General features: G+C 42.7%; 2 protein-coding genes and 2 pseudogenes across 5 annotated transcripts in view; 3 read left to right on the top strand and 1 right to left on the bottom strand.

Annotated features, from left to right (window-relative positions):
• Positions 1–31,689: 31,689 nt before the first annotated feature.
• On the top strand, positions 31,690–41,870 carry LOC311138844 (cryptochrome-1-like; annotated as a pseudogene). The gene is made up of 9 exons: positions 31,690–31,728; positions 31,979–32,160; positions 39,031–39,121; positions 39,743–39,883; positions 40,118–40,287; positions 40,471–40,611; positions 41,103–41,254; positions 41,349–41,424; positions 41,845–41,870. The product of its transcript is annotated as a cryptochrome-1-like (transcript).
• A 2,469-nt stretch (positions 41,871–44,339) lies between these two features.
• Positions 44,340–48,160, top strand: LOC311138175 (transmembrane protein 263-like). The gene is made up of 3 exons (XM_084172845.1): positions 44,340–44,668; positions 45,484–45,568; positions 46,872–48,160. The coding sequence occupies exons 1-3, from the start codon at positions 44,660–44,662 to the stop codon at positions 47,144–47,146; spliced, it is 369 nt and encodes a 122-aa protein (XP_084028971.1). The 5' UTR covers positions 44,340–44,659; the 3' UTR covers positions 47,147–48,160.
• On the bottom strand, positions 47,501–61,655 carry LOC311138843 (cryptochrome-1-like; annotated as a pseudogene). Its single transcript has 11 exons — positions 61,497–61,655; positions 59,456–59,564; positions 59,125–59,265; positions 58,868–59,081; positions 58,514–58,801; positions 57,804–57,955; positions 57,410–57,606; positions 57,097–57,195; positions 56,848–56,943; positions 56,530–56,732; positions 47,501–47,569 (listed from the first exon to the last, which is right to left on the bottom strand). The product of its transcript is annotated as a cryptochrome-1-like (transcript).
• An 8,965-nt stretch (positions 61,656–70,620) lies between these two features.
• The window catches only part of LOC311138995 (retinoblastoma-binding protein 5), an 11,819-nt gene continuing 10,350 nt past the window's right edge, over positions 70,621–72,089 (top strand). The window contains exons 1-3 of one of the 2 annotated variants that reach the window (XM_084173816.1): positions 70,621–71,003; positions 71,430–71,455; positions 71,735–71,907. In XM_084173816.1, coding sequence (XP_084029942.1) covers positions 70,985–71,003; positions 71,430–71,455; positions 71,735–71,907 — 218 coding nt within the window. In that variant the 5' untranslated portion in view covers positions 70,621–70,984. The remainder of the gene's footprint in view (positions 71,004–71,429; positions 71,456–71,734; positions 71,908–72,089) is intronic. The other variant, XM_084173817.1, reaches the window with a different exon arrangement.

Here is a 72,089-nt window from a genome sequence, read left to right as displayed (position 1 = left end):
CACAATTTTCTACCACCATGCTATAGTGGCTAAATGCTAATCCCAGATGTTGTGTATCGCTTTCAGCCAATCAGCCAAGGAGCACCATTCTCAAATCTAACAGTAATATGTGCCACTCTGTCATTTTGTCAACAAGGCTGCATGGTGCATCATCCAGAAACATACATCTCTTTTCCATAAAAGAAATGTTTGCATTTTAGAAGATTTTTCATTGAGAAGGTAGATAAAGCGTTTTTATCAAAAGCAATCACTTTTGCATGGGAAAACACAGAATCCTAGGCGAATAATTACTACACGTGCTTAATTACGTCACTTTTGTTTTGAGACAATTTCGCCTTGGGTTTTGAACAGGGAACATGGCTCATGCCCTGGAGGCAGCCCTGTTCCGAATCGAACGCAATCAACTTTCAGCTGACGCAAAACATACCTACAAGGGCGCCCGAGCGAGATGAATCGAACCCCCTCACTGACATGACCTAAAGTCCATGTTACCCAATAGCTTTCGAGATGGGCCTAATTGGCAGTTATCCATAAGGCGCGAACACAAAGCGTTGGGCTATCGGGCAACAATGGTTGGATTCGATTATGCTGAGCGGCAGGGCTCCGGTCCAAAAGCTGTGAGGGAGGAGCGCCCTTTCTTAAATCGAACAGTAATCTGCGCTGCCCGGTCATGTTGTCACCAAATCAGCATGGTTTATCGTCCAGAAATATAGATATCTTTTCCATAAAATATGTGTTTGAATTTTCAAAGTAGTTTTAGTTGGGAAGGCAAATAAAGCGTTTTTATCAAAAGCAATCACTTTTGCATGTGAAAACCCAGAATCCTACTCATTACTCCTCGTGCTTAATTACCTCACTTTTATTTTGAGAGGAATTCACAGTGGGCTTTGATTGGGCCAACTGTCTCATGCCCGGGAGGCAGCCCGGTTAAAAAACGAATGCAATCAACTTTCGCCTGGGCCAGATTAATCCAATCCCCTCATTGACAGCTGGATCGGTTGAATAAATAATTGTAAAACATTTGCTACACATGCGCAGTGGCGATTTTAACATGTAAGTCTTGGTGGGGCAAAACAATTACAATGTTTTAGATGCATGCCAGCAAAGCCACAACACAACACTAAAATATACATTAATTGCACTATAACGGTGACAAACGGTTCCCATAACCTGTTAGGGCCTACATAAAGCTGACCCAACAGCAGAGCTTTCTTTTCTCACCATGGAGTGAATCCTTACCACCGCTACACCTGGCTATCAGAGGAGCTTTGTCTGGCAGCGAAACAGTTAATTTACTGCCTTTTTAAACAACATAGCTGATATGGCTGACATGCTTAAACAAATGTGGTTTCTACTGACAATTGAGACGTACAAACTATGGCATAAGGGAACGATGAGCGGATAAGAGGCAACCCGTAATCCGATTAAGACATTAATGAACGAGCTAAGACGGACATAGTCAATAAAACGATTTGTTCAGCACTTTTGAAATGTACAGCCACAGAATTCAGAACATTAGCCGTTCTTACAGTATTCTCCCTGTACACCAAGTCAGAACCATAGGATAAATAAAGGGGGCATATAAGCAGACAATGAAAGCTCTTACAATATCCAATGATCACATTTCTCTAAAACAGGCTATAGGCTACATGTGCACCAAACAAGTCAGAACAGTAGGCTAAATTATGAGGGGGGAAAGGGACCAAATTATTAGGGTGAGAGACATGGGCTACTAACAGCTTACTACACAACATACACTTAGTATTACTTTCTTAGCTACAGTATACATATCTCTCTGGCATATTACATAATTTATGCAGCAGCATACAATACATTTTTGGACTCATCGTTGTGCTGTGCTCACTTGAACAGGAAGGTGGCGCGGTTGTCCCTCTTGTGGGCAAATTTTGTCATCAAAGTCTGGCATTCTCTGGATTTATGGTGCTTTCAAGACTACTGGGAATTCGGAAATAAACACGTTCGAATCATGATGTCAGTGATCTTCATGTCGGAGCTCTAGAAAGAGGCCCGAGTTCCCTACTTGGATTTCCGAGTTGGATGCCGTTCAAAATGTATTTTCCCAGTCTGAGCTAATTTTTTTCAGAGTTCCCAGTTGTATTGAACTCAATGAAGTCAGAGATTTCCCAGTGCTGAGTTTCCAGTTGTATTGAACATGGCAGAAGTCATGCTGGATAGACAGCATGGCCAATGCATTCAACCTTTTCTGGCCCATGGTGTTGCGTGTGAATGTTGATCCTTTTAAGCCTGGAAAAGAGACCCTTAAACCCAGACTTGGACCAAACACACTTTCCACCGAATAGCAGGCAAGGGAAGCAAAATAGTGATTGCTTTGCAACGCTTGCAGTTAGCCACTGATTCCTTCCAAACCACTCATTGTTGAATTTGCAATTTCCAACTTGTTGTGTAATGTTTGTCTAATGGCCGATGAGCACCAATACGTTTTATCTGTAATTTCTCTTCATATGACAAGGATTGAAAAGGATTTGCCAGTAGATTGTCGATGTGATTCATGATGATGACTGCTTGTCTAGCTTGCTAGCTAAGATTTTGAAAGTATGATGTTGACATGATCAGTCCAATCAAAGCTACGGTAGATATAACGTCATTTGACATAATTTTATCTGTGGCCAATGACCTTGAGCCTTCTTGGATGGGCACTTCTAATGTAAATCTATGGCAGCACTCAAGGGGGCCTGAACTTTCTAGCTCTCCCTGTAGATTTTGCGGTGACGTAGTGTCCCCATGAGTGACAGAACACTGAGCAAATCACAGCGCAACTAGAGAATATTACCAACCCCTACGCACTGTATTTTCCGCTGGCTGCCCCACCACTGAAAGCACTGAGCTTGGCTGAAACACCTGCATTTTGGAGCTGCCTTACTCAAGAAAGCAAAAAAGAGACCAGTTTGTATGCAGTTTTATTAACTCAATACTCAAACTGAGATGTGACACATATTAATGCCAAAATAACATGCAAAACAGGAACAGACACAATAAATAGGTGTATATATACAGTGCATTCAGAAAGTATTCAGACCCCTTCCCTTTTTCCACATTTTGTTACGTTACAGCCTTATTCTAAAATTGATTAAATAAATAAAAATCCTTCATCAATCTACACAGAATACCCCATGATGACAAAGTAAAAAACTGGTTTTTAGAAATTCTTGCAAATTTATTACAAATTGAAAACTGAAATATCACATTTACATAAGTATTCAGACCCTTTACTCAGTACTTTGTTGAAGCACCTTTGGCAGCGATTACAGCCTCGAGTCTTCTTGGGTATGACGCTACAAGCTTGGCACACCTGTATTTGGGGAGTTTCTCCCATTCTTCTCTGCAGATCCTTTCAAGCTCTGTCAGGTTGGATGGGGAGCATAGCTGCACAGCTATTTTCAGGTCTCTCCAGAGATGTTCGATCGAATTCAAGTCCGGGCTCTGGCTGGGCCACTCAAGGACATTCAGAAACTTGTCCCGAAGCCACTCCTGCATTGTCTTGGCTGTGTGCTTAGGGTCATTGTCCTGTTGGAAGGTGAACCTTCGCCCCAGTCTGAGGTCCTGAGCGCTCTGGAGAAAGGATCTCTCTGTACTTTGCTCCGTTCATCTTTCCCTCGATCCTGACTAGTCTCCCAGTCTCTGCCGCTGAAAAACATCCCCACAACATGATGTTGCCACCACCACGCTTCACCGTAGGGATGGTGCCAGGTTTCCTCCAGACTTGACGCTTGGCATTCAGGCCAAAGTGTTCAATCTTGGTTTCATCAGACCAGAGAGTTTTGTTTCTCATGGTCTGAGAGTCCTTTAGGTTCCTTTTGGCAAACTACAAGCGGGCTGTCATGTGCCTTTTACTGAGGAGTGACTTCCGTCTGGCCACTCTACCATAAAGGCCTGATTGGTGGAGTGCTGCAGAGATGGTTGTCCTTCTAGAAGGTTCTCCCATATCCACAGAGGAACTCTGGAGCTCTGTTAGAGTGACCATTGGTTTCTTGATCACCTCCCTGACCAAGGCCCTTCTCCCCCGATTGCTCAGTTTGGCCGGGCGGCCAGCTCTAGGAAGAGTCTTGGTGGTTCCAAGCTTCTTCCATTTAAGAATGACGGAGGCCACTTTGTTCTTGGGGACCTTCAATGCTGCAGAAATGTTTTGGTACCCTTCCCCAGATCTGTGCCTCGACACAATCCTGTCTCGGAGCTCTATGGACAATTCCTTCGACCTCATGTCCTGGTTGTTGCTCAACTGTGGGACCTTATATAGACAGGTGTGTGCCTTTACAAATCATGTCCAATCAATTGAATTTACCACAGGTGGACTGCAATGAAGTTGTAGAAACATCTCAATGATGATCAATGGAAACAGGATGCACCTGAGCTTAATTTCGAGTCTTATAGCAAAGGGTCTGAATACTTATGAAAATAAGGTATTTCAGTTTTTTTTATTTTGAATACATTAGCAAAAATGTCTAAACCTGTTTTAACTTTGTCATTATGGAGTATTGTTTGTAGATTGATGGGGAAGAAAATAACTTAATCCATTTTAGAATAAGGCTGTAACGTAACAAAATTTTGAAAAAGTCAAGGGGTCTGAATACTTTCCAAATGCACTATTTGTATATATATATATATATATATATATATATATATATATATATATATATATATACAGTACCAGTCAAAAGTTTGGACACCTACTCATTCCAGGGTTTTTCTTTATTTTCACTATTTTCTACATTGTAGAATAATAGTGAAGACAACAAAACTATGAAATAACACATATGGAATCATGTAGTAACCAAAAGATTATTCAAAGTAGCCACCCTTTGCTCAGTTGGTAGAGCATGGCGTTTGCAACGCCAGGGTTGTGGGTTCGATTCCTACGGGGGGCCAGTATGAAAAAAATTGTATGCACTCACTAACTGTAAGTCGCTCTGGATAAGAGTGTCTGCTAAATGACTAAAATGTAAATGTAAACAGGTGGAGCTCAAACATCCCTCACCTGCCCCACCTGCCCTGAGTGACGGGTCACCACGAACATCGGGATGAGATATCTCTGAAGTGCCATTGGAACAGGAAACAATACATCATTCACACAAGTGATTTGAAATGGCAAAATTGTATTCAAAGTTTATTTGCGTTAATGACCTCAGCAAGCTATACGTGGTTAACAAAGCTGGCTTTGAATAGAAACTGAATTTGTCTAGGTACACCTAACAACTCCTATTCTGTTAGCCCAGGTACTATACATAGTTGAACTGTTATAATCAGTAGATGGATTTAATATATTTCTGAGTTGTCTGTTTTTTGTAGAACCACCTCCAACTGGACACAGACATTTATAAGATACCTTTTTCCCCGAATCGAGAACAGACAGTATCGCCAGCAGATTAGTTGAAACATCTATGGCAGCGTTATGTATAAACTAACCTGTAACGTTCCCAGTGAAAGTTGAATCATGTAGTAACCAAAAAAGTGTTAAACAAATTTAAATATATTTTATATTTGAGATTCTTTAAAGTAGCCACCCTTTGCCTTGATGACAGGTTTGCCCACTCTTGGCATTCTCTCAACCAGCTTCATGAGGTAGTCACCTGGAATGCATTTCAATTAACAGGTGTGCCTTGTTAAAAGTTAATTTGTGGAATTTCTTTCCTTCTTAATGCGTTTGAGCCAATCAGTTGTGTTGTGACAAGGTAGGGGTGGTATACAGAAGATAGCCCTACTTGGTAAAAGACCAAGTCCATATTATGGCAAGAAAAGCTCAAATAAGCAAAGACAAATGACAGTCAATCATTAGTCCCCACATATGCTCAGCACTTGTTGGCTGTTTTTCCTTCACTCTGCGGTCCAACTCATCCCAAACCATCTCAATTGGGTTGAGGTCGGGTGATTGTGGAGGCCAGGTCATCTGATGCAGCGCTCCATCACTCTCCTTCTTGATCAAATAGCCCTTACACAGCCTGGAGGTGTGTTTTGGAAAACAAATGATAGTCCCACTAAGCCCAAACCAGATGGGATGGCGTATCGCTGCAGAATGCTGTGGTAGCCATGCTGGTTAAGTGTGCCTTGAATTCTAAATAAATCACTGACAGTGTCACCAGCAAAGCACCCCCACACCATTACACCTCCTCCTCCATGCTTCACGGTGGGATCCACACATGCGGAGATCATAGGTTCCCCTACTCTGCGTCTCACAAAGACACGCCGGTTGGAACCAAAAATCTCAAATTTGGACTCATCAGACCAAAGGACGGATTACTACCGGTCTAATGTCCATAGGTCGTGTTTCTTGGCCCTAGCAAGTCTCTTCTTCTTATTGGTGTCCTTTAGTAGTGGTTTCTTTGCGGCAATTCGACCATTAAGGCCTGATTCACGCAGTCTCCTCTGAACAGTTGATGTTGAGATGTGTCTGTTACTTGAACTCTGTGAAGCATTTATTTGGGCTGCAATCTCAGGTGCAGTTAATTGCAGACTTCTGAGGCTGGTAACTCTAATGAACTTATCCTCTGCAGCAGAGGTAACTCTGGGTCTTGGTGGTTTTTGCGACTGCACTTGAAGAAACTTTCAAAGTTCTTGAAATGTTCCGGATTGACTGACCTTCATGTCTTAAAGTAATGATGGTCTGTCATTTCTCTTTGCATATTTGAGCTGTTCTTGCCATAATATGGATTTGGTATTATACCAAATAGGGCTATCTTCTGTATACCAACCCTACCTTGTCACAACACAACTGATTGCCTCAAATGCATAAGGCACACCTGTTAATTGAAATGCATTCCAGGTGAATACCTCATGAAATTGGTTGAGAGAATGCCAAGAGTGTGCAAAGCTGTCATCAAGGCAAAGGGTGGCTACTTTGAAGCATCTCAAATATATTTGGATTTGTTTAACACTTTTTTGGTTACTACATGATTCCATATGTGTTATTTCATACAGTGCCTTGCAAAAGTATTCATCCCTTTGGCGTTTTTCCTATTTTGTTGCATTACAACCTGTAATTTAAATGGATTTTTATTTGGATTTCATGTAATGGACATACACAAAATAGTCCAAACTGGTGAAGTGAAATGAAAAAAATAATAGTTACAGTGAGGGGAAAAAGTATTTGATCCCCTGCTGATTTTGTACGTTTGCCCACTGACAAAGAAATGATTTGTCTATAATTTTAATGGTAGGTTTATTTGAACAGTGAGAGACAGAATAACAACAACAAAATCCAGAAAAACGCATGTAAAAAATGTTATAAATTGATTTGCATTTTAATGAGGGAAATAAGTATTTGACCCCCTCTCAATCAGAAAGATTTCTGGCTCCCAGGTGTCTTTTATACAGGTAACGAGCTGAGATTAGGAGCACACTCTTAAAGGGAGTGCTCCTAATCTCAGCTTGTTACCTGTATAAAAGACACCTGTCCACAGAAGCAATCAATCAATCAGATTCCAAACTCTCCACCATGGCCAAGACCAAAGAGCTCTCCAAGGATGTCAGGGACAAGATTGTAGACCTACACAAGGCTGGAATGGGCTACAAGACCATCGCCAAGCAGCTTGGTGAGAAGGTGACAACAGTTGGTGCGATTATTCGCAAATGGAAGAAACACAAAAGAACTGTCAATCTCCCTCGGCCTGGGGCTCCATGCAAGATCTCACCTCGTGGAGCTGCAATGATCATGAGAACGGTGAGGAATCAGCCCAGAACTACACGGGAGGATCTTGTCAATGATCTCAAGGCAGCTGGGACCATAGTCACCAAGAAAACAATTGGTAACACACTACACCGTGAAGGACTGAAATCCTGCAGCGCCCGCAAGGTCCCCCTGCTCAAGAAAGCACGTATACAGTGGGGGAAAAAAGTATTTAGTCAGCCACCAATTGTGCAAGTTCTCCCACTTAAAAAGATGAGAGAGGCCTGTAATTTTCATCATAGGTACACGTCAACTATGACAGACAAATTAAGATTTTTTTTCTCCAGAAAATCACATTGTAGGATTTTTAATGAATTTATTTGCAAATTATGGTGGAAAATAAGTATTTGGTCACCTACAAACAAGCAAGATTTCTGGCTCTCACAGACCTGTAACTTCTTCTTTAAGAGGCTCCTCTGTCCTCCACTCGTTACCTGTATTAATGGCACCTGTTTGAACTTGTTATCAGTATAAAAGACACCTGTCCACAACCTCAAACAGTCACACTCCAAACTCCACTATGGCCAAGACCAAAGAGCTGTCAAAGGACACCAGAAACAAAATTGTAGACCTGCACCAGGCTGGGAAGACTGAATCTGCAATAGGTAAGCAGCTTGGTTTGAAGAAATCAACTGTGGGAGCAATTATTAGGAAATGGAAGACATACAAGACCACTGATAATCTCCCTCGATCTGGGGCTCCACGCAAGATCTCACCCCGTGGGGTCAAAATGATCACAAGAACGGTGAGCAAAAATCCCAGAACCACACAGGGGGACCTAGTGAATGACCTGCAGAGAGCTGGGACCAAAGTAACAAAGCCTACCATCAGTAACACACTACGCCGCCAGGGACTCAAATCCTGCAGTGCCAGACGTGTCCCCCTGCTTAAGCCAGTACATGTCCAGGCCCGTCTGAAGTTTGCTAGAGTGCATTTGGATGATCCAGAAGAGGATTGGGAGAATGTCATATGGTCAGATGAAACCAAAGTAGAACTTTTTGGTAAAAACTCAACTCGTCGTGTTTGGAGGACAAAGAATGCTGAGTTGCATCCAAAGAACACCATAGCTACTGTGAAGCATGGGGGTGGAAACATCATGCTTTGGGGCTGTTTTTCTGCAAAGGGACCAGGATGACTGATCCGTGTAAAGGAAAGAATGAATGGGGCCATGTATCGTGAGATTTTGAGTGAAAACCTCCTTCCATCAGCAAGGGCATTGAAGATGAAACGTGGCTGGGTCTTTCAGCATGACAATGATCCCAAACACACCGCCCGGGCAACGAAGGAGTGGCTTCGTAAGAAGCATTTCAAGGTCCTGGAGTGGCCTAGCCAGTCTCCAGATCTCAACCCCATAGAAAATCTTTGGAGGGAGTTGAAAGTCCGTGTTGCCCAGCGACAGCCCCAAAACATCACTGCTCTAGAGGAGATCTGCATGGAGGAATGGGCCAAAATACCAGCAACAGTGTGTGAAAACCTTGTGAAGACTTACAGAAAATATTTGACCTGTGTCATTGCCAACAAAGGGTATATAACAAAGTATTGAGAAACTTTTGTTATTGACCAAATACTTATTTTCCACCATAATTTGCAAATAAATTCATTAAAAATCCTACAATGTGATTTTCTGGAATTTTTTTTCTCATTTTGTCTGTCATAGTTGACGTGTACCTATGATGAAAATTACAGGCCTCTCTCATCTTTTTAAGTGGGAGAACTTGCACAATTGGTGGCTGACTAAATACTTTTTTCCCCCACTGTACATGCCCGTCTGAAGTTTGCCAATGAACATCTGAATGATTCAGATGAGAACTGGGTGAAAGTGTTGTGGTCAGATGAGACCAAAATGGAGCTCTTTGGCATCAACTCAACTCGCCGTGTTTGGAGAAGGAGTAATGCTGCCTATGACCCCAAGAACACCATCCCCACCGTCAAACATGGAGGTGGAAATATTATGCTTTGGGTGTGTTTTTCTGCTAAGGGGACAGGACAACTTCACCGCATCAAAGGGACGATGGATGGGGCCATGTACAGTCAAATCTTGGGTGACAACCTCCTTCCCTCAACCAGGGCATTGAAAATGGGTCGTGGATGGGTATTCCAGCATGACAATGACCCAAAACACACGGCCAAGGCAACAAAGGAGTGGCTCAAGAAGAAGCACATTAAGGTCCTGGAGTGGCCTAGCCAGTCTCCAGACCTTAATCCCATAGAAAATCTTTGGAGGGAGCTGAAGGTTCGAGTTGCCAAACGTCAGCCTCAAAACCTTAATGACTTGGAGAAGATCTGCAAAGAGGAGTGGAACAAAATCCCTCCTGAGATGTGTGCAAACCTGGTGGCCAACTACAAGAAACGTCTGACCTCTGTGATTGCCAACAAGGGTTTTGCCACCAAGTACTAAGTCATGTTTTGCAGAGGGGTCAAATACTTATTTCCCTCATTAAAATGCAAATCAATTTATAACATTTTTGACATGCGTTTTTCTGGAATTTTTTTGTTGTTATTCTGTCTCTCACTGTTCAAATAAACCTACCATTAAAATTATAGACTGATCATTTCTTTGTCAGTGGGCAAACGTACAAAATCAGCAGGGGATCAAATACTTTTTTCCCTCACAGTATATCTCAACAAACAGAAAATACATCCCTCCCTACCTTGTAGGCCTACCCAATATCGAAGGCTTGGCTTGACAATCTCCGAATGTCATTAAACCTTTTGGTGTTTTGTAACTGATGTCTCTTTCCATTTATCAAATGACCGCTGCACAATTTGGATTGATTAATTTATTTTATTTGTCTGTTAAGAAAACCTTTGTGAAAATACATATATAGGTACACACAGTACAAATATTTTTTAAAGTGACTGGGATTGCACAATAAAGTCGGGTATTTATTTCCATTGTGGTCCCTATTTTTTTAAACATAAATATACAGGGGCGCAACTTTCACTGGGGACGGGGGGACACGTCCCCCCCATATTCTGAAATTGCATTTTTGTCCCCCCCAGTTGTATCATTGGAATGTGAATAAAAATGAAGCAACGGTGTGCTTTAGGACCATGCGGACGCCTCCGAGCGGTCGGGTAGGGGTCGGGTAGGCTGTTTGGAGTGTTTATCTGAAAGGATAAAAAATATATTTATATTATGTCCCCCCCCCCCCCCACTTATAAAACCAAAGTTACGCCCCTGTAAATATATATTCAATTACACGAAACAGACACATTACAGAGATACAGACAAAAAAAAAAGGTTATACTTTTCACACAAAAGTGGTTATGGGTGGTATGGCTTTGAGTTGCTGTAGTAGTTTGTCGCACTCAACAGCGCCGATATATACAAATGTGTTACCAGATAGACTCCTATATTTAAAACAATGAAATTAGAGTCTCTGGCATTATGCTGGTGGACATCTCTAACAAATTAAAAATATTTGGATAGTTATCTGGGGGCTGAGTCCGTGATAATTCTATGGACCAGACCAAGTTGAATTAATACTACAATTTTTTCCACAGATAACAAACCAGCCTAGCTGCTTAAAATGCTCAACCTCCAGATGAGTATGAGGGGGGAGTTTAAGTACAATTCTTACAAGCTTGTTTGGCTGGTAGCTTATTCTTTAGATGTTTGGGGCTGCTGGTAAACCATAATGTACAGGCATGATCAAAGTGACACTGGACTAGCGCACTTGCCAGAGTCTTTATGGCGTCTAAAGTTAGCTAGGTTTCCATCCAATTGGCAACACATTTAATGTGAGTATTCTAAAATCCACATCAAAACAATATGCACATTTTCCAATCAGAGTTGTGTTTTCATCAAATTGTCTTGTTGCGAATAAAAGTCTGTGTGTAAATATGTAGTGCACATAAAAATAGCTTTTGCGGTTAAATTCCCATAGGTTTCCATCTCATTTTCAACTCTAGGCCTACTGATGGTTTTGTCACAAAAAATGTTGCTTAGGTCATTGGAGGCTGGTGGGAGGAGCTATAGGAGGACAGGCTCATTGTAATGGATAAAGTTGAATACCTGGAATGGAGTCAAACGTGGTTTCCATATGTTTGATGTGTTTGATACCTTTCCATATATACCATTCCAGCCATTACAATGAGTCTTCCTATAGCTCCTCCCATCAGCCTCCTCTGGCTTAGGTATAGCGAATGTGCCCTCTCTGGTATTGGCACTTGCGCTCTAGCCAACAGATCGCAGATACATTGCCGGTATAGCATACATTATGAGATTATTATGGACAAAAGTGACACTTTCCTGAATAACTGGGCCTGCCAGGAGCATATGTGGCCACATTATTATAGGACGACTTGGGAGAATGATGATCTGCAACAGACAGCACATCTCAGTATCAGAAGTAAAAATACAGCCAGACTGGCCTGCTACTGTGCCTTTCTAGACCTTATCAACTGTAGAGAGTAGACCCACAACTGATCCAAATGGAATAACAAATTCAAATCATAGGGCTTTTGCGCCGTTATTCAAATGACATTTTCATTGCAGCGTACAGTAGAATTTTGTACTCACTTGAAAACAACAATGCAATTATTGTTGTAGGCTAGTCTTGGGTAGGATAATTGTATTTTCCCTAAACAAGATCGATAGGGAAGCTTTTTGAGCTGCATGTCTCATGTCTTCACTGTCATTTCATGCACAATGATGCACCTGGCCTCTCCGCTGCCTATCAGCTATTCCTATTTTTTCTTGTGGATTCATATAGAAAATTGATGCAGCTTTGAATGCTTTTATGTGCGGTATGATTGCTAGTTAGCCTATTGAAGATCTGGACAAACAATCCACCTACAACTATTGTCACTATGAATGGTGGATAGAGGGCAGGATATGACTACATTGAGTTCTTGTATAGTAAAAGTTAGCGCGCGGAAAAGCATAGTGCATAAGGGAAGCTAGGACTCTGCTGTCCTAGCTACAGGGGGATGCTGGTTCCACCATTGGGGTGCCAGGACAGAGATGAGCTTGGACTGGTCTGGGTTTGAGCATAGCCTGAAGGTAGGGAGGGGCAGTTCCTCTTGCTGCTCCGTAGGCAAGTACCATGGTCTTGTAGTGGATGCAAGCTTCAACTGGAAGCCAGTGGAGTGTGCTGAGGAGAGGGGTGACATGAGAGAACTTGGGAAGGTTGAACACCATGTGGGCTGCAGTGTTCTGTATAAGTTGCAGGGGTTTGATGGCACAAGCCCAGCCAACAGCAAGTTGCAGTACTCCAGACGGGAGATGACAAGTGCTTGGATTAGGACCTGCGCCGCTTCCTGTGTGAGGTAGGGTCGTACTCTACGGATGTTGTAGAGCACAGGTGTCAAATTCATTCTACAAAGGGCCGAGTGTCTGTGGGTTTTCGCTCCTCCCCTGTACTTCACTGATTAATTAAGATCACTAATTAGTAAGGAACTCCCCATACCTGGTTGTCTAGGGCTTAATTGGAAGGAAAAAATAAAATCTGCAGACACTAGGCCCTCCATGGAATGAGTTTGACACATCTGTTGTAGAGCATGAACCTGCAGGAGTGAGTTACTGCTTTGATGTTAGCATACTTTCCTTATGAAACACAATTTTCTACCACCATGCTATAGTGGCTAAATGCTAATCCCAGATGTTGTGTATCGCTTTCAGCCAATCAGCCAAGGAGCACCATTCTCAAATCTAACAGTAATATGTGCCACTCTGTCATTTTGTCAACAAGGCTGCATGGTGCATCATCCAGAAACATACATCTCTTTTCCATAAAAGAAATGTTTGCATTTTAGAAGATTTTTCATTGAGAAAGTAGATAAAGCGTTTTTATCAAAAGCAATCACTTTTGCATGGGAAAACACAGAATCCTAGGCGAATAATTACTACACGTGCTTAATTACGTCACTTTTGTTTTGAGACAATTTCGCCTTGGGTTTTGAACAGGGAACATGGCTCATGCCCTGGAGGCAGCCCTGTTCCGAATCGAACGCAATCAACTTTCAGCTGACGCAAAACATACCTACAAGGGCGCCCGAGCGAGATGAATCGAACCCCCTCACTGACATGACCTAAAGTCCATGTTACCCAATAGCTTTCGAGATGGGCCTAATTGGCAGTTATCCATAAGGCGCGAACACAAAGCGTTGGGCTATCGGGCAACAATGGTTGGATTCGATTATGCTGAGCGGCAGGGCTCCGGTCCAAAAGCTGTGAGGGAGGAGCGCCCTTTCTTAAATCGAACAGTAATCTGCGCTGCCCGGTCATGTTGTCACCAAATCAGCATGGTTTATCGTCCAGAAATATAGATATCTTTTCCATAAAATATGTGTTTGAATTTTCAAAGTAGTTTTAGTTGGGAAGGCAAATAAAGCGTTTTTATCAAATGCAATCACTTTTGCATGTGAAAACCCAGAATCCTACTCATTACTCCTCGTGCTTAATTACCTCACTTTTATTTTGAGAGGAATTCACAGTGGGCTTTGATTGGGCCAACTGTCTCATGCCCGGGAGGCAGCCCGGTTAAAAAACGAATGCAATCAACTTTCGCCTGGGCCAGATTAATCCAATCCCCTCATTGACAGCTGGATCGGTTGAATAAATAATTGTAAAACATTTGCTACACATGCGCAGTGGCGATTTTAACATGTAAGTCTTGGTGGGGCAAAACAATTACAATGTTTTAGATGCATGCCAGCAAAGCCACAACACAACACTAAAATATACATTAATTGCACTATAACGGTGACAAACGGTTCCCATAACCTGTTAGGGCCTACATAAAGCTGACCCAACAGCAGAGCTTTCTTTTCTCACCATGGAGTGAATCCTTACCACCGCTACACCTGGCTATCAGAGGAGCTTTGTCTGGCAGCGAAACAGTTAATTTACTGCCTTTTTAAACAACATAGCTGATATGGCTGACATGCTTAAACAAATGTGGTTTCTACTGACAATTGAGACGTACAAACTATGGCATAAGGGAACGATGAGCGGATAAGAGGCAACCCGTAATCCGATTAAGACATTAATGAACGAGCTAAGACGGACATAGTCAATAAAACGATTTGTTCAGCACTTTTGAAATGTACAGCCACAGAATTCAGAACATTAGCCGTTCTTACAGTATTCTCCCTGTACACCAAGTCAGAACCATAGGATAAATAAAGGGGGCATATAAGCAGACAATGAAAGCTCTTACAATATCCAATGATCACATTTCTCTAAAACAGGCTATAGGCTACATGTGCACCAAACAAGTCAGAACAGTAGGCTAAATTATGAGGGGGGAAAGGGACCTAATTATTAGGGTGAGAGACATGGGCTACTAACAGCTTACTACACAACATACACTTAGTATTACTTTCTTAGCTACAGTATACATATCTCTCTGGCATATTACATAATTTATGCAGCAGCATACAATACATTTTTGGACTCATCGTTGTGCTGTGCTCACTTGAACAGGAAGGTGGCGCGGTTGTCCCTCTTGTGGGCAAATTTTGTCATCAAAGTCTGGCATTCTCTGGATTTATGGTGCTTTCAAGACTACTGGGAATTCGGAAATAAACACGTTCGAATCATGATGTCAGTGATCTTCATGTCGGAGCTCTAGAAAGAGGCCCGAGTTCCCGACTTGGATTTCCGAGTTGGATGCCGTTCAAAATGTATTTTCCCAGTCTGAGCTAATTTTTTTCAGAGTTCCCAGTTGTATTGAACTCAATGAAGTCAGAGATTTCCCAGTGCTGAGTTTCCAGTTGTATTGAACATGGCAGAAGTCATGCTGGATAGACAGCATGGCCAATGCATTCAACCTTTTCTGGCCCATGGTGTTGCGTGTGAATGTTGATCCTTTTAAGCCTGGAAAAGAGACCCTTAAACCCAGACTTGGACCAAACACACTTTCCACCGAATAGCAGGCAAGGGAAGCAAAATAGTGATTGCTTTGCAACGCTTGCAGTTAGCCACTGATTCCTTCCAAACCACTCATTGTTGAATTTGCAATTTCCAACTTGTTGTGTAATGTTTGTCTAATGGCCGATGAGCACCAATACGTTTTATCTGTAATTTCTCTTCATATGACAAGGATTGAAAAGGATTTGCCAGTAGATTGTCGATGTGATTCATGATGATGACTGCTTGTCTAGCTTGCTAGCTAAGATTTTGAAAGTATGATGTTGACATGATCAGTCCAATCAAAGCTACGGTAGATATAACGTCATTTGACATAATTTTATCTGTGGCCAATGACCTTGAGCCTTCTTGGATGGGCACTTCTAATGTAAATCTATGGCAGCACTCAAGGGGGCCTGAACTTTCTAGCTCTCCCTGTAGATTTTGCGGTGACGTAGTGTCCCCATGAGTGACAGAACACTGAGCAAATCACAGCGCAACTAGAGAATATTACCAACCCCTACGCACTGTATTTTCCGCTGGCTGCCCCACCACTGAAAGCACTGAGCTTGGCTGAAACACCTGCATTTTGGAGCTGCCTTACTCAAGAAAGCAAAAAAGAGACCAGTTTGTATGCAGTTTTATTAACTCAATACTCAAACTGAGATGTGACACATATTAATGCCAAAATAACATGCAAAACAGGAACAGACACAATAAATAGGTGTATATATACAGTGCATTCAGAAAGTATTCAGACCCCTTCCCTTTTTCCACATTTTGTTACGTTACAGCCTTATTCTAAAATTGATTAAATAAATAAAAATCCTTCATCAATCTACACAGAATACCCCATGATGACAAAGTAAAAAACTGGTTTTTAGAAATTCTTGCAAATTTATTACAAATTGAAAACTGAAATATCACATTTACATAAGTATTCAGACCCTTTACTCAGTACTTTGTTGAAGCACCTTTGGCAGCGATTACAGCCTCGAGTCTTCTTGGGTATGACGCTACAAGCTTGGCACACCTGTATTTGGGGAGTTTCTCCCATTCTTCTCTGCAGATCCTTTCAAGCTCTGTCAGGTTGGATGGGGAGCATAGCTGCACAGCTATTTTCAGGTCTCTCCAGAGATGTTCGATCGAATTCAAGTCCGGGCTCTGGCTGGGCCACTCAAGGACATTCAGAAACTTGTCCCGAAGCCACTCCTGCATTGTCTTGGCTGTGTGCTTAGGGTCATTGTCCTGTTGGAAGGTGAACCTTCGCCCCAGTCTGAGGTCCTGAGCGCTCTGGAGAAAGGATCTCTCTGTACTTTGCTCCGTTCATCTTTCCCTCGATCCTGACTAGTCTCCCAGTCTCTGCCGCTGAAAAACATCCCCACAACATGATGTTGCCACCACCACGCTTCACCGTAGGGATGGTGCCAGGTTTCCTCCAGACTTGACGCTTGGCATTCAGGCCAAAGTGTTCAATCTTGGTTTCATCAGACCAGAGAGTTTTGTTTCTCATGGTCTGATAGTCCTTTAGGTTCCTTTTGGCAAACTACAAGCGGGCTGTCATGTGCCTTTTACTGAGGAGTGACTTCCGTCTGGCCACTCTACCATAAAGGCCTGATTGGTGGAGTGCTGCAGAGATGGTTGTCCTTCTAGAAGGTTCTCCCATATCCACAGAGGAACTCTGGAGCTCTGTTAGAGTGACCATTGGTTTCTTGATCACCTCCCTGACCAAGGCCCTTCTCCCCCGATTGCTCAGTTTGGCCGGGCGGCCAGCTCTAGGAAGAGTCTTGGTGGTTCCAAGCTTCTTCCATTTAAGAATGACGGAGGCCACTTTGTTCTTGGGGACCTTCAATGCTGCAGAAATGTTTTGGTACCCTTCCCCAGATCTGTGCCTCGACACAATCCTGTCTCGGAGCTCTATGGACAATTCCTTCGACCTCATGTCCTGGTTGTTGCTCAACTGTGGGACCTTATATAGACAGGTGTGTGCCTTTACAAATCATGTCCAATCAATTGAATTTACCACAGGTGGACTGCAATGAAGTTGTAGAAACATCTCAATGATGATCAATGGAAACAGGATGCACCTGAGCTTAATTTCGAGTCTTATAGCAAAGGGTCTGAATACTTATGAAAATAAGGTATTTCAGTTTTTTTTATTTTGAATACATTAGCAAAAATGTCTAAACCTGTTTTAACTTTGTCATTATGGAGTATTGTTTGTAGATTGATGGGGAAGAAAATAACTTAATCCATTTTAGAATAAGGCTGTAACGTAACAAAATTTTGAAAAAGTCAAGGGGTCTGAATACTTTCCAAATGCACTATTTGTATATATATATATATATATATATATATATATATACAGTACCAGTCAAAAGTTTGGACACCTACTCATTCCAGGGTTTTTCTTTATTTTCACTATTTTCTACATTGTAGAATAATAGTGAAGACAACAAAACTATGAAATAACACATATGGAATCATGTAGTAACCAAAAGATTATTCAAAGTAGCCACCCTTTGCTCAGTTGGTAGAGCATGGCGTTTGCAACGCCAGGGTTGTGGGTTCGATTCCTACGGGGGGCCAGTATGAAAAAAATTGTATGCACTCACTAACTGTAAGTCGCTCTGGATAAGAGTGTCTGCTAAATGACTAAAATGTAAATGTAAACAGGTGGAGCTCAAACATCCCTCACCTGCCCCACCTGCCCTGAGTGACGGGTCACCACGAACATCGGGATGAGATATCTCTGAAGTGCCATTGGAACAGGAAACAATACATCATTCACACAAGTGATTTGAAATGGCAAAATTGTATTCAAAGTTTATTTGCGTTAATGACCTCAGCAAGCTATACGTGGTTAACAAAGCTGGCTTTGAATAGAAACTGAATTTGTCTAGGTACACCTAACAACTCCTATTCTGTTAGCCCAGGTACTATACATAGTTGAACTGTTATAATCAGTAGATGGATTTAATATATTTCTGAGTTGTCTGTTTTTTGTAGAACCACCTCCAACTGGACACAGACATTTATAAGATACCTTTTTCCCCGAATCGAGAACAGACAGTATCGCCAGCAGATTAGTTGAAACATCTATGGCAGCGTTATGTATAAACTAACCTGTAACGTTCCCAGTGAAAGTTGAATCATGTAGTAACCAAAAAAGTGTTAAACAAATTTAAATATATTTTATATTTGAGATTCTTTAAAGTAGCCACCCTTTGCCTTGATGACAGGTTTGCCCACTCTTGGCATTCTCTCAACCAGCTTCATGAGGTAGTCACCTGGAATGCATTTCAATTAACAGGTGTGCCTTGTTAAAAGTTAATTTGTGGAATTTCTTTCCTTCTTAATGCGTTTGAGCCAATCAGTTGTGTTGTGACAAGGTAGGGGTGGTATACAGAAGATAGCCCTACTTGGTAAAAGACCAAGTCCATATTATGGCAAGAAAAGCTCAAATAAGCAAAGACAAATGACAGTCAATCATTAGTCCCCACATATGCTCAGCACTTGTTGGCTGTTTTTCCTTCACTCTGCGGTCCAACTCATCCCAAACCATCTCAATTGGGTTGAGGTCGGGTGATTGTGGAGGCCAGGTCATCTGATGCAGCGCTCCATCACTCTCCTTCTTGATCAAATAGCCCTTACACAGCCTGGAGGTGTGTTTTGGAAAACAAATGATAGTCCCACTAAGCCCAAACCAGATGGGATGGCGTATCGCTGCAGAATGCTGTGGTAGCCATGCTGGTTAAGTGTGCCTTGAATTCTAAATAAATCACTGACAGTGTCACCAGCAAAGCACCCCCACACCATTACACCTCCTCCTCCATGCTTCACGGTGGGATCCACACATGCGGAGATCATAGGTTCCCCTACTCTGCGTCTCACAAAGACACGCCGGTTGGAACCAAAAATCTCAAATTTGGACTCATCAGACCAAAGGACGGATTACTACCGGTCTAATGTCCATAGGTCGTGTTTCTTGGCCCTAGCAAGTCTCTTCTTCTTATTGGTGTCCTTTAGTAGTGGTTTCTTTGCGGCAATTCGACCATTAAGGCCTGATTCACGCAGTCTCCTCTGAACAGTTGATGTTGAGATGTGTCTGTTACTTGAACTCTGTGAAGCATTTATTTGGGCTGCAATCTCAGGTGCAGTTAATTGCAGACTTCTGAGGCTGGTAACTCTAATGAACTTATCCTCTGCAGCAGAGGTAACTCTGGGTCTTGGTGGTTTTTGCGACTGCACTTGAAGAAACTTTCAAAGTTCTTGAAATGTTCCGGATTGACTGACCTTCATGTCTTAAAGTAATGATGGTCTGTCATTTCTCTTTGCATATTTGAGCTGTTCTTGCCATAATATGGATTTGGTATTATACCAAATAGGGCTATCTTCTGTATACCAACCCTACCTTGTCACAACACAACTGATTGCCTCAAATGCATAAGGCACACCTGTTAATTGAAATGCATTCCAGGTGAATACCTCATGAAATTGGTTGAGAGAATGCCAAGAGTGTGCAAAGCTGTCATCAAGGCAAAGGGTGGCTACTTTGAAGCATCTCAAATATATTTGGATTTGTTTAACACTTTTTTGGTTACTACATGATTCCATATGTGTTATTTCATACAGTGCCTTGCAAAAGTATTCATCCCTTTGGCGTTTTTCCTATTTTGTTGCATTACAACCTGTAATTTAAATGGATTTTTATTTGGATTTCATGTAATGGACATACACAAAATAGTCCAAACTGGTGAAGTGAAATGAAAAAAATAATAGTTACAGTGAGGGGAAAAAGTATTTGATCCCCTGCTGATTTTGTACGTTTGCCCACTGACAAAGAAATGATTTGTCTATAATTTTAATGGTAGGTTTATTTGAACAGTGAGAGACAGAATAACAACAACAAAATCCAGAAAAACGCATGTAAAAAATGTTATAAATTGATTTGCATTTTAATGAGGGAAATAAGTATTTGACCCCCTCTCAATCAGAAAGATTTCTGGCTCCCAGGTGTCTTTTATACAGGTAACGAGCTGAGATTAGGAGCACACTCTTAAAGGGAGTGCTCCTAATCTCAGCTTGTTACCTGTATAAAAGACACCTGTCCACAGAAGCAATCAATCAATCAGATTCCAAACTCTCCACCATGGCCAAGACCAAAGAGCTCTCCAAGGATGTCAGGGACAAGATTGTAGACCTACACAAGGCTGGAATGGGCTACAAGACCATCGCCAAGCAGCTTGGTGAGAAGGTGACAACAGTTGGTGCGATTATTCGCAAATGGAAGAAACACAAAAGAACTGTCAATCTCCCTCGGCCTGGGGCTCCATGCAAGATCTCACCTCGTGGAGCTGCAATGATCATGAGAACGGTGAGGAATCAGCCCAGAACTACACGGGAGGATCTTGTCAATGATCTCAAGGCAGCTGGGACCATAGTCACCAAGAAAACAATTGATAACACACTACGCCGTGAAGGACTGAAATTCTGCAGCGCCCGCAAGGTCCCCCTGCTCAAGAAAGCACATATACAGGCCCGTCTGAAGTTTGCCAATGAACATCTGAATGATTCAGAGGAGAACTGGGTGAAAGTGTTGTGGTCAGATGAGACCAAAATCGAGCTCTTTGGCATCAACTCAACTCGCCGTGTTTGGAGGAGGAGGAATGCTGTCTATGACCCCAAGAACACCATCCCCACCGTCAAACATGGAGGTGGAAACATTATGCTTTAGGGGTGTTTTTCTGCTAAGGGGACAGGACAACTTCACCGCATCAAAGTGGACAGGGCCATGTACCTTCAAATCTTGGGTGAGAACCTCCTTCCCTCAGCCAGGGCATTGAAAATGGGTCGTGGATGGGTATTCCAGCATGACAATGACCCAAAACACACGGCCAAGGCAACAAAGGAGTGGCTCAAAAAGAAGCACATTAAGGTCCTGGAGTGGCCTAGCCAGTCTCCAGACATTAATCCCATAGAAAATCTGTGGAGGGAGTTGAAGGCTTATTTCCCTCATTAAAATGCAAATCAATTCATAACATTGTTGACATGCATTTTTCTGGATTTTGTTGTTGTTATTCTGTCTCTCACTGTTCAAATAAACCTACCATTAAAATGATAGACTGATAATTTCTTTGTCAGTGGGCAAACGTACAAAATCAGCAGGGGATCAAATACTTTTTTTTGGCATCAACTCAACTCGCCGTGTTTGGAGGAGGAGGAATGCTGTCTATGACCCCAAGAACACCATCCCCACCGTCAAACATGGAGGTGGAAACATTATGCTTTAGGGGTGTTTTTCTGCTAAGGGGACAGGACAACTTCACCGCATCAAAGTGGACAGGGCCATGTACCTTCAAATCTTGGGTGAGAACCTCCTTCCCTCAGCCAGGGCATTGAAAATGGGTCGTGGATGGGTATTCCAGCATGACAATGACCCAAAACACACGGCCAAGGCAACAAAGGAGTGGCTCAAAAAGAAGCACATTAAGGTCCTGGAGTGGCCTAGCCAGTCTCCAGACATTAATCCCATAGAAAATCTGTGGAGGGAGTTGAAGGCTTATTTCCCTCATTAAAATGCAAATCAATTCATAACATTGTTGACATGCATTTTTCTGGATTTTGTTGTTGTTATTCTGTCTCTCACTGTTCAAATAAACCTACCATTAAAATGATAGACTGATAATTTCTTTGTCAGTGGGCAAACGTACAAAATCAGCAGGGGATCAAATACTTTTTTTTGGCATCAACTCAACTCGCCGTGTTTGGAGGAGGAGGAATGCTGTCTATGACCCCAAGAACACCATCCCCACCGTCAAACATGGAGGTGGAAACATTATGCTTTAGGGGTGTTTTTCTGCTAAGGGGACAGGACAACTTCACCGCATCAAAGTGGACAGGGCCATGTACCTTCAAATCTTGGGTGAGAACCTCCTTCCCTCAGCCAGGGCATTGAAAATGGGTCGTGGATGGGTATTCCAGCATGACAATGACCCAAAACACACGGCCAAGGCAACAAAGGAGTGGCTCAAAAAGAAGCACATTAAGGTCCTGGAGTGGCCTAGCCAGTCTCCAGACATTAATCCCATAGAAAATCTGTGGAGGGAGTTGAAGGCTTATTTCCCTCATTAAAATGCAAATCAATTCATAACATTGTTGACATGCATTTTTCTGGATTTTGTTGTTGTTATTCTGTCTCTCACTGTTCAAATAAACCTACCATTAAAATGATAGACTGATAATTTCTTTGTCAGTGGGCAAACGTACAAAATCAGCAGGGGATCAAATACTTTTTTTCCCTCACTGTATGCACGCTCAAGTTTTCTGTTTTGTGTTGTCTTATTTCTTGTTTGTTTCACAATAAAAAATATTTTGCATCTTCAAAGTGGTAGGCATGTTGTGTAAATCAAATGATACAAACCCCCCAAAAATCCATTTTTAATTCCAGGTTGTAAGGCAACAAAATAGGAAAAATGCCAAGGGGGGTCAATACTTTCACAAGCCACTGTAGTTTTGATGTCTTCACTATTATTCTACAATGCATTTGTCTTTTACAAATGTTCGAATTTTTCTTCCATTTTGGCATTACAGAGTATTGTGTGTAGATGGTTGACAATAAAATACAATTAAATCAATTTTAATACCACTTTGTAACACAACAAAATGTGGAAAAAGTAACTGGTGTGACTACTTTCTGAAGGCACTGTAGAATAAGAAATTGTTCTCTTTCTGGAGCACTAGTCATTGTCATTGATAGATTAATTATTAATGACTAATTATTACACCCTGAAACTGTGTATAATGTGTTAGAAATGTGTGAGTGTAGGACCAGTAAAGGCTATGGCATTGAGCCACTATTTAGCAATGTGAGTAAGAGTTAGGCCACACAACAAAGACAACTGAGAAACTAAGATAAAGAGGCCTCCCAATTTAGGGAGGGGAGAAACTGTTATGAAAACATGGTGCAGAATATTGTGAGAACGGCAATAACTGAGTAAAGCAGGGAGTAGGATATGTGTGTGTGTATGTATGTGTGTATGCATGTGTGTATATGTGTGTGTGAACTGAAGGTCAGTAGAGCAGTTTTAGAGTGGAAAACTACAGCCCGCCTACAGAGGGAAGGGATTTCTTTTTGTATGACGTATGAGTATAAAAGATGGACTCTGAAATTGTGATGGCAGAATTCTCAATGGATAAATATCTCTGACTATGCAGACCGGGACTCTGGCCGTTACTTAAATCCCAAAAGATTTACAACCTTTTGGGAGACGCACAGAGACACTAAAATAGTTTGTTAAATAATTCACTTAACAGCTTGGTCCTTCTGAGCCGGACTCCAATACCCTGTTTCTGTCATTCCAGGTAACTCTGAAAACCGTCGACGGGCGAATGATACATTCGTAAATAGAAAGTCCTGCCCTTTGACATTAAGGGTTAAAACAGGCCAGAGGACACCTGATTAATGACAGAGACGGTGACGGAATCCAAACCTACATTGAATCTCGGCTGCAAGGATAAGGTCAGTAGTCTTTATTCATTAACTTGGTGAAATTGATTTGAGGACTTGCTAAAATATTGAAAAGTAGCAAATTGATCAATGCGTAGCCATTTTAAGTGAAATGTGGGGTTGACTGTCAGGAATTATCAAGATTACATTGTGAGGATAGACTCATCCGTAGAGTAGGAGATAATTCTGGGGGACTAGTCAACCTGGTGGTGGGTCCGTAATGATTCACGGTAATAGGCCATTACCAAAAGAAACTACCCGGTGTTGAAATAGAAGGAACTATTAAAAGTACACCTATGGGATGTAACCTGTAAGAGATTATTGAATAGTCAACAAATAATCCGGGTTAAACAAATACAAAAAGTACACCAGAAGGAATTAAAGTAGCATGTGTGAGAAATAGAACTCTATCCGTTCTGGAGCCTTATAAACTCCAGTTTACCGATACAACACCAATAATCATGTAAGGTTGTATACGTGTGAGACCTAATGTTTGCTCAAAAGTCACATGAATAATTCCAGGTGGTTGTATAGAGGAGGGAGAACCCATTCCTGTTGTATGAGACTGTCAGGAATTATCAAGATTACATTGTGGGGATCAATCCCTCTGTAAAAGTATGAGATAATTCTGGGGGACTAGTCAAGACTACATATACAGGGAGGGGTGGTTCCAGGTGGTTGTATAGAGGAGGGAGAACCCATTCCTGTTGTATGAGACTGTCAGGAATTATCAAGATTACATTGTGGGGATCAATCCCTCTGTAAAAGTATGAGATAATTCTGGGGGACTAGTCAAGATTACATATACAGGAAGGGGTGATTCAAGGTGTTGTTGTGTGAAGCTATTTTGAATTACTTGTTAAATTGACTTGTTATATAGAAGAGGTGGCTAAGGGATTTTTAACAGTACCAACCATGGGGGGGCAAATCCTCACAAGAGGTCCCAGAATTTACTGGGGACGAGAAATACTTGATGTAATTAAAATGGAATCCAGGGATAGAAGAAATCTCCATTATGTAACCAGGTGGAGGGAGAGGTATGGTTTTGAGGGACGTCTAGACGCAGATAAACTCGAATCCATGCTTAAACAGATACATAAGGTGTGTAAAGGAGAAATAAGCAGTGAGAGAGAGAGAGAGTAGGAGGGGGCCAGTACCCACTGATAGCCTTACCTAATCTATTGGCGGGGAATGAAAGGGGCCCCAGCAACCTTAGATGTATACAGTAATAATAATAATATGCCATTTAGCAGACAGGCCATGAACACAGAGGACGTGGCCAGAGCGGTAGAAGGAATGACCCACCCCAAAACAGGAATAGTAAGGTTTGGGCTGCCGTTAGAGGGCAGTGGGTTTCAGGGGATGCCCAGAGGACACTTTTGCCATGGGCCGATCACGGAGAGTATGTTGGGAAAATAACTGAATTGTGTAATAGCCTCAGAGAGACATGCAATCCATCATGAGCAGAATAACAGACAGGACAGAGCCAAGAAAGAAGGCAGGAAGAAAAGAGAAGTGAGTGAGAGGGAAAGAGAAGTGAATGTTGAGGTCTCCGTGCCTCCCCCAGAGCAGAGGGCAGAAAGGTTATATCCAAACTTGGCAGACCAGGCATGGAGAGAAAATCCAGATGATGAATACGTAGGGAGGAGAAGGAGAGTGCAGGGGAATAATGTTGCCCCCCCACCGGCCCCACCTCCCTATGAGGAAGAAGGGGCTGGAGGAGGAAGGGAAGATGAAGGTGAGGAAGAGCCAGAGGTAGAGGAGTACAGGACAAGGGTAGAGAAAGTCAGACAGGAGAGAAAAGAGAGAAAAGAGAGAAGAGAGAGAGAGAAGTCCATCCCCCAGCTTTGAGCGTGAGGAAGAGGAAGATAAGGCGTGACTAGTCCTTGAGGGAGAAATAGTAGACTCTAGTGGGGGGAAGACTAAGGAACCCTTTGATCCAAATTGTGAGGTGTTTGAATTGGCTACTATTGACTTAGCACTTCAACAGGAACAGAAACCTTATTTGACATTGACAGTAATGGGTGTGAAAATTAAATTCCTTTGTGATACGGGAGCCTGCAGGACAGCAACCTGTGCAACAGACAAGCCAGATGGAGTCAGGATTGATGGGGAGAAAATCATAGTGCGATCTGCCTCTGGTCATCAATTTATTGAAAGGTTATCAGCCCCAATAACCCTAAAACATGACCAATCAGGATGAGAGGCAACCATACCCATCCTGATATCTAAGCTGTGTCGGGTAAATTTACTAGGACGTGATGTAATGACTAAATTGAATGTGGCTGTCATTTCCGCTGAGAGGGGAATGAAAGTACACATAGTCAGAGACAATATGGTGGTCTGTGGGGAAGGGGAGCCATGTTATTGGTATAGGCAAGATTTGTTTAGGGGGGGAATAACTGATATTCCCCGAACCTTGATGGAACTTGCTGATGATGTAGTACCAGGCCCCACTAAAATGTCCCCCGATGACCTACACTGTACTCTCTGGTATAACAAACACCCAGGTCCAGATGCAATCTATGAGAAAGCATTATTTAAAACCACAGAAAGGACTATAGCCTTGAAATGGTTTCACTATGACAACACCCACGCAGTAGTGGAGGTGGAACTAGGGCCCCAAAGTCAGAGACTGTTCAGGGAAATATGGAGCCCACATGTGTCCCTAGCAAAGGAGCCAGCAGAGGACTGGAAAGACATGGGCCAGTGGGTATCCAAGGGTAAGAGGATCACTGATTGGGTCAATATTGTGAGTGACGATCAACACAGCCCATCCACAGATAGTACATTTAGATGAGAATAGCAGATGCTGAGGAGAGGAATACCTGTTGACAGAACAACAGGAGTCAGACTTAAAAGAAGTTCCAGAGCATTTGTGGTCCCGGGGTCCAGCAGACGTAGGATTAATAAAAGGGGTAATTCCAGTACAGGTGATACCCAAATCTAATCATAGGCCATATCAGAAGCAATACCCTATGAAACCAGAAGCAATACAAGGTTTGCAGTTTACCAAGAGTAGATTGGGAGGGACCTTGAGGGAGGGCCAATTCCCGGGGAGATAGTGAGGCCAGAAACAAAGGTGCAGTGTCCTGGAAATCACAGTCTGTTTTTTTTTTCAGTTCTGCTGGGAGTACATTGGATGATGGGGTTTTGTGTTGAATTAGAGACAGTGAGACTATTAGTCAATACCTAGGAGAGAAGAGAGGTTACGGTAGCAAAGACAGACAAGAAGGAAATAGTAATAGTGGAGACAGGAGTGAGTGGAAGTGTTACAATTGTGACAAAATGGGACATTTTGCTAGAGAATGTGAGGAACCGTGTAGTTACTGTGCAAGGAAAGGGCACCAGTTAAGAAACTGTAGGCAGAAGGGGAAGAGAGAAATCAGGAGTCCTAATGACCTGGCTGTTTGGTTGTTGTTTTTTAATTGGGGTTTTCAAAAAAAAAACAACACACCTAGTATGATGTTTATAAAGCCTTGTTGTTTCAATTTTGGGGGGGTTTCAGCAGGTCAAGGGTGATAGGTCTTAGAGGAGCACACAGTGAATTTTACGGAGTTTTTTAGGTTTTGGCTAAGTTTGGGGTATATATGATTTCTTATGAGAATGAATGTCATGAGGATTAATGAACACTTGGGATAAGTAACATTTATTAAATATTTAGAATAATGGTAATGTTTGGTATACTATGGGATGGAATTTCAATTGCCTCTGAACTCTGTTTTAACTTTCTGGTGTTAATTAATCATCCACACTGGTAAATTCTAAAGGCATGAGAGGAGGACTTTAAGATAGTTTATTTTACCAATAAATAAAAATAAGGGATGGCAATTGGATGATAAATTACCAATATTACCTAAGTGATTGTTAGGTAGGTGATAATATTGACACATGGGCAGTGACATGTGTCAAAAGGAGGGATGGATGGTAGAACAGATTAGACAACACTTTGTGGCATATGGGATTACTCATTATAAAAAAATTAGACAACACTTTGTGGCATATGGGATTACTCATTATAAAAAAATATATATATAAAATAAAAAATGTTCAAGATGTGTTATCTGTGCTCAAAATAATCACCAGGGCAGACAAAGGGCACCTCAGGGTGAGTATCCTCCGGCTAAGTACCCTTTCCAGCAATTGGAAATGGATTTTATAGAGTTATCACGGAGTGAAGGGAAGAAATTTAGAGTAACCCCAGATAAAGATGGGTTATCCCCCTTTGAGAAAGTGTTTGGAAGACCTTACAGAATGCCACAGTTGGCAGGACCAGACAGGCAGACATAGAACTAGAGAGCACCCTAGCAGAACACGTGAGATGATAGTTTATTAACCACACCTGTATGTCAGAGGTTTTGTGCCCCACAGGTGAACTAAAGGAGAAGGTGACCCACTCTATCTAACCAGGAGACTGAAGCAGGCCTGGCGGGAAGGGCCCTACCAAGTACTGCCTTTGCCAGCAGAATAGCTGAGAGATCCATCTGGGTGCATGTCACTCACTGCAAAAAGGTAAACCCAGCTACACCTGACGAACAAACACAGAGTTAGGAGAAAGAACCGATCACCACTAGGGCTCGGGGGTTGGCTCCTTAACGAAGATTCCCTTACCCTGTCTGATCATCCCTGTGTGAGTTCGATAGAAGGTGAACCAATGGGTTGGCCTCTGGCGTCTGACATGTTCTCAGGGCGAGGGTGGGGATTCACAGGTCTCCCGACGGTAGGTAGCTGTCTGATTGTGGGGGCCATATTCCTAACACACACGGACCCTCCTGTTTCAGCCAGAAGTGGTAGTTAACCTAACACAAGTTGAAAAGGCATAGGAGACAGCTAGACGTAGGGAAAGGGGAAATACTAGGGACTTTAGGGAAGGACATCACCATATGTATGTCACCATGTACATCCTAGGATTATGTAGTTGCTTATACCAAGCGGGGGGGGGGATATGTCAATCTCCATACACAGTTTAGGGACAGGTGTAGTATTGTGAAAGTAGGGAATTATCAGAAATGGCAGTGCGACCCATATGAGGGTAGGTACTGTCTGAAAGTCTGAATTATGCTAAAACAGATTACAGACCTGACAAGTGAGATATCTTCTTCAACTGGGGCACCCTATAGAGTAAACCTACGGTCTAAAGAGGACTGTTATGCCTGTAGGACAGCCAAACCAAGGTTAACAACTACTCCGTTCCCCTTGACAGGCTTTAACTCTCTGTCAGGTTCCATGCAAGCCACCTGGGAATGTGGTGAAAGAGTCTTGTAGTAACTTGCACTATCTGTATCCCCCGATAACAAAGTCATCCCGACCTGGGTTGCCTCCGTTTGAAGTCACAGGGGAGTCTTATTGTTTTTCTAGGACTAATAAGATAGGATACAGGGTAAGGCATCTTAGCTCCTGCTCCCACACAGAGAATATCACAACTAAAAGAGACCATGACTAATCTCTCCTCTTTGTTGCAGCCAGAGGATTTTAGGAACCAAAACCAGGCCCGTGCTGACATCTGATGGTTGTGTGGTGATAACTGATTGTGAACTCACCTACATACGCAAACAATCAAACGTGTCAGAGACTGGTGAGTTGTCACGTAGAAAGTAGGACCTCCTCCCGGGATCCTTTGATGAAAGGATATATATATTGATGGGATAGGAGTACCTCGAGGGGTTCCAGAACAATTCAAAGCTAGGAATCAGATCGCAGCTGGGTTTGAATCAAGTATTTTCTGGTGGTCAACAATTAATAAAAACGTAGATTGGATAAATTATAAAGATTTATAAACCACACTCGTGATGCAATAAAGGGATTAGCTGAGCAGACAGCGGCAACTAGCTTAATGACATGGCAGAATAGAATAGCTTTAGATATGCTTTTGGCTGAGCGGGGCGGAGTTTGTGTTCTGTTTGGATCTATGTGCTGTACTTTCATCCCCAACAATACAGCACCGGACGGGTCCGTGACCAAAGCGCTTCAGGGACTCACCACGCTGGCAAACGAACTGGCTGAGAACTCTGGTATTGATAGCTCCATAAACGGTTAGTTTGATAACATATTTGGTAAATGGAAAACTATTGTTGTAACTATTCTGGGTGAAGTTATAGCTTCTATGGGTATACTTGTTCTTTGTGGATGTTGTCTTATTCCCTGTGTCTGAGGGTTGGTGAGCAAGGCGGTTTCCCAACAGATGGTGAGATACGGCCCAATCCCGGACTCCGACTGAAGGATATGACCTACCAGGCTTGGTGGAGGACGACGACGATCCAGATAATTTGAGACTGGATGTTTTCCTAGAACTATAAATCTGTAGTTTAAAAGTTATTGTAATGATCTTTTGTGTATTAAAGTCTCATTTTAAGTATGATGTACTAGTTACCATTGCTAAAAAGTAACGTTATGCTTTTAATCATGGGGTAACCCTGATGAACCTGTAATGTTTTAATATGCAAACCAACTTATATACTTCAATGAGTGTGATTAATTTCTATAACAACATATATTTTGTATGTGTGTAATATTTAGTCAAAGGGTGGAATTGATAGATTAATTATTAATGACTAATTATTACACCCTGAAACTGTGTATAATGTGTTAGAAATGTGTGAGTGTAGGACCAGTAAAGGCTATGGCATTGAGACACTATTTAGCAATGTGAGTAAGAGTTAGGCCAGACAACAAAGACAACTGAGAAACTAAGATAAAGAGGCCTCCCAATTTAGGGAGGGGAGAAACTGTTATGAAAACATGGTGCAGAATATTGTGAGAACGGCAATAACTGAGTAAAGCAGGGAGTAGGATATGTGTGTGTGTATGTATGTGTGTATGCATGTGTGTATATGTGTGTGTGTGTGAACTGAAGGTCAGTAGAGCAGTTTTAGAGTGGAAAACTACAGCCCGCCTACAGAGGGAAGGGATTTCTTTTTGTATGACGTATGAGTATAAAAGATGGACTCTGAAATTGTGATGGCAGAATTCTCAATGAATAAATATCTCTGACTATGCAGACCGGGACTCTGGCCGTTACTTAAATCCCAAAAGACTTACAACCTTTTGGGAGACGCACAGAGACACTAAAATAGTTTGTTAAATAATTCACTTAACAGTCATGTCCCATCTCTTTGATCTGCCAAAAATGTTCCCTTTATTCACTTATAATAATACAGCATTTTTTCTTTGCCACTGTAACCTCTAAAGTCTGTTGGTCTCATATCCTTATCTATTCTGATACACTTGGCTTTTTATTCAGAACTTGAAAATAAAGTGCTAGTATTGAACTATTTTCCTCAACCTCCTCTCCTACAGATATTAATCAAGAGCTTGCTTGTCGCTGAGCCTACACACACTGTTGTGTGTTTGCATATGAAGCCAGCCAGATCCATCCAGCCAACACCTTGAGCCAACACCAAATCATCCACCTGTTCATCCTGGACATGCGCACTGGGCCCTGCGCTGGAGATTCCTCCTGCAGATCAGTGGGCTAACTAGGGTATGCTGATGAAGGGTTTATAATAGCACATACAGACGTTACCTAGCCTGGGTACCAGTCTGTTTAGCTAATGTTACACTCCTTGTACTCTGTGTCATATGCCAAAGATGTTTAGCTTGACAGGAGAGGCAAGAAGTAGAATGATGGCAAAACAGACTGGTACCCAGGCTAAACATTACCAGGTATTTAAGAAATTATATGGTTAGATGGTAATTAGACTGTAATAACCTATGAATTGATTGTTTGGAATTGTCCTTTGTCCATACTTTTTTTTTTTTTCTGGAAGAAACTCAATATGTTATGAAAGGGACTAGTTGGTCCATAGAAACTGTAATAGCAACAAGATGCACCAACAGAACTGTAAAATGAGTGTTCGGTCCTCACAGATTGGTTTGAAATCACATTGATGTGTTCTTCTACTTGGCCCTGCAGTGTCTGGAAGACCTCCACCGTAGCCTCCAGGCCCTGGGCTCCAGGCTGTATGTGCTCCAGGGGCCCTACCAGGGGACAGTGATGCGTCTGGTGGCCCAGTGGGGCATCACCCAGCTCAGCATGGACACTGAGATAGAGCCTCACTACACCCAGCTGGACCAGCAGCACCGCATCATGGCCAGGTAGCCATGTCCAACCTGGGGGAGCCAGACAAACCTGCCAGGGAGATCACAGCTCAGGACTTCCAGTGAGTACAGTACATTACTCCTGCTCAAATTGAGGGCTCTATTTTAGGCTGCTATTAAGGCTGTGCTAATGTCAAACGCGTGCTCTTTGGCAATTTCGACTTGTAAAAGCTAGCGCTCGGCTATTTTTCAACCTTGGCGCCAGGGTTCGGAATTTACCTGTTTTATATCAGCTCGCTTCCGCTGAGGTGGGATGTGTCCTTAAAACTGTGAGCCAATCTGCCAATTTCAAGCAGCGCTACTGGTGATATTTAAGATTCATCAAAAGCTGGTGTTGGCAGTAACGCAATTGGTTATGGCATCGATTTTTGCCAGCAGCGGCACACAGTAGTCTAATCAGTAGCCTATAACCAATGTTTTATTAAAATATCACGAGCAGCAAAACAGTCAACAAACATTCCAGTTTTATATTGGACATTATTTTAGAAAAAACTATGTGTCCATGCAGCTTATTTGAAAAGTTGTGCTTCATTAGGCCTATGTGCAATAGCCATTGAATGAAAGGTGTCAGTGACTTTAGGAAGTCTGTTTCGGAACATCAAGTTATTACAACAGACTGCTTATTGTTTTTCCTTTATCATTTTGTTAAAAAATTGCATATTCCACTTTTATCTGTTGGACCTATCTGTCAAATAAATCGAGGGAATTCCGATGGCTGTCCATGGTGCTGAATCTGCTTGTAGCCTAGACTATTTTAATCTTTGTTTGTTTACCTTTCACATGGCAAAGTCACTAACAGGCCATATCAACGGCGATGGTAGGCTATTCTTATTATAACGTTTGGGCAATGTCCAATCGTCCATGGCTCGACCATGTGTGTTGACAAATGTTTCCATGTTAAAGCCAATATTTTTTGGGGGGGGATTGGCTACATGTTTGTTATAACTAGGCCTATTTGGCCAATGTACCACAGCTTAGGGTTGTTCTACGCACGATGCAACACAGAGTGCCTGGATACAGCCCTTAGCCATGGTATATTGGCAATATACCAAAAAAACCCAGAGGTGCCTTATTGCTACTATAAACTGGTTACCAACATAATTAGAGCTGTAAAAAGAAATGTATACCTCTGATATACCACAGCTTTCAGCCAATTAACATTTAGGGCTCGAACCACCCAGTTTATAATATTCAATAAACTATATTCAATGGATAAGACAAACATCCATGCCTCCTGCCGAAGAGCCCTTAGGCCTACAGATGTCCAATCTTAATTTGACCCCTTTCGTCGCAGGAGGAAAATAATCCTGCAGCAGGAGGATTTCTATATCATAAGAAATATTTAGTATTGCTGCCAGGGGGGCAGCTGGAAGCGATGTTTGTATACAATGCAGTACCGTACCTACATTGTAGGCTACCTTATGTAGTGCTACAGCGCATCTCATGTGAATTCTTATTTAGATTATAATAAATTGTCATATTTGCAGGGGTAGATGTATTTTTCATTAGGGAAAATCCAGTATTTTTTATTATGTGTTGAGTGCTTAAGGTTAGGGCTATGGTTTGGGTCATCGGTATTGTCAGGAGCGGCGGGTATGCGGTGAGTGAAGTCAAGCGCAGGACACAGAGATACTAGCAGACGTACTTTACTAAATGTAAAGAACAAAACAAAACCTCAGAACCAGGAGGGAAAACACCATACACCTAAAGACAAAAGCGATGCCGATACCGCCTAGACACAAAACAATAACACACAAATACCAAACGTGAGACAAGGGTAATTATAGGATATACAATCAAACATAATAGACAACAGGTGTAACTACTCAAGACAAAACAAGACAAACACCGAAACATCGATCGGCAGTAGCTAGTACTCCGGGGACGACGAACGCCGAAGCCTGCCCGAGCAAGGTGGAGGAGCAGCCTCGGCAGAATCCGTGACAGGTATTCATAGTATTCTTAGTCCTTGCTAGAGCATTGTGAACTGCCGTAACGCAGTGGTCTAAACAGCGCGCTCTGGCTTCGAGCATCATGAGTGCTGGCCGATTTCACTGACCAGCCTAAGCCTACATTAGGCCCACAAGTTAATTGCATTTATTTAAATGTTTCCAAGAAGTGAAACTAATAGTCTAATAATTTACACATCAAAGAAAAGTGTCTCAGCTCAACAAAATCGTCTTTGGATAGGCTCAAGTGCATAAATGTCTTGACAGCTTTACGAAATTAAATATTAAAGCCACACAATACAGGCTTTCAATCCACACCAAAGACCATAACTATATTGACAAATTATACATAGCCTAACTATAAAACGTGGGCGAGCATCCACACTGAAGGAAAGTTTATCGTACTACAGTAGGCCTACATCTGTCAGTCAACTGATGGCCCAAATCAGCTCATCAACTCAGCCTGGGAAACACAAACAGTAGGCTAGCCTATTATCATTTTTCACACCTTTCATTATGTAACAATGGATAGGCTAACGGAAAGCCTACAGAATGTAGCCTATTGGAATATAATCAAATAACAAGGGGCCTATTGCAACCATCAATGGCACTAGATTATGGCCAGCTGATCGTTAAACCATCAATATGCACTAAATTCACCCGCACAGCTGATCTGAATTGCAACCATTATTGGTCACCTCATTACCGCTCCCTGAAAGATGATGTCAGTTTTACCTTAACGTTAGTCCTGCTTGCAACCAAAGTCTTTCAAGATATGTTCGCCCTCTGGTTAGTATTGTAATCGGAACAACTTAGTCCTTTTTGAAAAGAATGAGGGCAATTTATCTACAGTGGGGAGAACAAGTATTTGATACACTGCCGATTTTGCAGGTTTTCCTACTTACAAAGCATGTAGAGGTCTGTAATTTTTTATCATAGGTACACTTCAACTGTGAGAGACGGAATCTAAAACAAAAATCCAGAAAATCATATTGTATGATTTTTAAATAATTAATTTGCATTTTATTGCATGACATAAGTATTTGATCACCTACCAACCAGTAAGAATTCCGGCTCTCACAGACCTGTTCGTTTTTCTTTAAGAAGCCCTCCTGTTCTCCACTCATTACCTGTATTAACTGCACCTGTTTGAACTCGTTACCTGTATAAAAGACACCTGTCCACACACTCAATCAAACAGACTCCAACCTCTCCACAATGGCCAAGACCAGAGAGCTGTGTAAGGACATCAGGGATAGAATTGTAGACCTGCACAAGGCTGGGATGGGCTACAGGACAATAGGCAAGCAGCTTGGTGAGAAGGCAACAACTGTTGGCGCAATTATTAGAAAATGGAAGAAGTTCAAGATGACGGTCAATCACCCTCGGTCTGGGGCTCCATGCAAGATCTCACCTCGTGGGGCATCAATGATCATGAGGAAGGTGAGGGATCAGCCCAGAGCTACACGGCAGGACCTGGTCAATGACCTGAAGAGAGCTGGGACCACAGTTTCAAAGAAAACCATTAGTAACACACTACGCCGTCATGGATTCAAATCCTGCAGCGCACGCAAGGTCCCCCTGCTCAAGCCAGCGCATGTCCAGGCCCGTCTGAAGTTTGCCAATGACCATCTGGATGATCCAGAGGAGGAATGGGAGAAGGTCATGTGGTCTGATGAGACAAAAATAGAGCTTTTTGGTCTAAACTCCACTCGCCGTGTTTGGAGGAAGAAGAAGGATGAGTACAACCCCAAGAACACCATCCCAACCGTGAAGCATGGAGGTGGAAACATCATTCTTTGGGGATGCTTTTCTGCAAAGGGGACAGGACGACTGCACCGTATTGAGGGGAGGATGGATGGGGCCATGTATCGCGAGATCTTGGCCAACAACCTCCTTCCCTCAGTAAGAGCATTGAAGATGGATCGTGGCTGGGTCTTCCAGCATGACAACGACCCGAAACACACAGCCAGGGCAACTAAGGAGTGGCTCCGTAAGAAGCATCTCATGGTCCTGGAGTGGCCTAGCCAATCTCCAGACCTGAACCCAATAGAACATCTTTGGAGGGAGCTGAAAGTCCGTATTGCCCCGAAACCTGAAGGATCTGGAGAAGGTCTGTATGGAGGAGTGGGCCAAAATCCCTGCTGCAGTGTGTGCAAACCTGGTCAAGACCTACAGGAAACGTATGATCTCTGTAATTGCAAAAAAAGGTTTCTGTACCAAATATTACGTTCTGCTTTTCTGATGTATCAAATACTTATGTCATGCAATAAAATGCAAATTAATTACTTAAAAGTCATACAATGTGATTTTCTGGATTTTTGTTTTAGATTCCATCTCTCACAGTTGAAATGTACCTATGATAAAAATTACAGACCTCTACATGCTTTGTAAGTAGGAAAACCTGCAAAATCGGCAGTGTATCAAATACTTGTTCTCCCTACTGTATATGCTAAGCATTCTGTACAAAATAAATAAGTGTTTCCTCGTTTACCACGGCAAATCTACTGTGGCAATTTACCCAACACTTTGTATGAATAGAAGCTGTTGGTGTAGCCTATTGTTGGTATTTAATTTGTTTCCTATTTATGTTATCCAAAAGTGTCTGGTATGGTCATTTCTTATCAAGACCGGGGGTTAAATATCCCTAGACTGTCCATATTTTAAATGTGTAAATAAATCAAGTCAATCAGGGGTTGAGTTATTTGTGCCAGAAGGGCATGTGCCGGAATCAAACCCACACTGACATGGTGGCCTTAACCGCTAGACCACCCTAGGCCATAATTGAACTCAATTTTGACCTTAGGATACATTTGACACTTGTATGTCGTAGCCTAGACCAATATCTAACTTGTGCTTTTAAGCTATATAAAACAACGGTTGTTAATGTGTATGGTTGCATTTCAGATACATTTTTGTACATTTGAATGTTGCAGTAATAGGACCTAGCGAGTGAGAGAGAAAATTATTTTGGTAGCAAGCCCTGATCCCAATGACTCATCTGCCACCGTATGGAGAGAAAGAGAACTGCTCATTTTCAGAGATTTAAGACTCGAGGCTCATTTGAATTTCCTGATGCAGCAGGAAAATTATCCGCGACAAAGGAGCGATCAAGTTAAGATCAAGTTCTGACCTGATCCTATTTAGAAATATTGTTGTTAGTTTAAAAAACAGCTATTTCTGGAGAAGTGCAAATATGATCTGTAAGATGGTTCCAGGATGATTATATAACATGACATTTGCGAGCAGTGTAATGGTGAGTGGACATTCCCCCTTTCTTTTGATATTGAATCTTTATCCAGCTCCTGTGAAAAGTTTGGATGTGCTTAAAACCCTCCATAGTCTAAGTTGCCTTGTTTGTATTATACGCCACAGGGAGCAATTATGACGCCTGTAACTGTATTTATACCTTGTCTATTTTAAACAAGTTGTTTTTTAGTTTTTATTAGAATTTGACTCGAATTATACACTGTCTTTTTATGCCTTATCAATAGCCTAGTGAATTTAATATTTCTTATTGATTATGTTTAGCATATCCAAACTGCAATTTACAGAAGACCTAGCCCCTAAATCAGTGTGAATGCTATAGCCTATGTTTAACAATGTATTTCCATATGGAAGCCATGCAATTAGAACAATGTGGACTGCAAACATGTTCAAAAATATTTAGAAAATATGGGTCAGGCTATTTAACGAACTAACATTCTAATTAGAGTTGATGACAACGCAATACATAAAAGAAGCAACCACATATTTAGCCATGGAGCACGTTCTGATTGGTTAGTGAAGGGGCCAAGCCTCGACACACCCACAACTTGTTTATTCATCAAAACCCAGGCCTTTCCTGTGAACACAATGTGTGCCAGTTAATTAGTCAGCCTCTAGTATAATCAACCAATATTTGGATCTAAGTAGGACAATTTAATCCAATAAACTATTTGCCATAATAGAGAATTAAAACCTCTCTCCCTGTGCTAATTGTATGCTAATTACGGCATTATTAGGTAGTGTTGATTGGGCACAGCTTCTGTTGTTATTTCCGTGTGTGTATGTGTGTCATTGAGTCACTGAGGGAACAGATGCCTTTCTCTGCTGCCAGACTGCTTGTGTTGGGTAAACTCGCCCGCCAAGGAAGGAATGGGTGTGTGTAGTATAGGTGTGTGTGTGTGTCCATATGTTCTAAAGAGATAGTTGACTGAGAAATAACTTGAGGTTGACCCTGCCGGTGCCTTTGTTTGTGTGTGCTTCATTGGGAGCAGTCTGTTTGTTCCATTAGTGCTCTAATCTACAATAAATGCCAGCTGTTCAAACTTCAAAGCAATGATCTCTGTGTTTTGTTTTGTGTGTGCATGTGTGCTTGATATTTGAGGCACTAGGCCATCAAAAGCACAGCAAAACCATACTCCCTGCTGTTCGGCTGTTTGATGTGATCTGGGACCAGTGTTCTAGGGAGACATACAGGCTGTTCTCCTGTGATGTGAACAGGTGCCACTGTTCTCTGTACAGTATGAAAGCGAATAGGGTTTAAAGCCTTGAGACTGTCTCGAAGCCCATTTTAGACCTACTGGCTGTTGTTAGTGGCTGGAAATGAAGCCTTGGAACATGGAGAGGGCTTGAACATGAACATGAAGGGTTTGTCGTCCAGGGAGAGGGGGAATAAACTAGACATTTATGATAGGCTGGAGGAAAACAAAGAAATATTGTGACACTGCAGTCGTGTCCTCCAGGTTGTACTAAAAACAGATGTTTGAAAAGAGGAAAAGGGGGCAGAACAGAAAAAGATACAATAACACTCACCGCTGCCCAACATTCTTTCTATTTGTACTTGGGTAACATTATATGGATGTTTCCCTTTTATTGTAGGAAGTGTCCTTCCCTGTTGTATTGTGATAACGTTATATTTATGTTTCCCTTGCAGGACGTGCCCTTCCCCGGCAGCTGAGGAGTACAGTGAAGGGGAGTACAGGGCTCCCTCTGTGGAGGATCTGGGCATTGAGGGGCAGTCAGAGGTGCTGTGGCCTGGAGGAGAGAGCCATGCCTTGATGAGGCTACAGAGCACAGGAGGTTGGTGGCACCTTAACTGGGGAGGATGGGTTCGTGGTAATGGCTGGAGCAGAATAGGTGGAATGGTATCAAATACATCAAATACATGGTTAGATGCCATTCCATTCGCTCCGTTCCAGACATTATTATGAGCTGTCCTCCCCTCAGCAGCCTCCACTGCTACAGAGACACATTGAGAGCCAGGTACTTTATAACAGCTAGGGATAGTGCAACATTTTGGCAATTTTGGCAAGCATGCTAGCTGTTCCTATAGACTTCCAGGCATTCTGCTAACGCTAGTTAGCAATGGCTCCAGAAACTACTTTCTTCAAACTGCACACAGAGACATAAAATGGGTATTCATGAGTTCATTTGACTCAGGGCAGTAAATGTTGCACTATCCCTTTAATCATGTAAATACACTCCGAAGTAGCCCGACACCAGTGGATGCATTATCAATAGATTAATTCGTTTTTACCCATGCAAAAATGTAATCACTTTTCTGTCTCTTAGTTGTTTTACCAGAGAATCCCTGGTGTTTTGTTGCATTCTGCACTCTAACTGACTCATGTTGTCCCTCCCTACAGGGTTGGGTGGCTAACTTCTCCAAGCCACGCACCATCCCCAACTCCCTGCTACCCAGCACCACAGGTCTCAGTCCCTACCTCAGTTTGGGTTGTCTGTCTGTATGGGCATTCTACCACAAGCTCTCCAAGATCTATGCACAGGTAAGTTGTGTTCACCAGAAGACCCTGATGTTGAAATTATAGTTAGTAGCCAGGAAGTGCAACCAGAAGCCATCATATTGTTGATGTTGGGTTTATTGTTCAGTATGCTCTCTGTCCTCATCACTCTCCCACTTTCTCCCTTACCTCCTCCTCTCCTTCTTTCCCTCTCTCCGTCCCTTTCTCCCCCACTCTCAACCTCGCCTACCTCCCTCCTTCCCTCTCTCCCCCCTCTAGTCGAAGAACCACTCCCTGCCTCCCGTCTCTCTGCAGGGCCAGGTGCTGTGGAGGGAGTTCTTCTACACCGTCGCTTCGGCAACGGCCAACTTTATCAAGAAGGAGGGCAACTCTATATGCCTTTAGATTGGCTGGTATGACAAGCAGGAGGAGCTACGGAAGTGGAGGACGTATGACCCAACTTGGAAAAAAATATTTGTCCCAAAGTGTCAATGTAATTTGAGCACTAGCACCTGTCCTAAGAGCTAACTAAATTGCACTAAAAGAAGCACTAACTCAGATAAATGAACATTCAGACAACATGTGTGACTGTCAATGACACCCCTGTCCTTGTCCCCGTCACCCTCCCTCAGGAACAGACAGGCTTACCCTGGATCGACGCCATCATGACCCAGCTGAGGCAGGAGGGCTGGATCCACCACCTGGCCAGACACGCTGTGGCCTGCTTCCTGACCAGAGGAGACCTGTGGATCAGCTGGGAGGAGGGCATGAAGGTAAAGAGAGATGGAGAAGGGGAGGGATGGAGGGAGGGAGGGAGAGGTGGAGGAGAGGAGACCTGTGGGTCAGCTGGGGGGAGGGCATGAAGGTAAAGAGAGATGGAGAAGGGGAGGGATGGAGGGAGGGAGGGAGAGGTGGAGGAGAGGAGACCTGTGGGTCAGCTGGGGGGAGGGCATCAAGGTAAAGAGAGATGGAGAAGGGGAGGGATGGAGGGAGGGAGGGAGAGGTGGAGGAGAGGAGACCTGTGGGTCAGCTGGGGGGAGGGCATGAAGGTAGGGAGGGAGGCATGAAGGTAGGGAGGGAGGGGTGGGAAACCTGTGGATCAACAGGGAGGAGGGCATCAAGGTACCAAAAACGAGAAAAAGCGGGGCAACATGGCTGCTGGCTCTAAAATCTGTCACTTTGCAAGGCGTCTCCAGTTGTTGGTGTACTCCAGTAGATGACTGTGCTTCTCTCTGCATCGTCCTGTGCCCTCTGTGTGTGTCAGATGTTTGAGGGGCACCTGTTGGATGCAGACTACAGTTTAAATGCAGGGAACTGGATGTGGCTGTCTGCCAGTGCCTTCTTCCACCAGTCCACACGCATTTTCTGCCATGTATGCCTCGGGCGACGCACAGACCCCGAAGGAGAATATCTCAGGTAGGGCTCTCGAACACACACACACACACTGTCTCAAAACCCAGATTTATATTTCAGCCTTGTGATTCATGACTCTCTCTTTGTGTGTCTTCAGGAAGTATTTCCCCTCTAAGTCTATGAGCCCTGGATGGCCCCAGAGGAGGTGCTGCTGCAGGCTGGCTGCATCATTGGTACAACGCTGCTTCTGTACTTTTCTACTACCATCACTACTGCTAAAGCTACTAGTCCCCTTTTTCAGACTGCTGCTAGTACTGGGTATTTCCATCTAAAAGGGCCCATGAGCACCAACGTGAAATTCATAGGAGCATGTCAAATTGGAGAGTCTATATTTTTGAGAAATTAAGGCATATATACATTTTTCAACCATTTTCCATCCTAACAATGTGTTTGTACTGTGATGTCCAAACTTGTGAAACATAGACGTCTATGATTGGTTCAGATTTGGTCTGGTCCGGACCAACGAAATGTGCTCTTGTTTGGGGACGGAGCTCCTTAAAATAAGGATATTGCATATTTCTACCTTTTGTGTATCTATTCACGATACATTACAATAATTATATTCATATCCATAATTATGCATTTCTGTGTAGTTCAGATCAGGGACCCCAAGATGTAATTCTGTTACCGTAATTCCGTTACCGGGTGTACATCCACTTCACCTACTGTAGTTCAATAAGCAAAATATATATTTTCAAACTCAAGGTGTCATGTCATAGCTGGCACCCCATTCTTTCTACAGACATCATTGAAAGAGCGGGACTCTAACCCGGACGCTTATAAGAAATCCCGCTATGCCCTCCGACGAACCATCAAACAGGCAAAGAGTCAATACAGGACTAAGATTGAATCGTACTACACCGGCTCCGACGCTCGTCGGATGTGGCAGGGCTACAAAGGGAAGCACAGCCGCGAGCTGCCCAGTGACACAAGCCTACCAGACCAGCTAAATCACTTCTATGGTCGCTTCGAGGCAAGCAACACTGAAGCATGCATGTGAGCATCAGCTGTTCCGGATGACTATGTGATCACACTCTCCGTAGCCGATGTGAGTAAGACTTTTAAGCAGGTCAACATTCACAAGGCCGCGGGGCCAGACGGATTACCAGGACGTGTACTCCGAGCATGCGCTGACCAACTGGCAAGTGTCTTCAATGTCATTTTCAACATGTCCCTGACTGAGTCTGTAATACCAACATGTTTCAAGCAGACCACCATAGTCCCTGTGCCCAAGAACACTAAGATAACCTGCCTAAATGACTACCGACCCGTAGCAATCACGTCTGTAGCCATGAAGTGCTTTGAAAGGCTGGTCATGACTCACATCAACACCAATATCCCAGAAACCCTAGACCCACTCCAATTTGCATACCACCCCAACAGATCCACAGATGACGCAATCTCTATTGTACTCCGCACTGCCCTTTCCCACCTGGACAAGAGGAACACCTACGTGAGAATGCCATTCATTGACTACAGCTCAGCGTTCAACACCATAGTGCCCTCAAAGCTCATCACTAAGCTAAGGACCCTGGGACTAAACACCTCCCTCTGCAACTGGATCCTGGACTTCCTGACGGGCCGCCCCCAGGTGGTAAGGGTAGGTAACAACACATCTGCCACGCTGATCCTCAACACAGGGGCCCCTCAGGGGTGCGTGCTCAGTCCCCCCCTGTTCACCCATGACTGCATGGCCAGGCACGACTCCAACACCAGCATTAAGTTTGCCGACGACACAACAGTGGTAGGCCTGATCGCCGACAACGATAAGAAAGCCTATAGGGAGGAGGTCAGAGACCTGGCCAAGGGGGATGAATACTTTTGCAAGGAACTGTATCAATGGCCTCCTCTCCCACCTTTAACATCTGATCTGAAAGCAGTGGCCAGCTTTTCCATGCAGAGTAGTCTTATTCCCATCAGTATGTCTTCAGGACAATCTCTGGTAGGAAGCATCAACAAAGCATCAACTGTGGCTGCTTTCTTCCAAGACCTGCTCTACTGCCTCTGAAAGCCAAGAGAGGCAACATGCAGAGGAACCATGTTGGGTACAAAGGCTGGGAACTGACAAAGTGTGGTCTGGGGAGATAAGAAGAGTCTCCTGTTGGAGTGGCTGTATGTATTCCCAAGCCTCTGCACAGAGATGCTGTCCTTACAATCACAGAGTTGTCAGATAGTCCATTTCACTGTCAGTGTCCACACACACAGTGTCTCTGACACTCAAGACCAGGAGTGACATATTAGCTACATCATGGAAGAAGCTAGCTAAAAGTGCAATTATCATGATTGTGCGTACACCCGCATTTCTTTGCACTTCATTGGTAGCCTAGTGGTCTTAGGTACAGAGACTGGGACACAGACTGTTGCATTGAATTTCACGTGCACCTGTTTTGTTGCATCTTGTTGTGGAAGGCTCTGAAGCCGAGGCATAAACATTGCAGAACTGAAAACTCTTAAGACAAAGAACGCAGACATGTTCATTCAACCGTCATACTTTATCTGCTCCACATGCCTCGGTAAGGCAGGACGTCAAGGGGCTTGAATCTAGGACGTGACAGAGAGAAGTAGGCTGCAGGTGTGACAGCCAGACCTCACATCTATTATTGGAAGAGCCACAGTCTTCTTCATTACAGTCTATATGGCATGTGAATCACTGCCATCACAGGAGACCATTCAGTAGTGGAGAGATGTTTTTCTCTGGGCTGGCAGTGGTGCAGCTGCCTGTCTATTCAGAACAACCTTATCGCCGTTGGCATGGCAACCAACACTCACTATTATAACGTTGGTATGGTGTAACATGTTTTTTGTACATCTTTAACATGGACAAATACTGAATAAATAAACCTAATAAATGACTCATCTTTTGTGTTATTTGGGTGAATTAATGTATTACCAAAAGATAAAATATGTACTGATCCTTGTGAATTAATCATATGTCATGATCTTTTTGACCGCTATAGTCCGAAAGGCCACTCAAAAGTTGGCCGCATTACATAACATGTTGTCTTTAAGTGAAGCCTGAAAAATATGTATTCCGTCTGCCCTGTAGTACTCATGAATAAAATAAAGAGAGCGGCAGTCTGTTTGAGGTGACGCAAGATCCGGAGAAAACGAGTGCAGTAGTTGAGGCGCCACGTCGGCAGAACCAACAAGATACATCCTATACTTTCTTAAGGAAAAGTTTTGAAACTGCGAAAGTACGATTTTACGTGCGTTGAAATACAGGGCAGCACGCTATTAAAGTATAGCTTTGAATAGAGGAGTTTGGACAAAAGTAAAAAGGCACAGCCTGGAAATTGCGATAAGATTTTCAGGAAAACAAACGAGCGCACCAATTATTCGTCTCAGGTGCGTTTTTTAAAAAGACGTAGCATTCTCTTCTACAAGCGGCCATCAGAAAATATTGGAAACATGGTGAAGGTAAGGATTTGTCTGGCCTTTTGTATCGATTTAATTTTCACAATGCATTTATGTGCTTACGATAAGTAAAGTGATAGGCTACTGCATATCAATTGGTGTATGATAAAACAATTGCGCACGAACGAAATAACGCATGGAATTGATTAGATCCAGACTGAGTGATGCACAGTGCGTCCTTTCAAGCAAACAGTAGGTTAATGAAAAAATATTAAACTAAATCTATAGCCCAAATTATTGACGATGTATTACATTTCGCTTTCGTTCTCATTTCGTAAGTGTTATTCTCCCTGCGCAGCCTACGTAACCAGATAATTAGAGCTTTCACAACGGGATGACTTTCTAAGACCCATTTAAAAGCCTGTAGCCTTAGCTTTGTCATCTTTTTGAAATTTTTCGTTGATTAACAAAAGGGAATTTAAGTAAACACGAAGCAAACAATGATTGTCGTATGGTTTTACAACGAGCAAGAACTTTGAACATCAACAAGAACTGGTTTTGAACGTTGGTTGTGCTTGACGGGCCTGTCAAATTGAACGTGTTGTGCAAGAAATCCCAAATCATAGCCTTACTAATAATATGCTGTTATTTAACCTACTTATGCCTGGAACACTTTTTTCATGGCTGCTCAGAATTTGCACCGGTCGTTCTATTCAGAAATACATTTCTAAATTAGTTTGATTATACTGTTTTGACTTTGCCAACAGGCTTATAGTGTTAGTGGTAGTTTAACAGCTTGTAAGATATGCTACTTGAATGAACTTGCTTATTAAATCATATGCATTCTAGCCTAATCTATATTGTTTTTGTTCTGTTAGAACGTGAACGCCACCCCAGAGCCCCAGCCTGAAGGTTGTCTCGTGGGAGAAGAACCTGAGTCTACTGAAAGCGAGCCCACAGCAGGTAAATAACGCATCATCAACAGTGCCCACTGCATTGCTCAATATCTCTCTGCGCTGTAGCCATCTCTCTTGGTGGGCATATTTAAAGCGCCAGTTTGTCAAGGTACTCTTGAACCATCTGGGATAAGGTGCAATTCAGGGTAAAGGGTTGTGTTGCTATTTTAAGAAACTGTAGAGATGTATTAAGGGAAGATGTTTGTTTGTGATAGGGTAAGGGTTGTACTTAGCTCTCAAGGCGGCATTCTGCCTTCTCCCTACAGTTTTCAGTCATTAGCTTCGCCCACGAAGACCTCCTGTGTACTACAATTCCGAAGCTGTTTTTTAACATTTTAGAAACGTCAATCATCGCTTGCAATACGGTTTTCGAAACCATATGGCCCTTATCTTTCATCAGCGAGAGAGAATCCTTCAAATAAAAAATATACACCAATTTGTAAGTCGCTCTGGATAAGCGCGTCTGCTAAATTACTTAAATGTAAATGTACTGTAGCAGTTTTTCACATTAATCTGACAAAACTACACTTCCGGAGTTACACGTACACACAGATGTTCGGAGCATGCTAGATAGCTCAGGTGGTCGCCTCTTGTCTTCCGTAAACAAGATATGACCATGTGGGGAACACTAACCCTATCAGGGTGTGTATCAATTTAACCTTTTAGCTTTTAGAAAAGTATTTCTTGCTGATATGAAAGATAAGGTCCTTGTGCTTTTGAAACCGTACCGCAAGCAAAGCGTATTAATGTTCAGACTGAGCGTCGGGGCTCTTAACAAAACTTATTCGTACAGAAGACTCCTTCGTCCAATGACTCTTATGTGTAATGGAACTGCGAGTCATGATCAAGGGCTAGGGTTGTACTTTGTCAGTCTTGTGGAGAGAGTTTCTCAGTCGCTTGGTTTCAGTCCAATTGGCCACAGATTTTCATGCGAATATTCTAAAATATGCATAATGTGCATATTTTCATTATGCATATTTTACAATATTTGCATTTTCTCACCAGTGGTGTTTCCACCAAACTGACTTATTGCAGATAAAAACTGTGGATGGAAATGTGGTTACTAAGTAGAATACCTCAAGGTATTGACATGCATTACTATTGTTTAATCATATGATTCATTGTGTGTAGGTGTAGGTCTATATCCAAGCTGGTCTCTCTCACACTGCTGGTGGTCTGTCACACAAACATGACGCGTGTTCCTCACTCTCTGGTCTTTCGCTATCTAGTCTTTTGCTTTCTGCTATGTCTCTATCTGGTATGTATGTATCTTTCTGTACTGAGGTGTTTTGCATGTGTTCTTTCTAAAGGTGAAGGGAAGGAGCACCCTGTGACCCAGCCGGGCATGATCTGGCGGGTCGGGGGTGGCCTGTTCAGCGCCAGTAAAACTTTGGTGGGAGCCACAGTAGGAGGAGTCGCCTGGCTCGGCGGGAAGAGTCTGGAGTACACAAAATCAGCAGTTACCTCCGTCCCCTCAATGAGCGTCAGCCTGGTGAAAGGGGTCGCCGGGGGCGTGTCATCAGTGGGTTCCACGGTAGCCGGCAAAGTTCCGTTCAAATCCAAGACAAAGGACAAGGCAGAGTGAGGAGGAGATGATGATGGACACACAACATGATGTATCGCCCCTCCCCCCCTGACTGAGCCAGAAGAGGAAGTGATGAGAGTTGAGACTAAGCTAGTCGCCATGTCTTCAAAGTTCAAAGTGGATATTTTTCGTTCGTTTTTTATTTGTTTGTTTGTACATCACATTCACTAAGTTGTACCTGGGAAACTTGTTCAGTAGTGCCTTCAGTAGCCTCCCCCTTCTTTCCCGGTTTTGTTTTTGGTCCGTTTCTTTTCTATGTTTTTGTTAGTGTTGAGGAGGGAGATTACTGTTTATTCAGGCCAGTGGTCACATACGTCCCGCTCTCTGCTCCCCCTTACCGTCCTCCATTCCCCCTCAAAACACAATTTCACTGTGCAGTGTGTACAGGGGGTCTTCATCCAAACCTACATGGGCCCCTGAAGCCTTAAGACAACATAAAGTAGTTGTATAGAGAGGGAGACAGACATGCTAGGTTGGGTTCTTCTCTTCCACCATTTAAAGCCTGGTTTGTGGTTTATAATGATGTGCTGGAATTTTAGTATGAGCTTCTTTTGTGACTGCTCTCCTAACACAGAACATAGCTTGTTTCAAAATGCGACAATGAACCGTATGAACATGTGTTGAAGATATAACTTTTTGGGACTTCTGAAAAGTTTGATAGCATTTTACTAAATAAGAGTTGGAGGTGGTGTGATTCTGAGAGACAATAGCCTTGTTAGGTTGATGTGGTGACAAAACGATATGATCACTTTAATCATGGTAATTCAATAGATGCATATGAAATGGAGACGTCATAAATTTGACATAAAATATATATTTATTGATGAAGGGCTAGTTTCTGTCTGTTTTGGCCGTTTAATAACATTTCTATGGAAACTCAGCATTTCAATGCAACAGTTTGGGTTTGTCTGTATTCTGCCATGACTTTGCTGTTGTTGGTAGAGAATGCTGATATGAATGTCTCGTATGCTTGTACTTTCCAACATAATAAAGTATTGTGGGAAGTTTGACTTTATTGTGCCTCTGTCTCGTTCACAATTTGGGATGTACCTTGTAGTCTCAAGTCAGTGCTACCAGGGGTGTATTCACTAGGAAGAAAACGCAATGAAATGGGGAGGGACCTACCTGAATTTGTCCAATAGAAACTTGTTTTCCATTGCTAAACGTTATGCAACTGTTTGCTTATGTCTAAATCAGGCCTGGGGTGTACCCAGGCATTAAGTGGTGAAGCCAAATGGATAGTTGGAGAAAGTACCACATTACTAGACTCGAAGTCCATTGGGACTGCATTTCTCCAATGGCAGCATACTCTGTTTCTGTGTTTGTTATGTCTCTTACCATGTTGAAGGGCTCTTGAGTGTTGCTGATCCTCAAGGGTCTGAGTGTTTGGATCAATATGGAGTCCTATTATTAGCCTTCGTGCCAAACTGTTACTGCATTACACAGCACTATATCACTATGGACAACACAACAGGTTGACTAGTCTACTGCTGAAACTAAGGGCTACATTCAATCCGATCACCTGTTTTCTGCTATGCACCTTTTTAAAGGCAATGGTTCCGCGTTAAACGCTGCATGTCGTATCAATCGGAAATTACCTTTTGAATGTCAATCGTGCTAAAACGCAGATCTTCTGCAATCCGTATTGAATCTAGGCCTTACTGGCAACCAGCCAGACAAGCTATTGAATCCTCTCTCTTGACATTGTTATTTTTTCTGCTCTCCAATGACCTACTTTGAAACACTCCATGTACCAAAAGGAGAAATACAGTACTTGTGTTAAGTGTATTTAAACAAGTCAAATGTTGTAGCTTATCTGTCTCAGGGAGGGATGTTTATAGACACTTGCCCGCTCACATTAAAATGTCAGTGTGTTTCAACTATTTAATTTCAGTTGAAATAGAATAGTTTACATAGCCGAGATGCAAAATATTTTTTATTGTGAAACAAATAAGACAAAAAAACAGAACTTGAGTGTGCATAACTATTCACCCCCCCAAAGTCAATACTTTGTAGCGCCACCTTTTGCAGCAATTACAGCTGCAAGTCTCTTAGGGTATGTCTCTATAAGCTTGGCACATCTAGCCACTGGCATCTTTCAAGGCAAAACTGCTCCAGCTCCTTCAAGTTGGATGGGTTCCACTGGTGTACAGCAATCTTTAAGTCATACCACAGATTCTCAATTGGATTGAGGTCTGGGCTTTGACTAGGCCATTCCAAGACATTTAAATGTTTCCCCTTAAACCACTTGAGTGTCGCTTAAGCAGTATGCTTAGGGTCTTTGTCCTGCTGGAAGGTGAACCTCCGTCCCAGTCTCAAATCTCTGGAAGAAAAACAGGTTTCTCTCAAGAATTTCCCTGTATTTAGCGCCATCCATCATTCCTTCAATTCTGACCAGTTTCCCAGTCCCTGCCGATGAAAAACATCCCCACAGCATGATGCTGCCACCACCATGCTTCACTGTGGGGATGGTGTTCTTGGGGTGATGAGACGTGTTGGGTTTGCGCCAGACATAGCATTTTCCTTTATGGCCAAAAAGCTCAATTTTAGTCTCATCTGACCAGCGTACCTTCTTCCATATGTTTGGGGAGTCTCCCACATGCATTTTGGCGAACACCAAATGTGTTTGCTTATTTTCTTCTTTAAGCAATGGCTTTTTTTCTGGCCACTCTTCCGTAAAGCCTAGCTCTGTGGAGTGTACGGCTTAAAGTGGTCCTATGGACAGATACTCCAATCTCCACTGTGGAGCTTTGCAACTCCTTCAGGGTTATCTTTGGTCTCTTTGTTGACTCTCTGATTAATGCCCTCCTTGCCTGGTACGTGAGTTTTGGTGGGGGGCCCTCTCTTGTCAGGTTTGTTGTGGTGCCATATTCTTTCCATTTTTTAAAAATGGATTTAATGGTATCTGTGGGATGTTCAAAGTTTTGGATATTTTTTTATAACCAAACCCTGATCTGTACTTCTCCACAACTTTGTCCCTGACCTGTTTGGAGAGCTCCTTGGTCTTCATGGTGCTGCTTGCTTGGTGGTGCCCCTTGCTTAGTAGTGTTGCAGACTCTGGGGCCTTACAGGACAGGTGTATATATACTGAGATCATGTGACAGATTGCACACAGGTGGACTTTATTTAACTAATTATGTGACTTCTGAAGGTAATTGTTTGCACCAGATCTTATTTAGGGGCTTCATAGCAAAGGGGGTGAATACATATGCACGCACCACCTTTCCGTTATTTATTATTTAGAATCTTTTGAAACAAGTAATTTTCTTCATTCCACTTCACCAATTTGGACTATTTTGTGTGTGTCCATTACATGAAATGCAAATAAAAATCAATTTAAATTACAGGTTGTAATGCAACAAAATAGGAAAGACGCCAAGGGGGATGAATACTTTGTACTCCCGAGTGGCGTAGTGGTCTAAGGCACTGCATCGCAGTGCTAGCTGTGCCACAAGAGATCCTGGTTTGTATCCAGGCTCTGTCGTAGCCGGCCGTGACCGGGAGACCCATGGGGCGGCGCACAATTGGCCCAGCGTCGTCCAGGGTAGGGGAGGGAATGGCCGGCAGGGATGTTGGTAGAGCAGGGTTTGTGGGTTCGTTTCCCACGGGGGGCCAGTATGAAAAAAATAATGTATGCACTCACTAACTGTAAGTCGCTCTGGATAAGAGCGTCTGCTAAATGACTAAAATGTAAAATGTACTTTTGCAAGGCACTGTATATCAATTATTAAGTTATTTAAAAATCTATGTATATCTATATGAAATTTAAAGCGAAGGCAATTTTTTAGCAATTCTTTAAAAAAATTATTACAAAAGCAGTAATGTACAGCCACAGAGGGAAACAAAAAACAATCTGTATAAAAAGCAGCAGATTTATGAAAACATATAACCTACATGATACCAGTCAACATGAAACACACTAGCGTTTTGAAACCGAAAATTGACTTCCTGCTAGCTTTTTGAAACTGAAGATTGACTTTCTGCTTGCCGGTCACTGATGATATTACATTTGAGAAAGTTGACATTACATTTACATTTGACATTTTAGTCATTTAGCAGACGCTCTTCTCCAGAGTGACTTACAGTTGGTTCATTACAACATGGAAGACAGTATAAAGCAATGTAATGGTACTACATCTTTCAGAAGCTAGTGAATCTGGGAAGAACTCCCAATGGCAGTGTCCCCAGCAGAGGCCATGATAGATGGAACATTACTACTGTATGTCTAATACAGTAGGCCACTTGTTTACCACCAGCAGTAACACTGATTTCTTGTCCAGGCAGTACACATCCTCCACCCAGAATATCATTCTTCACCCTCTATTTTAGAAACATGATGGAAAAACCACATGATGAACTGCTGAGGCCATTACACACACTTTCTCTACAGAGAGCAGCTGACTTGATTTGACCAATCAGCTTGATGTGATCCTCAGGGTTAGAGGTCAAAGGTAAACCCTAAAGGTCATGAGTAGTCCAGACCTAAATATCAGGTCTCCTGTGAAATGGTTTTATGGAGTTTGTCTTCAGGCTATCTGGCTATGTGTCACACACATACAGTACAGCACAGTAAATAATATGTACAGTCCACAGTCTAACTGACATATTTACAGTGGGGGAAAAAAGTATTTAGTCAGCCACCAATTGTGCAAGTTCTCCCACTTAAAAAGATGAGAGAGGCCTGTAATTTTCATCATAGGTACACGTCAACTATGACAGACAAATTGATATTTTTTTTCTCCAGAAAATCACATTGTAGGATTTTTAATGAATTTATTTGCAAATTATGGTGGAAAATAAGTATTTGGTCACCTACAAACAAGCAAGATTTCTGGCTCTCACAGACCTGTAACTTCTTCTTTAAGAGGCTCCTCTGTCCTCCACTCGTTACCTGTATTAATGGCACCTGTTTGAACTTGTTATCAGTATAAAAGACACCTGTCCACAACCTCAAACAGTCACACTCCAAACTCCACTATGGCCAAGACCAAAGAGTTGTCAAAGGACACCAGAAACAACAAAAAAAAGAAGTTTGCCCAAGTGCATTTGGATGATCCAGAAAAGGATTGGGAGAATGTCATATGGTCAGATGAAACCAAAATATAACTTTTTGGTAAAAACTCAACTCGTCGTGTTTGGAGGACAAAGAATGCTGAGTTGCATCCAAAGAACACCATACCTACTGTGAAGCATGGGGGTGGAAACATCATGCTTTGGGGCTGTTTTTCTGCAAAGGGGCCAGGACGACTGATCCGTGTAAAGGAAAGAATGAATGGGGCCATGTATCATGAGATTTTGAGTGAAAACCTCCTTCCATCAGCAAGGGCATTGAAGATGAAACGTGGCTGGGTCTTTCAGCATGACAATGATCCCAAACACACCGCCCGGGCAACGAAGGAGTGGCTTCGTAAGAAGCATTTCAAGGTCCTGGAGTGGCCTAGCCAGTCTCCAGATCTCAACCCCATAGAAAATCTTTGGAGGGAGTTGAAAGTCTGTGTTGCCCAGCGACAGCCCCAAAACATCACTGCTCTAGAGGAGATCTGCATGGAGGAATGGGCCAAAATACCAGCAACAGTGTGTGAAAACCTTGTGAAGACTTACAGAAAATGTTTGACCTGTGTCATTGCCAACAAAGGGTATATAAAAGTATTGAGAAACTTTTGTTATTGACCAAATACTTATTTTCCACCATAATTTGCAAATAGCTTCATAAAAAATCCTACAATGCGATTTTCTGGAGAAAAAAAATCTCATTTTGTCTGTCATAGTTGACGTGTACCTATGATGAAAATTACAGGCCTCTCTCATCTTTTTAAGTGGGAGAACTTGCACAATTGGTGGCTGACTAAATACTTTTTTTTCCCCACTGTACATAATTTACATCATAACATATTATAGACTGTATCTCATGTTCAACCCAGGTGGGGAATTTAGGGTCATAATATGCTCCCAAGATTATATTACGATAAACCCAAACTGATTTGACCATTTTGTCTAATTGAAATAGTAAATCTTTGAGATCGCAAATCTCAAAACTAAGACGTCTCAGGGACTTTAGCCAAATACATTTAAACTCAGTCTTTCACAATTCCTGACATTTAATCCTAGTAACAATTCCCTGTCTTAGGTCAGTTAGGATCACCACTTTATTTTAAAAATGTGAAATGTCAGAATAATAGTAGAGAGAATGATTTATTTCAGCTTTTATTTCTTTCATCACATTCCCAGTGGGTCAGAAGTTTACATACACTCAATTAGTATTTGGTAGCATTGCCTTTAAATTGTTTAACTTGGGTCAAACGTTTCGGGTAGCCTTCCACAAGCTTCCCACAATAAGTTGGGTGAATTTTGGCCCATTCCTCCTGACAGAGCTGGTGTACCTGAGTCAGGTTTGTAGGCCTCCTTGCTCGCACACGCTTTTTCAGTTCTGCCCACACATTTCTATAGGATTGAGGTTAGGGCTTTGTGATGGCCACTCCAATACCTTGACTTTGTTGTCCTTAAGCCATTTTGCCACAACTTTGGAAGTATGCTTGGGGTCATTGTCCATTTGGAAGACCCATTTGTGACCAAGCTTTAACTTCCTGACTGATGTCTTGAGATTTGTTGCTTCAATATATCCACATAATTTTCCTTCCTCATGATGCCATCTATTTTGTGAAGTGCACCAGTCAAAGCACCCCCACAGCATGATGCTGCCACCCCCGTGCTTCACGATTGGGATGGTGTTCTTCGGCTTGCAAGCGCCCCCTTTTCCCTCCAAACATAATGATGGTCATTACGGCCAAACAGTTCTATTTTTGTTTCATCAGACCAGAGGACATTTCTCTAAAAAGTACGATCTTTGTCCCCATGTGCAGTTGCAAACCGTAGGCTGGCTTTTTTATGGCGGTTTTGGAGCAGTGGCTTCTTCCTTGCTGAGCGGCCTTTCAGGTTATGTCGATATAGGACTCGTTTTACTGTGGATACAGTGATGGAAAAAAGTATTTGATCCCCTGCTGATTTTGTACGTTTGCCCACTGACAAAGAAATGATCAGTCTATAATTTTAATGGTAGGTTTATTTGAACAGTGAGAGACCCCCTCTCAATCAGAAAGATTTCTGGCTCCCAGGTGTCTTTTATACAGGTAATGAGCTGAGATTAGGAGCACACTCTTAAAGGGAGTGCTCCTAATCCCAGCTTGTTACCTGTATAAAAGACAACTGTCCACAGAAGCAATCAATCAATCAGATTCCAAACTCTCCACCATGGCCAAGACCAAAGAGCTCTCCAAGGATGTCAGGGACAAGATTGTAGACCTACACAAGGCTGGAATGGGCTACAAGACCATCGCCAAGCAACTTAGTGAGAAGGTGACAACAGTTGGTGCGATTATTCGCAAATGGAAGAAACACAAAATAACTGTCAATCTCCCTCGGCCTGGGGCTCCATGCAAGACCTCACCTCGTGGAGTTGCAATGATCATGAGAACGGTGAGGAATCAGCCGGAGAACTACACGGGAGGATCTTGTCAATGATCTCAAGGCAGCTGGGACCATAGTCACCAAGAAAACAATTGGTAACACACTACGCCGTGAAAGACTGAAATCCCGCAGCGCCCGCAAGGTCCCCCTGCTCAAGAAAGCACATATACATGCCCGTCTGAAGTTTGCCAATGAACATCTGAATGATTCAGAGGAGAACTGGGTGAAAATATTACGGTCAGATGAGACCAAATTGGAGCTATTTGGCATCAACTCAACTCGCCGTGTTTAGAGGAGGAGGAATGCTGCCTATGACCCCAAGAACACCATCCCCACCATCAAACATGGAGGTGGAAACATTATGCTTTGGGGGTGTTTTTCTGCTAAGGGGACAGGACAACTTCACCGCATCAAAGGGACAATGGACGGGGCCATGTACCGTCAAATCTTGGGTGAGAACCTCCTTCCCTCAGCCAGGGCATTGAAAATGGGTCGTGGATGGGTATTCCAGCATGACAATGACCCAAAACACACGGCCAAGGCAACAAAGGAGTGGCTCAAGAAGAAGCACATTAACGTCCTGGAGTGGCCTAGCCAGTCTCCAGACCTTAATCTCATAGAAAATCTGTGGAGGGAGCTGAAGGTTCGAGTTGCCAAACGTCAGCCTCAAAACCTTAATGACTTGGAGAAGATCTGCAAAGAGGAGTGGGACAAAATCCCTCCTGAGATGTGTGCAAACCAGGTGGCCAACTACAAGAAACGTCTGACCTCTGTGATTACCAACAAGGGTTTTGCCACCAAGTACTAAGTAATGTTTTGCAGAGGGGTCAAATACTTATTTCCCTCATTAAAATGTAAATCTATTAATAACATTTTTGACATGCGTTTTTCTGGATTTTTTTGTTGTTATTCTGTCTCTCACTGTTCAAATAAACCTACCATTAAAATTATAGACTGATCATTTCTTTGTCAGTGGGCAAACGTACAAAATCAGCAGGGGATCAAATACTTTTTTCCCTCACTGTATAGATACTTTTGTACCTGTTTCCTCCAGCATCTTCACAAGGTCCTTTGCTGTTGTTCTGGGATTGATTTGCACTTTTTGCACCAAAGTAAGTTCATCTCTAGGAGACAGAACGCGTCTACTTCCTGAGCGGTATGACGGCTGCATGGTCCCATGGTGTTTATACTTGCATACTATTGTTTGTACAGATGAACGTGGTACCTTCAGGCATTTGGACATTTCTCCCAAGGATGAACCAGACTTTTTTCTGAGGACTTGGCTGATTTCTTTTGATTTTCCCATGATGTCAAGCAAAGAGGCACTGAGTTTGAAGGTAGGCCTTGAAATACATCCACAGGTACACCTCCAATTGACTCAAATTATGTCAATTAGCCTATCAGAAGCTTCTAAAGCCATGACATCATTTTCTGGAATTTTCAAAGCTGTTTAAAGGCACAGTCAACTTAGTGTATGTAAACTTCTGACCCACTGGAATTGTGATACAGTGAATTATAAGTGAAATAATCTGTCTGTAAACAATTGTTGGAAAAATTACTTATGTCATGCACAAAGTAGATGTCCTAACCGACTTGCCAAAACTATAGTTTGTTAACAAGAAATTTGTGGAGTGGTTGAAAAACAAGTTTTAATGACTCCAACCTAAGTGTATGTAAACTTCCGACTTCAACTGTAAATCCCAGAGGGGTTTATAGTATCACAAAGGTGGATCACTGATAAACTGATAATATTGAGTCTGTTTTACTATGCTCCTAAAGTTCTATCTTTATGAACTCAGAAATATGAATATTTCAGACTATTTTGTAACTTATCGATCATGCTTTGTGACATCCCCCCAGGTACATAACATAGTCTTTAGAAAACAGAACGTAAACACACACATTGACCCCTGACTTACGTGGTTGTGGTGTCGCTGCACCTTGAAGGCGGGGGCCGGAAAGTCGTTACCCACTTCCTGTTCCGACTCCCGCCCCCTCTTCCCAGCCCCGTCCCGGGCCAGACGACCTGGATACTGAGGCACAGCAAACTCATGGGCACATCCTGTCCGACAGAGTTGCTGATTGGACGATCGTGCCTGCTCTCTGTGCGCCATTCCACAGCCTGCAGTGACCAAGAGGCAAACTGAAATAGGCCCATAAGAATTTCCTCCTCTACATAACACTGTAAGTGACCAGTCTGTGTCCAGTCAGATATTATATACTGTATCTAGACTTACTGTGAGTGTATGTTGGTCCAGGTAGTGGTCTCACTCCACTGAGTCCCGGCAGCTTCTCACCGTTCACTATTACACTTCTGTTTTCTCTACTACGGCCTGGATAGAGGAGAAGAGAGGGAGAGGGGAGGTTCAGAGGAGGGTAGAGGAGTGTGCTCACTTTGCAGTCGTGGTGTGATAATATTTGGGATAATGTATGAATAGTATCTAAGGAGGTTTAGGCAAATGAGCCTTGCTATGAGCCTTGCTCACCATGATGGCCGTTGAGCACACTGTATTTTCTACCAGTAGAGGGCGATGCCACCGCATTCAGATCCTCAATGGGACTGGTTGGCACAGCTGCTAGTAAGCCTATTAGGAGAGAGACACGAGTTATAATGAATGACCAGGTGTGAGAAAGAGAGCGATAGCGAGACAGACAGAAAGCAAGAGAGATTCAGAGAGTGAAAGAGAGCGAGAGAAAGAGAGAGAGTGGGCAGGTGATAGGAAGAGAGTGAAAAAGAAATGAGAGAGAGAGAGTGAGAGAGAGTTCAATACAAAGCAAGGGAGGGAGAAAAATACTTACTGAGTCCTCTGTATCTGGACAGCTGCTGGTAGATTTGCCTCTCTATGTTGAGTCGGCTGGCCTCTGCATGGTTCACCATGGGTTTGGGGTAGTCCACCCCGACCACACACTTGGCCGCCCGCTGCACCTCTATGGGGGCGTTCCAAGGGTCGTAGATGTACTTGTCTGGCAAGTCTTTCAGGACAGGTAAGTAGCGTCTGCAAGCAGAGGGAGCAATTAAAACTCAGTGCCTCGTCACAACTGCCAGAGGAGTTGGTTCAGCACAACATACAGACAGTAGTCAGACAGAACAGCATTGCTAATGTATGACTTGATAAAGAAGATACTGTGTGTGTGTGTGTGTATGTGCGTCTTGTGTGTGTGGGTGTGTGTGCGTGCGTGTAGATATACCAACGTAATGAAGTCTCCTTCGGGATCTATTTTTCGTCCGAAGCCCACAGGGCAGTAGCAGTGGAAGAACTGCTGGAAGAAGGAACTGCAGGAATGACACAACCAGCTGCCTGCGTTCACACTCCAGTCTGCATCCAGTAGCAGCTCCTCAAACACCTGACAGACACACACAGAACAACAACAGTCATTCACACATAATATGTATGTCATGAGAATTTATCTCTCTAATTAAACTTAATGCTCTGAATAATTCCCAGAGGGTGTAAGGCTCTGGTTTTAATCATGAATTAAACAAAGGTCCACAACCAGCAAGAATGATCTGTATTATTTAATCATGGAGAGCTCTGCCGCCCAAACACATATACAGCTTTTATACCACTTCACACAAAGGCACTTTGCTCCGCCCACCTTTAGGCGGTCTGTATATTTCCACAGTACAGAATGTTTAAATACTTCTAAGTCTCCTTCCTCCTGGAATGTTTGTCTCAGCAGTTTCTAACTCACCCCCTCTGTTAGTGGGTTGACACTACATTATAACTCTAACACCGTTCACACATTTATACTGTATTTGGGGTGAAATCCTTTAGTAATTATTTTTAAAATACAAATTAATCTATCAATGTATCTCTTCTGATTCTTCCCACCCCTCTCTCTACCTTCATGCCCTCTTCACAGCCCTCTTCCCCTCCCTCCCTCCCTCCCATCTTTCTCTACCTTCATGCCATCCTCCCAGCTGATCCACAGGTCTCCTCTGGTCACAGCGTGTCTGGCCAAGTGGTGGATCCAGCCTTCCTGCCTCAGCTGAGTCATGATGGCGTCGATCCAGGGGAAGCCCGTCTTGGCTTCGGCCCATTTGGCCAGCGCCTCTGCGTTACGGTCCCAGGGGATGCGGATACAGATGTGGTTCCCCTCAATTTTGTCGAAGAGGGGGTTGTTAGTGGCGGCCGTGTAGAAGAACTCACGCCACAGCAGAGAGATGGGGGGGCTGCCGTTCGTCTTCACCTGAGGGTAGACGAGAGAGGAGAATGTAAACATGAGCAAAATAGGAGCAATCTTATGTGATAGTACCCTGCAATAAGTAAGAGTTGGTGTCTTACCCAGCTCCTCCAATAGGGGTACTCCGTACTTGTCCCTGTGGTTGTCTGAGACGGGGGTGACACATCGACCCATGCTGGCCTGGGACAGAGCCTCTACTGGGGCATTGGGGGGCGGCATGGAGCCCACCAACGTCTGGAAATGCTTGAAGGTGAGAGGAGGAAGACCCCCATTCAGCTCTATGATCCTACAGAGAGAAGAGGAGGATGTCATCCGGGTGTCCTACTCACTTGTCCAGGTCGTAGAGTGTGTGAGGTCCTGCTGACGACCTCTACTCCAGCCTCTGTGGCCAGCTTCTTAATGGCTGCATCCCTCTCCTTACTGAACGGCTCAGAGTCACACTCAAATGTCAGCCGGGAGATGTTCCAGTCCTGAGAGGACAGGTCAGGACACAGCAGACACACACTGGGGTTAATACAAGATATACTGATTGACTTTAAAATGGTCAGCAAACACTGATTTAGTATGGTGGATATTTGCTGTCCCTGGGGGTGAGGGGGTGAGGGAGGCTGGGGAGAGGGTAGGGGTGAGGTGGAGGGGAAAGGGGTGATGGGGTCTCACCTTAAAGAGTCAGGGGAAGATGTTGGCTGGCTGGCCTTGGATCACAAACAGACGGGAGTTGAGCTTCCGAAGGCTTGCGTCTAGATCTTCCAGACACTGCAGTAGGAACCTGAAACACAGGAGGGACGACGACTATAACTATATGGCCATGCTGGAGAGGACACTGCTTTATGGGCATTCTCAGAGTGTGAAGAGACTCATGTTTACAACTTAGACCTGACACCATGTTTGATTGGATAAAACCCTAATAAGTCCCACTAAATAATACATTATAAGTAAATTAATAAGAACATGTTTGTTGGATCAGGATATAAATACATCAACTCTGAATCACTTTCCAAGAAGCAGACCGACGCCCTTTGATCATATGTCCATAAGTTATGTTATGATGGTGATGTAATGATCATATTATAATTGTTACATCACTGCATGTATAACAATGCAGGTTTCAACAACTATTATTTCACACAAACTGTCTGAAGCTCACATTTGCCTTTTCGCATTTACATCCCCTTTCTAGCATTTATGCAGTAAGAAATGTCATTGAGGCACAGATTCAGTCCTCATTGTTGCAGATGTAATATTTGGGATGAAACTGTGCCATGGTTACATGGTTGAGTTAGCAGCATCACAGCATAGTATCCCAGGTGACTGACTGACTGACTGACTGAATGTAGTCATCAGAAAATGCTGTGATCCTTCTTCTAAACTTAAGAACAGCCCCCTGAGAGGAGAGCAGCAGGGGGTACATGGTGTGTTTGTCTAGTGTTTTGAGTAAACACCTGAACACCTTTGAAGACAATGATAAATACACTGTGGAGAGAGACAAGATAACCCGATAGGCCTGCTATATCCGTCTGTTGCTTCACACTAGCACTTTTCCTTAAAAAATAACATTCAAATAAAAAAGGGCAAAAAGCATAGGTGTTACAGTTGAAAAGATGGCTAATCCAGTTGCAGATCTGAGGGCCACTACCGCCTCCTACTGCTTGAGCAGTTAGAGATCCAGCTAGGCCGCTCTGCCACAGCACAGCCTGCTGTAATGTAGGTCATCCCAATAGCAACCACTGACTCAGGAAACGGAACTCTCTTTCGGCACACTAAACCGGCTCCCTGACTGAACGACACCATTTTACAGGCCTTGGCTCTACACTCTTTGGTTTTTGAAAGATGCCAGACAAAATGTCCCAGAGGGGATTAATTAAATTGTACAGAAAGTGAAAATAACATTTGTCTGGCCGAGGCAATAGTAAATACTTGGGAGGGAAATCTTTTCTGTGTCTATTACACTAATAATGCTCTCTTAACTGTCACTGGAAAAGAGAAGCTGTTGCTTTTGCCTGCTATTCATCCCATTAGTATTCCTCCTCTAAGTTAAGAGGACCAAGGAATAAGCACCACTACACTATTTCACATGCTTGCCAACAACTGATGTTTAAAAGAGAATAGCCTAGTAGATACCCAGAGAATACTCAAACATAGGATCCACAAACTTTCATAACCTACCATAATACATTAGCTACATACAGAAGTCACTAATTTCATCTTGAAAGCAGACATAATTACAATATAGGCCTACTGCTGCAATCCTTACTCTGCTGGTCCAAACTACTACCTGGTGATGTCAAGATCCAGGCTTTCCACTGGCACATCTGGTCAATCCATACTACCATCCTCTTTAGCAAGGTCAGATAGTGGCAACTGTGTGATGGGAGCTGTTCTGAGAACCACCACAAAACCATAACCACTAGAACACCTGGGTCTGGGCCAATTCAGTGTCATTGATTTTCAATAAAGATTTTTACAAATCTTGAATTAGACTTTCAATTTACTTCTTGAATTCCAATGGACCAGAGTCCAACCCAGCCTACAACACCCACTCTGTAATAACACTATAACAACACTGTAATAACCATAGAATTGTATGTATGTTAATAACACATCAGCATTCCGAGCATGCACAATGCATTTCAATCTACAGGGACAATAGAATCGTATTGACTGGTTGGTTGATGGATGAATAGATACGGTTGTTCCTCACCTCCACCTTGTTGACCCCCAGGTTGGAGGAGCCAGCGAACAAGGGGTCCAGGAAGTAGACACAGTGCACCGTGTCTGAATCACGCAGGGCCTCCAGCAGGGCCAGGTTGTCATGGAGACGCAGTCCCTTCCGGAACCAGTGGATGGAGTTCTTGGCCATGTTCGAAAACAGAGCCTGGAAAAAAGACAGGAAATGTTAAATGTTTTGAAGCACAGTATGTATTTTAGAGAATGGGTCACATTTAAAACATTTAAAGAGTTAAATACTTTAAAGAGATTTAGCAGAGAATGATTATTAAATACACTGGAAGTTAGAAGCATAATATTCATATTACACAATTCAAAAATGCATTGTTCACAATGTAATGGTTATTGGAATGCAAATGTACATTTACATGTTCAGTTGGAAAATTACAGTGGCTTGCGAAAGTATTCACCCCCCTTGGTATTTTTCCTATTTTGTTGCCTTACAACCTGGAAATAAAAATGATTTTTTGGGGGTTTGTATCATTTGATTTACACAACATGCCTACCACTTTGAAGATGCAAAATATTTTTTCTTGTGAAATAAACAAGAAATAAGACAAAAAAACTGAAAACTTGAGCGTGCATTACTATTCACCCCCCCAAAGTCAATACTTTGTAGAGCCACCTTTTGCAGCAATTACAGCTGCAAGTCTCTTGGGGTATGTCTCTATAAGCTTGGCACATCTAGCCACTGGGATTTTTGCCCATTCTTCAAGGCAAAACTGCTCCAGCTCCTTCAAGTTGGATGGGTTCCGCTGGTGTACAGCAATCTTTAAGTCATACCACAGATTCTCAATTGGATTGAGGTCTGGGCTTTGACTAGGCCATTCCAAGACATATAAATGTTTCCCTTTAAACGACTCAAGTGTTGCTTTAGCAGTATGCTTAGGGTCATTGTCCTGCTGGAAGGTGAACCTCCGTCCCAGTCTCAAATCTCTGGAAGACTGAAACAGGTTTCCCTCAAGAATTTCCCTGTATTTAGCGCCATCCATCATTCCTTCAATTCTGACCAGTTTCCCAGTCCCTGCCGATGAAAAACATCCCCACAGCATGATGCTGACACCACCATGCTTCACTGTGGGGATGGTGTTCTTGGGGTGATGAGAGGTGTTGGGTTTGCGCCAGACATAGCGTTTTCCTTGATGGCCAAAAAGCTCAAATTTAGTATCATCTGACCAGAGTACCTTCTTCCATATGTTTGGGGAATCACCAAACGTGTTTGCTTATTTTTTTCTTTAAGCAATGTTTTTTTTTCTGGCCACTCTTCCATAAAGCCCAGCTCTGTGGAGTGTACGGCTTAAAGTGGTCCTATGGAGAGATACTCCAATCTCCGCTGTGGAGCGTTGCAGCTCCTTCAGGGTTATCTTTGGTCTCTTTGTTGACTCTCTGATTAATGCCCTCCTTGCCTGGTACGTGAGTTTTGGTGGGCGGCCCTCTCTTGGCAGGTTTGTTGTGGTGCCATATTCTTAAAAAAAATTTATAATGGATTTAATGGTGCTCCGTGGGATGTTCAAAGTTTTTGATATTTTTTTTAGAACCCAACCCTGATCTGTACTTCTCCACAACTTTGTCCCTGACCTGTTTGGAGAGCTCCTTTGTCTTCATGTTGCCGCTTGCTTGGTGGTGCCCCTTGCTTAGTGGTGTTGCAGACTCTGGGGTCTTTCAGAACAGGTGTATATATACTGAGATCATGTGATACTTATAGTGGGGGGAAAAAGTATTTAGTCAGCCACCAATTGTGCAAGTTCTCCCACTTAAAAAGATGAGAGAGGCCTGTAATTTTCATCATAGGTACACGTCAACTATGACAGACAAATTGAGATAAAAAAATCCAGAAAATCACATTGTAGGATTTTTAATGAATTTATTTGCAAATTATGGTGGAAAATAAGTATTTGGTCACCTACAAACAAGCAAGATTTATGGCTCTCACAGACCTGTAACTTCTTCTTTAAGAGGCTCCTCTGTCCTCCACCTGTTACCTGTATTAATGGCACCTGTTTGAACTTGTTATCAGTATAAAAGACACCTGTCCACAACCTCAAACAGTCACACTCCAAACTCCACTATGGCCAAGACCAAAGAGCTGTCAAAGGACACCAGAAACAAAATTGTAGACCTGCACCAGGCTGGGAAGACTGAATCTGCAATAGGTAAGCAGCTTGGTTTGAAGAAATCAACTGTGGGAGCAATTATTAGGAAATGGAAGACATACAAGACCACTGATAATCTCCCTCGATCTGGGGCTCCACGCAAGATCTCACCCCGTGGGGTCAAAATGATCACAAGAACGGTGAGCAAAAATCCCAGAACCACACGGGGGGGCCTAGTGAATGACCTGCAGAGAGCTGGGACCAAAGTAACAAAGCCTACCATCAGTAACACACTACGCCGCCAGGGACTCAAATCCTGCAGTGCCAGACGTGTCCCCCTGCTTAAGCCAGTACATGTCCAGGCCCGTCTGAAGTTTGCTAGAGTGCATTTGGATGATCCAGAAGAGGATTGGGAGAATGTCATATGGTCAGATGAAACCAAAATATAACTTTTTGGTAAAAACTCAACTCGTCGTGTTTGGAGGACAAAGAATGCTGAGTTGCATCCAAAGAACACCATACCTACTGTGAAGCATGGGGGTGGAAACATCATGCTTTGGGGCTGTTTTTCTGCAAAGGGACCAGGACGACTGATCTGTGTAAAGGAAATAATGAATGGGGCCATGTATTGTGAGATTTTGAGTGAAAACCTCCTTCCATCAGCAAGGGCATTGAAGATGAAACGTGGCTGGGTCTTTCAGCATGACAATGATCCCAAACACACCGCCCGGGCAACGAAGGAGTGGCTTCGTAAGAAGCATTTCAAGGTCCTGGAGTGGCCTAGCCAGTCTCCAGATCTCAACCCCATAGAAAATCTTTGGAGGGAGTTGAAAGTCTGTGTTGCCCAGCGACAGCCCCAAAACATCACTGCTCTAGAGGAGATCTGCATGGAGGAATGGGCCAAAATACCAGCAACAGTGTGTGAAAACCTTGTGAAGACTTACAGAAAACGTTTGACCTGTGTCATTGCCAACAAAGGGTATATAACAAAGTATTGAGAAACTTTTGTTATTGACCAAATACTTATTTTCCACCATAATTTGCAAATAAATTAATAAAAAATCCTACAATGTGATTTTCTGGAGAAAAAAAATCTCATTTTGTCTGTCATAGTTGACGTGTACCTATGATGAAAATTACAGGCCTCTCTCATCTTTTTAAGTGGGAGAACTTGCACAATTGGTGGCTGACTAAATACTTTTTTCCCCCACTGTAAATAAAGTCCACCTGTGTGCAATCTAACTAATTATGTGACTTCTGAAGGTAATTGGTTGCACCAGATCTTATTTAGGGGAATCATAGCAAAGGGGGTGAATACATATGCATGCACCCCTTTTCCGTTATTTATTTTTTAGAATTCTTTGAAACAAGTTATAAAATGCCAATTTCCCTTTAATTATTTTCTAAATTGATTATCGTATTTCTGTATAGAGCTGATAGTCAAATGGGATTGACACAGTACAACTAGCCTAAACCAAGCAAAGCACTGCTTCAAATCTCTCGTCTCCCAATTAGTTTGACTTATGAAAACAAATTATTTGCCTTTTTCTAACAAAAAAATTATGATCTCATCAAAAGCAATTTGCGGACAAATCAGAAAAATATAATACATGAAAGCAATATAAATAAATATCGCCATTATATTTTTTATCAACTTCCAAAAATAGTCAATACACTTAGTTTCTCAACTTTTGAATAAAGTTCTATCATACTCAGACAGTACAGCTTGTGGAAGGCAAACTTATGACACAATGTACAGTTGAAGTCGGATGTTTACATACACCTTAGCCAAATACATTTAAACTCAGTTTTTCACAATTCCTAACATTTAATCCTAGTAAAAATTCCCTGTTTTAGGTCAGTTAGGATCACCACTTTATTTTAAGAATGTGAAATGTCAGAATAATAGTAGACAGAATTATTTATTTCAGCTTTTATTTCTTTCATCACATTCCCAGTGGGTCAGAAGTTTACATACACTCAATTAGTATTTGGTAGCATTGCCTTTAAAATTGTTTAACTTGGGTCAAACATTTCGGGTAGCCTTCCACAAGCTTCCACAATAAGTTGGGTGAATTTTGGCCCATTCCTCCTGACAGAGCTGGTGTAACGGAGTCAGGTTTGAAGGCCTCCTTGCTCGCAGACACTTTTTCAGTTTGGACCACACATTTTCTATAGGATTGAGGTCAGGGCTTTGTGATGGCCACTCCAATACCTTGACTTTGTTGTCCTTAAGCCATTTTTCCACAACTTTGGAAGTATGCTTGGGGTCATTGTCCATTTGGAAGACACATTTGCAACCAAGCTTTAACTTCCTGACTGATGTCTTGAGGTGTTGCTTCAATATATCCACATTATTTTCCTTCCTCATGATGCCATCTATTTTGTGAAGTGCACCAGTCCCTCCTGCCGCAAAGCACCCCCACAGCATGATGCTGCCACCCCTGTGCTTCACGGTTGGGATGGTGTTCTTCGGCTTGCAAGCTCCCCCCTTTTTACTCCAAACATAACGATGGTCATTATGGCCAAACAGTTCTATTTTTGTTTCATCAGACCAGAGGACATTTCTCCAAAAAGTACGATCTTTGTCCCCATGTGCAGTTGCAAACCATAGGCTGGCTTTTTTATGGCGGTTTTGGAGCAGTGGCTTTTTCCTTGCTGAGCGGGTTTCAGGTTATGTCGATATAGGACTCGTTTTACTGTAGATATAGATACTTTTGTACCGGTTTCCTCCAGCAGCTTCACAAGGTCCTTTGCTGTTGTTCTGGGATTGATTCGCACAAAAGTAAGTTCATCTCTAGGAGACAGAACGCGTCTCCTTCCTGAGCGGTATGACGGCTGCGTGGTCCCATGGTGTTTATACTTGCGTACTATTGTTTGTACAGATGAACGTGGTACCTTCAGGCATTTGGAAATTGCTCCCAAGGATGAACCAGACTTGTGGAGGTCTACAATTTTGTTTCTGAGGTCTTGGCTGATTTCTTTGGATTTTCCCATGATGTCAAGCAAAGGGGCACTGAGTTTGAAGGTAGGCCTTGAAATACATCCACAGGTACACCTCCAATTGACTCAAATGATGTCAATTAGCCTATCAGAAGCTTTTAAAGCCATGACATCATTTTCTGGAATTTTCCAAGCTGTTTAAAGGCACAGTCAACTTCTGACCCACTGGAATTGTGATACAGTGAATTATAAGTGAAATAATCTGTCTGTAAACAATTGTTGGAAAAATTACTTGTGTCATGCACAAAGTAGATGTCCTAACCGACTTGCCAAAACTATAGTTTGTTAACAAGAAATTTGTGTAGTGGTTGAAAAACTAGTTTTAATGACTCCAACCTAAATGTATGTAAACTTCCGACTTCAACTGTAGGTCGATTTGGTCACCATAACATCAAAACTGTTAGACCACAAGCATCATCAACATGATATACATTGCATAACTGCACAAAATTGTTCAGAAAGCTCAGACACACATACATACAAATGTTATACCGTATCAATGGTCAGACAACTTTGTTATTTTGATAGCTTGGAATTATAAGGTTCTATCTGCATCTTTGCCAATTTCAGTTATTGGCAGCCTTGTTCTGTACATAGTAGCCTACTTTAAATACACCAATTCATTAAAAAATATATATATAATTGCTCACACCATTCAAACCAATGAGAGTTCTGAATTTTAAAGCCAATTATCTCAGTATAATTCTAAGGTCAGGATTTGCCAATGCACAGCCTCAGAATCAGGCCAGTTACATTTACCTTATGTAAGTATAATATATGTGCCCCTACCTTACATGGAAGAAGAGAGACCTACATTATGATAAGCAACAATCTCCATCTCTTACCTGTAATGTGTTGTCAAGGATGTGTCTCTTATGTCATTACCGTTGACAGGGTCGTTTAATTCCACGGGTGGTCTCTCAAAGTGTAAATCAAGCTGTCTGGGTTTCCTTGTCGGGTACAGTTAGTTCTACCAGTTCTAGAACAAGACTGTTTATAACTCTTCTAGCTACTGCGCATGGCCAATGTTCCAGTGAACAACACATGATATAGAAATATAGTTCATAGATATGATGTCTGTTTCAAAGCACAATGCCTTTACCGTCTAGTTCGAAACGTCTATGCTCCCAGCGACACGCCCCAACAAGCAACAAAAAAGCTAGAAATCCAATTGGTTAACGCAGTAGGCCTGTACTCACGTTTTTGCGGCGTGGAACGATCGAGAGTGCTTTTTTTTAGATGCATCTAGCTGCAGCCTCGCAGAATAGTCTGTGATTAAAACTAGCCTGTCACTAAAACCAATACTATCTACTGGCCGTGGTTAATCTCTATCACATACATGTGATTTTATTTTATTTCCTAGATTCCTTTCCTTGCTCCCTTTCCTTCTTTCCTATTTTCCGTTCCTCATTTCCTAGCTTCGCTTCCTTTCCTCTCTACTGGCTGTGGTAATCCCTACCACAAACATGTGAACTCCTTTTCTTTCCTCGCTCCCTTTCCTTTTCTGATTCCTCTCCTAGCCTCCTTTCATTTCGTCCTTTTCTAATTTCCTTTGCTAACAGGCCTACTGCGTTAACCAATATACACAATCAGTTAGGAAAGCAAAGGCTAGGTTTTTCAAACAGAAATTTGAATCCTGTAGCACTAACTCCAAAATGTTTTGGGACACTGTAAAGTCCATAGAGAATAAGAGCACCTCCTCCCAGCTACCCACTGCACTGAGGCTAGGAAACACTGTCACCACCGATAAATCTACGATAATCGAGAATTTCAATAAGCATTTTGCTACGGCTGGCCATGCTTTCCACCTGGCTACCCCTACCCCGGCCACCAGCTCTGCACCCTCCGCTGCAACTTGCCCATGCCCGCCCCCTGCTTCTCCTTCACCCAAATTCAGATAGCTGATGTCCTGAAAGAGCTGCAAAATCTGGACCCCTACAAATCAGCTGGGCTAGACAATCTGGACCCTCTTTCTAAAATTAGCCGCAGAAATTGTTGCAACCCCTATTACTAGCCTGTTCAACCTCTCTTTCGTATCGTCTGAGATCCCCAGAGATTGGAAAGCTGCCGCGGTCATCCCCTCTTCAAAGGGGGTGACACTCTAGATCCAAACTGTTACAGACCTATATCCATCCTGCCCTGCCTTTCGAAAGTATTTGAAAGCCAAGTTAACAAACAGATCACCGACCATTTCGAATCCCACCGTACCTTCTCCGCTATGCAATCTGGTTTCCGAGCTGGTCATGGGTCTACCTCAGCCACGTTCAAGGTCCTAAACAATAAAATAACCGTGATCAATAAAAGACAGTACTGTGCAGCCGTCTTCATCCACCTGGCCAAGGCCTTTGACTATGTCAATCACCGCATTCTTATTGGCAGACTAAATAGCCTTGGTTTCTCAAATGACTGCCTCGCCTGGTTCACCAACTACTTCTCAGATAGAGTTCAATGTGTCAAATCGGAGGGCCTGTTGTCTGGACCTCTGGCAGTCTCTATGGGGTTGCCACAGGATTCAATTCTCGGGCCGACTCTATTCTCTGTGTATATCAATGATGTCGCTCTTGCTGTTGGTGACTCTCAGATTCACCTCTACGCAGACGACACCATTTTGTATACATCTGGCCCTTCATTGGACACTGTGTTAACAAACCTCCAAACGAGCTTCAATGCCATACAAAACTCCTTCCGTGGCCTCCAACTGCTCTTAAATGCTAGTAAAAGTAAATGCATACTCTTCAATCGAACGCTGCTTGCATCCGCCCGCCCAACTAGAATCACTACTCTCGGCAGGTCTGACTTAGAATATGTGGACAACTACAAATACCTAGGTGTCTGGTTAGACCGTAAACTCTCCTTACAGACTCACATTAAGCATCTCCAATCCAAAGTTAAATCTAGAATCAGCTTCCTATTTCGCAACAAAGCCTCCTTCACTCATGCTGCTAAACATGCCCTCGTAAAACTGACTATCCTACCGATCCTTGACTTCGGCGATGTCATTTACAAAATAGCTTCCAACACTCTACTCAGCAAATTGGATGTAGTCTATCACAGTGCCATCCGTTTTGTCACCAAAGCCCCATATACTACCCACCATTGTGACCTGTACGCTCTCGTTGGCTGGCCATACATACATATTTGTCGCCAAACCCACTGGCTCCAGGTCATCTATAAATCTCTTCTAGGCAAATCCCCGCCTTATCTTAGCTCATTGGTCACCATAGCAACACCCACCCCTAGTATGCGTTCCAGCAGTTATATCTCACTGGTCACCCCCAAAGCCAACACCTCCTTTGGCCGCCATTCCATCCAGTTCTCTGCTGCAAATGACTGGAACAAACTACAAAAATCTCTGAAGCTGGAGACACTTATCTCCCTCACTATCTTTAAGCATCAGTTGTCAGAGCAGCTTACCGATCACTGCACCTGTACACAGCCCATCTGTAATTAGCCCACCCAACTACCTCATCCCCATATTGTTATTTATTTAGCTAATTTGCACCCCAGTATCTCTATTTGCACATCATCTTCTGCACATCTATCACTCCAGTGTTAATACTAAATTGTAATAATTTTGCACTATGGCCTATTTATTGCCTTACCTCCATAACTTACTACATTTGCACACACTGTATATAGATTTTCTATTGTGTTATTGACTGTACGTTTGGTGGTGAGAAATGTCGTAAATGGCTGCTTCAGAGTTATAGCCCCTGTGACATGTCTGGGGTTCCCCTTCTGTCGGTGAGGGTAGTTTTATTGACAGGCGCTGCAGCTGGATACTATTGACTTTATAGTTTTTAGAGGCTTTTGGTGGAGAAGATATGATTTGTTGTGTAGTTTTCGTGGCATTTATTTTTTCATTGTAGGTTGAAAATCTTTATTTTATATGAAATAACTTAATATCTGTAACCTGAAACCCCGCCCTGTTTTTCCGTGTATTATGTGATTGGTTACATTGGAGAGACCCGGATGATCACGGGTGGTAGGATTTTCGAGATCAATGTGTAGTGCAGTTGCCTGCTAAAACATGGGCACGAGCGAAACTGTGTCGGCCTTGATGGAGGATGTTATGAATTAACTAACTTACACGTTTATATATTCAGATTTGGAATAAGTATCTGAAATCATACGTACAAAAATCAAAAACATAATTGTTTACTTTGAACATACGATAAAATGAATAAAATCCGTATAGATTTTTATTTGGGCAGTTTCAACATCACTTTGTTTGGGGTCCTTCGTTAGCTAGGCGCCAGTCACGCTCTTGTTATCAACAGAGCTACATAGCTAAACGGCTGTGTTTTGGATAAATCGTCTGGAAGACTGTTTATTTTGATATTCGTGTTATCAGAATTGTTCAGCGATGAATTTAGAGTTGCTCGGTAAGGGTCATTTATAATTCTTCAATCATTTATTGGGTGCAGGACCGCACGTAAACTAGGATATCGTAGCTAGGCAGCACTAGCATGCTAATTAACGAACGCCAAACGCTATACAAAGGCAGTCTGAGTATAAGTAGTGATAAATCAAATATATTTATTTATATTGTGTTAATCGTACGTTTTAACTACAAGGTGAAATCACACAGCACATAGCAGGCAACTACTACTATTAGACGTTAGCCATTGGCAAATGAACGATCTTCGTATGTATGGTACTGTCGTTTGGACGCGGAGGATGTAAACAGTCCGTAACGTTAGCTAGCCTGTGGATTGTGTGATCTTCCAGCTGTTATATTACCTAAATCAGTCTAGATGTACTAGAGACCTAACCACATGCTAACCACATTCTTTTTTCTTCTTCTATAGAGTCGTTCGGGCAGAACTATCCAGAGGTAAGTCATTCCAATCTTGTTCTACCTGTTACTTGTCTTTTACATTTGAGTCATTTAGCAGACGCTCTTATCCAGAGCGACTTCCAGTATTGAGTACATACATTTTCGTACTTTTTTCATACTTTCATACTTGTCAACACGTCTCTCTCACACACCCCTCTCCCACACAGACAGTGGATGGCTATGCCTTAATGCTTACTCAAGTCCTTAGAATAGAACATTGATTTATACATCTGTGTCTGTGAGTGTCTTCACATACAGTTGCTATCTCATTGACAGGAGGCAGATGGCACTCTGGACTGTATCAGTATGGCTCTCACATGCACCTTTAACCGCTGGGGCACACTTCTGGCGGTGGGTTGCAACGACGGACGCATCGTCATTTGGGACTTCCTGACACGGGGCATCGCCAAGATCATCAGCGCTCACATTCATCCAGTCTGCTCACTATGGTGAGAAAGCAAACCACGGTCACAAGAAAGGGAAAACGCCAGCACACCAGGGTTGGAGTTAATTCCAATCAATTCAGGAAGTACATTGAAATTCCAATTCTCTTCAATGCTTTTCAATTAGGAAGAGTTGGAATTGCAATTTGGTTTACCTCATGAATTGATTGCAATTGAAATGGAATTGA

Source organism: Coregonus lavaretus (genome assembly GCF_964263955.1).
Source record: "Coregonus lavaretus genome assembly, chromosome: 12".
Taxonomy (NCBI): Eukaryota; Metazoa; Chordata; class Actinopteri; order Salmoniformes; family Salmonidae; genus Coregonus; species Coregonus lavaretus.
The sequence above is the reverse complement of the archived record's forward strand: the minus strand, read 5'-3'. Positions and strand labels throughout refer to the sequence as shown.

What these genes read in the sequence shown, in the direction of transcription:
- LOC311138175 (XM_084172845.1), top strand. An exon ending in TGAAAGCGAGCCCACAGCAG is followed by an intron (nt 45,569 to 46,871) that starts GTAAATAACGCA and finishes TTCTTTCTAAAG; the next exon opens with GTGAAGGGAAGGAGCACCCT.